The sequence below is a fragment of the Pinus tabuliformis genome, chromosome J, assembly GCF_031772625.1.
Source record: "Pinus tabuliformis cultivar Carrire ecotype Pingquan chromosome J, CPIR1, whole genome shotgun sequence".
Taxonomy (NCBI): Eukaryota; Viridiplantae; Streptophyta; class Pinopsida; order Pinales; family Pinaceae; genus Pinus; species Pinus tabuliformis.
In genome coordinates, this window is record NC_142295.1 from 345,608,545 (window position 1) to 345,680,633 (window position 72,089).

General features: G+C 38.2%; 1 long non-coding RNA gene across 1 annotated transcript; it reads right to left on the bottom strand.

The window, feature by feature from the left end:
• Positions 1-49,707: 49,707 nt before the first annotated feature.
• LOC149227145 (uncharacterized) lies at positions 49,708-51,650 on the bottom strand. Its single transcript, XR_016247114.1, has 3 exons — positions 50,825-51,650; positions 50,301-50,701; positions 49,708-49,825 (listed from the first exon to the last, which is right to left on the bottom strand). It is a non-coding gene; the product is annotated as an uncharacterized LOC149227145 (long non-coding RNA).
• Between the last annotated feature and the right edge of the window lie 20,439 nt (positions 51,651-72,089).

Here is a 72,089-nt window from a genome sequence, read left to right on the forward strand (position 1 = left end):
ATGCTGACTTATGAAAAAATAGAACTTCATTTACTGCTGCAATAACATCACTTTGACTTCAAACATTCCAAATAATAAAAATCTGGAACTTCATTCCATTTGCTGTTGCAATAATATCACTTTCACTTACAAAAAACTCAAACCATAATCGAAAACCATAATTTGAGGCTCCTTATTACTACACCGGATAGAGGCGCAGCGGTTACCACAGCAACAATAGGAGCAGTTCTTACCACAGTCTTTACAAAAAAAACACAGCAAATACCAGTGTCTTGCAATACCACAGTCTTTACAAAAAAACACAACGAATACCACAGTCTTGCAATACTACAGTCTTTACAAAAAACGCAGCGAATACCACAGTCTTGCAATACTACAGTCTTTACAAAAAAAACGCAGCGAATACCAGTGTCATGAAGTCACATACAGTTCAAACACATGTAGCAGTTTAAAAAGACGCACAACACAATTTCCCTGGCAGACGGCAGATTCCTTTGGCGGTCTTAGAGGCCTCGACTCAAATGGTCGCATGGACCTATCACCATGTGCCAGTTGAGGCTTTTAAAGCCTTCGAATAATCTTCAATGGAGACGGGTTATGGAGCATCTGGTTTGGGCCTCGTACAATTATCGGATTGCATATACTGGACTTCGATGGTGATGGGCCTCATACAATTATCGGATGGCATACATTGGACTTCGATGGTGATGGGAAGGTCGTAAGAGAATGAAGGCACTTGGGAAAGAGTACCCCCATTTGAAACAGTTACCAGGTATGGATTTCGCACTTGATCAACCTCGGCCAACTGGTTATGATCAAGCCAGTTGATGACACCGCATAAGGTTCCCCAGGAATGGATCGAAGGGAAAAAAAATGGAGTTCCGAAGCGGATTTATGGCTGCATATCCCCAAAGAAGATAGATACATTCAATATTCACCAAAATATTACGATGATACATACGAATACAGGCACGTTATTCTTCCTGAACATATTGCTCGAAACCATCCGAACACCAAACTTCAGGTCATGCTGTTCCGAAGGCCACGCCAAGATAGGAACCCTTCAGTGAAGCAACAGAAACAGCAACCCCAGGCTAGTCATGACGGGCAGGAGAAGGAGAAGAACGTTTCAGGCAGATGCGTTGGCATAAATGAATGCGCAGAGAGACAAAGGACAATTCAGGCACATGCATTGGCATTGTTGGGATCACGATTGCCGTTACACCAAAACCCGGAGGTGTTAGTAAACGGACGCATCGCCAGAGTTAACGGATCCTCGAGAGGCGGTTAGTCCATGTCACGAAACACATGGGAGCGCTGGATTATCCAATGCCCAACAATCTCCCCCCAGCGCGAGCCGGGTGTGATTCGAACTCGAGACCTTTGGCTCTGATACCATGTCAGGCCAGGGGCAGCGCAGAGAGGGGCAGCGAATTCAGGCAAACGTTTATAAAAAATTCGCAGTCTCCAGGACAGAGGTTTCATGAGGCAGCAGAAACCTGGCAGAGGCAGGAGTTATTTCTGGGACCTGTGCTCTGATACCATGTCAGGCCAGGTTAACTCCATAGGTTATTGAGCGCAAGATAGAACTTGTGATTTTATTCATTAGACAATTATTATTTCTACATATACACAACGGATCAGTTCATCTTCTAGATGACTGTCCAGCTTCACCTCATCCGTTTCGGATTAGGTGTCAACATTAAAAATAAAAGATAAAAGTAAATTTTGTTGGAAACAATTCATGAAGAACGAGAAGTTGGCTACCTTACCATTTGTTGCCTAAGTTCACAGATATCCACCACGGGCTTTAATTCAGGAGGATGAGATGGATGTAGTCACATCTGTCCCACATATACTGCATCGGAGAGTGTCGAGATAATATGAGCAATGGTATTGGTTAAGCACCATAACATAAGCCATTGGCTATGCGGTTTTACCAAGTGTTTCAAAAAGTGTTCAAAGTTTAAATCGATAATGTTTTGATGTTATCCTCCTTCGTCTTGGACCAATATTTTTAGTATTTGATTAGTGTTTTGACATTGGGTAATGCGTCCATAGGGAATTCTTGAATCAAATTAGCGTTTAATAGATTCTCGCAAATGGTTTCGGTGAGGTTATTTGCAACATCTCTTGCACTAAAGATGGCTGCTTTGGCCTGTTTCATATTCATATCCTAATCCCGAAAAAGGATTTCCTTCTGTGAATCTTGAATCCTTTGAGGATCAGTTTCTATGCCATCTGCACTGTCTTGCCAGGAAATATAGTTAGAAATATTTTCTTCAATGTCATCAAAATGTCCTTAGTGAATCGCGTGTTTGACACAAATCATTGGCTGTTGTCAATTTCTAGTAGAAAACAACTTGTTGATGAGAAAGGAGAGTGTTAAGTTCCCCTGCTTCTTTCTTGAAATATTCAAGCTTAGGATTATCTTTTAATTGATCAATCCTATGTTGGATTTTTTTCAATTGATCATTCTTGCTTTTGATATCAGCTTCATGTTGAAGCTTCATCTCATCAAAGATTATCTGTAGCTAGGTTACCTATGTCTGCCATCTCTCATCAGTACTTTGTTTTTCATTGAGTAATGTATGTTCTAATTATAGGATATTTTCATCCTTTTCCTTGATCAACAGTTGTATTTTTGAGGCTTTATCAATAGTGGTTGTAGCATATGCTATGAACTGTGATAGCATTGTTAGATCATTAGCAGGATTAGTTTGTGGATCCTTCCACAAAATATCCAATGGTATATTTCCAGGAACTAACGCTTGGGACTGTTTAGTTATTTTCCTCTTCCTCTATCTGCTCATGACAACCCTATGCTTTGGAGTGTAAAATACATCTAGGGGATGGATTTCTTCTATTTTGAGCACAACTTCGGATGTATGGTGAGCCGGAATGACTTCCAAGTCATCAGTGTTGGCCGCTTTATCTGAAGATCCAATAGTGAGTGGGACCTTATTTATAATATTAGGAGTCTTAAGAGTTTCTTTTGGAGATGAGTTTTGTGCTTCCTGTGATTTTGTATTGACAATTTTATCAACTTGTTCCCATACCTTGTCTAGATTGTTGGTAGATGGTGACTCCTCAATTTGCTGTGTCGATGTTGCACTTTCCTTATTTCCCTAATTGACTTTGGGATCCTCTGAAACCTAGGTTGAAAGCAGTTCCTATTGTCGAAATGATTGTGAAATCCATAATATATCAAGGAGGAGATTCTCTAACCTTATACTCATGTGCTCTTTGAACTTGTTTAAATATTTTGGGTTCAGACGAGCTTTGGCTAACATTTCGACCTGTTCATAGTCTTAGGTTGTTTCAAACAGGTCATCGAAATCATGAGGCTCATGATGGAATTGTTGAACTTTGACCTGAGCTATGAAATTATGGGCTACCTTGTTTGGATCATACTGCCTGGGTCGAATAGTGGGAAAGTTCATGCACTGTATATTCTCAATTTCAAGCATTGCATGCTTGAAATTCTCTAAAGTAAAAACTCCACAACAAATAGGAAAATATGGCCAGATAAACTTTTTGGCTTCCTTAAGGGATTTGGTTAAGCCATTTCCCACAGTTTGATAGGCAACTTCTTGGGCTAAAAGCTTGTCAGGTACATAGAGAGGGAGGATATGCAGGGCAGCTAGGCTTCCATAAATCCTAACATAGGTGAATAATTCCTCTCCAAACCATTTTCCTATAGTTGTAAGGTAATCCATAGCTTCTCTTGAAAATATAGGATTTCTTTCATAAAAAATGACTCGGTATAAGGATAACATCATTCCATGGCAGATTTTGTAAAAAGGGGCTAGTAATTGGACTCCCAGAGGATATTATGGTAAATATGGATCGAGGTAGGGTCTTCAAGGGTCCATTTCCATCCCATAGATGGAAAGTTAGAGGTGAAACAAACTGCGTCCATAATATAAGCACTCATGTAAAAAGGGGGCATGGTCCTAGTAGTAATATTGTGCTTGCTTCAGTAGGCTAGGATCTGGGAGGCTAAATTATTGGAAAAAATAGTGGCCCAATCCATAATATAGGAATCAAAGCCAACCTCCATTAGCGGAACCCATTCTATTATGAACTTATGTGTATTAGGTTGTCCGAATAGTCTACACATCGTAGCAACAATGTGGCAATGAGGAATAGTAAGGGAGCCTAGAGAATACATATCCTTGTCTTTATGTTTGTGTTTGTCTGACTGGTGCCTCCATTGCCTTATCAGGTCGACTGAACTGCATTTTATGCAGCAAACTTCTGAAGAAACTACGCATTATAGATTTTCCGTGGCTCTGGTAGATGATACATATTTCCTAAATATTTATCTTTAAATGACCCAATTAGCATCTATGTCCTCAGGGTTATGAATGTTCTATCTGCAATGTTCACATCATCAATAACCCATTTGACCAAATTCGTGTATGTCATAATCTTAGGCTGAGAAGCTATTTGATGGACATGGGAATTGGTGTGGTCTTCCCAGGTGGTTTCTGAAGTCAACGTAGAGACATCTAGCATTGTGACTTGTCTCGTAACTACTATGGATTCTTCTTTTTCAAATAGTCTATATATTGCTTCCCAATAAGATCACCTGGAGTCTATAGTGCATATCATATCAGAGAACAATGAAGGCATCTCATTAATCTTTGCAGTAGGTAGAATCGGCTGTGGTGGCACCATTGGTTTCTTGTTCTTCTTAGCGGCGCTTGACATTTCTCCTGAAATCTATTTCTCAAGACTAGCCTGAAGTAGAGAGAACACATGGAATAAGGAGCAAACACTTAGAGTTAGGAACTTAAGATGAGAATGGTGAAATAACATGAAAATATGAAATTAATGCAAAATCTCGAAACGCTAACTGTGATCAATCAAATCATTTACATTACCGAGAACCGTCAATACTGTTATATCTAATCATATATGAAGAAATGTGGGTTCACATGGTCTTTGTATAGGTCAGCACTCTACTGGCTTATTTCACGTCGTGAGTTTCTTTGGCATGCGTATTATCTAATTTGCAAGATATTCCTCTTGCCGAGATGTGATGGAATAACCATTTATATATGTGGAAGAAGGCTTGTACTGAGAATTATCTCATCGGAAGTTCCCTTGGAAAGACTCGTCTTGAGTTGTGCAATGCAATATGAGTATTGTCATGAGGAAACTGTGATGGAGTAGTTCTCGCGATATCGGATAAAGCTTTATCAAGAGGTTGGAGTTGTAGTAACAATGGAAAGTGCCGATATAACTTTGCGTTGTTCTATTTATTCTTGTTGGCGGGACCGATTTTGACCTTTGCACGCATGGAAGGTTTTTCTTTTTTAAATTTATATATGACCTATCGTTAATTCATTAAGTATTAGGCAAGTCGCATCATGCTTTCACTTAAAAGCATGCTTTGCTCTATCCTATGTGATTGCTGATATGCGATATGTGAAGGGTCCTCATAACTTTTTGCTTAAGTTATTTGAATTCCAATAGATTTAGGGCCTAAGTGTGAATAACATATTTTTGGGTTTTTTAGGAATCTTTTGTTTTATTTTTTAATTATTAAAAGACTCTAAGTTCAAAATTTGTGAAAAGGGTCCCCATTATGGCTAAGTTAACTTATCTAATCATAATGGGGGTTGTTGAGTGACACAAAAATTGGTAATTCATTGGAAGAACTGGTTATCTCTGATAAATGCATATATAATGAAATTTAAACTTAATCAGAAGCAAAAATGATTAGGAAAGAAAAACAATTTTGAAATATTAGGTATATAACATTACTCTGAATAAAAACTCATTTCATTGTAAATTTCTTGTAACCTTTTATAGATGAAAATATTCGTTGTCTGCATCAATCATTAATCAGTGGTAAAGATAAAGCAAGGGGCTATTGAAGCTTAGCTTTTAAAAGGAACTTGCTTTGTCACAGGTAGAGCCACTACTACTAGCAAGAATCCATAGCATCGACAAGGCTACCTTTTAACTAATAATGAACCAGGATCCCATCCACTCTAGTTATAATCTTTAGAGGCAATATTTAATTTAATTTTTTTATTTTTTCCTTTTTGAAGATATTTTTAAAATCCACTATCCTAGTTTGGTATCCAGATAATGACAATGCCATTCACAGGTTGTAATAAAGTTGAACAAGCTAGCTCGTGATGAGACTCCTTGTCTTATGACTATATAACCATTAGCCATTATCTTGGTTTAGTGGCCAGTAGTGATAATCTCAACCTATTATTTTCCCATGATCATGGTAAGTAGGCTCTTGATGAGACCTCTTATCTTTTAAATTTATTATATTTTTGAATTACACACTAAAAATATATGACTATTGGATGGGGAGGTTCATTCACTCCTTAAGAGTATTAGATGACAATTGAAGTTTAAGGTGCTAAAGTGTAGTGATTACAAGTTCCTTTTTGGGTACTATCTCATCAATTGCATAGATTTCATCTCTCATTCTAGCTATTCTAACAAATAAGGATGCCATATTGTCTTCCTTTGTCATATTTATTGATCTCAGTTCATTCTTAATAATTTATATTTGAACAAGATTATTTATTGTGAATAATTTTGATAATGCCACATACATCTCTTGAGAAAAATCTATGTTGGATATATATGGGATGAGGTTATCATTTATACCATCCATCATTAGTGTCATGGCTAATATCTATGTTTCTATGAACTTTTCCTTTTCTGCATCACTTGACTCATTTGTAGGCTTCTTTACTTTTCCTTTGACTAGATCCAAGACTTTATTATTCTCAAGGATGAGGTTTATCCCCTTCTTCCATTCCCTATAGTTGGATGCTCCTTCTAATTTGTTTTCTCCCTTCATTGAGTTAGAAATTTTCCTTGAATATGGTAGGATTAACTTCTCATATGACCCTTTTGATGTCCCTTGTTCAAACTTCTTAAAACTCCATAGTCTCCTTTCAATAGATCTTCATGCTACATTTTTCCTCCTTCTTCACCTTAACTCTAATACCATGTTAGAAAATTAGAAAGGCAAAAATATTTTCTTTATGTTGATAATTACTTGTGATATTATTATGATCTTGTTAACTTTATTATGTTCTTCTTTTACTTTAATTCATCAAAAAAATTACCAAAATAATAGCAGACACCAAACGTAGGCAGACAACCAGGGAAAAACCCCTATCTAGGGGAAAACCCAATCAACAACTCTTCCTTAATAATTTCATGAGATGATCCAAGACTCATTGACCCAGACACAGATCAATTTCTTCGACCACCAAGTAAGCCCTTCCCTTCTTCTATAGATGATAACCTTCTAACAACAACTTTGACCTAGATGCAACAAAAGGACTTCGACATAGCAGTAGCCCAGCAAAACCTCGACCCAACATTAGGCAAACCAAAAATTTGGCCCAACAGTAGCCTAAAAAAAACTTCGACCCAACAAAACCTTCGACCCAACAGAAAATTAGATCCAATAGAATCTTCATCCTTCCAACAAATATCCCAGTAAATACACCCAAGTGAGAGAGAGAGAGAAACCCAGAAACATTTATCTTCCTTCTTCCAGCAAATTGGCCCCTTATTCTGCAACTTTTCACTTTTTATGCTTCCTCTTCTTGGATATCGAACTTGTGAGTGAATGTCCCCGAAATGAATCAAACTTCTTATATCTCTCTCTCTCTCTCTCTCTCTCTCTCTCTCTCTCTCTCTCTCTATATATATATATATATATATATATATATAGATATAGCTATATCTATATCTATATATATATATATATATATATATATATATATATATATATATATATATATATATATATATATATAGATATAGATATAGAGTTTGGAGATGATGGGAGGTACAGCGCGACCGAAATTGGTACTGTTACTCTTTAGAGGGAGTCTAGCTCCCCTCTAAAACTCATAGATGTGATGTATGTTCCAAGACTAAAGAAGAATCTTGTTTATGTAATGGTATTGGAAGACCTTGGCTATGATGTGATTTTTAGCAAAGGAAAGGTTTTCCTTAGACACATCGCCATGGGATAGGTGAAACAGATCGGTGTACGAATCAAGAACTTGTATGAACTTGAGTTACAAGATGCATGTAAAGCCTTGAGGAGTAACGAAAAGGTTAGAGACTTGATGGTTGAGAGGGAACATGAATTATCTCTCAACATGAAACCTTAGATGCAGCATCAGAAGCAGCCTCAGCAAGTTGTGGAGTAGCCACAATTGGAGAAGCAGAGAGGAGACTGAGTGAAGACATCCACTCAAGAAAATACCTCCATTAGGGGGAAATTTAGAGCCTTGAGGAGTACACGTAGCCATACCTCTAGGTGTGAGGTGGGGCGATATGAAACCTTCATCCACAGAGGTGTGTTTTTTCCTCATGGATCATTACCTTTCTACGAGGGGGCCACAATATTCAATCACAAGGAGGATCAATGTCTTCTATATACTGAGGAGTGTAGATATCAAAGAAGGATGTTGAATAGTAGAGTCAGAAGTAGCATAATTTTCCCAGTAGACAGTTGCAGACACAGTTGATTTAGTTGATTTTGTTTGGATGCTTTTTGTTTGCATGCAGAACATTCCAAAGGTACCAGATTGGGATATAGTTGAATTCCTTTCTTGTTGAGAGGGAGTGTTGAAAATAGAAACAAGAAATGTTAAAAATAGCATCAAGAAAGAAAAAAATCCTAATTTAATTTTGTCCTTGAATTAAATTAGGAATTAAATTGTAATTCTAATTCTCATAGCAACTTGTAATAGTTAACTAAGTTAATTTGACTTAATCAACTCAGTTGATTTGAGTTGGGAGTCTATCTAAATTGATGTAGAGCAATTTGTAAATTTAGGGGCCCAGGTTGAGTTCTTTTGAGTTGTAATTATTTAATTTAGATTGATTGAGTTAAATTCAATTAAACTAGTTCCAACTGATGGAGAATTTAGTGGTAGATCTAGTAGTGGAGTGTAACCTGCAGTAGCGGGGTGTAACTAGCACTGCACAAACAGTAAACTAAAGATCCACTCATAATTGACTCATGTATGTCAAATCAGAGAAAACCCCAGTTGAGATTGGAGTTCAAGGATAATGTACTATTAGTTGTAAAATCATCTAAATTAAACAGATGGTGAATGCAATTAGAAGAAGGCCTAAAATAAATTGTTCCTTAATTAGAAAAATCACTAATTTTAGCCATTTGAATTGCCTTTAAAAGGAGGAATGAAGGCTCAAGTTTAATTATTGTGTTGGTGAGCACGAGTTGGCGAGACCAAGCACAAGTTTTTGCGTGGAGCTTGTGAGAGAAAGGTGTGCCAAGAGAAGCTTGTGCACAAGTTGGTAGTGAGACAGATAGACATAGTACAGAGGTTACTCGGGCTTGAGAAAAACATTTTAATCTTCTCATATTTTCTCATTAATGAAATATATAGATAGCATGAGTTTTTAGCTATGGATTTCCCCACAAAATTATTGTGTTATGTGTGATTGAATTCTTCCTTTTTCTACTTTGTGATTTCGTCAATCAATTATTATTTCCACTGATGAGTAGAGTAGATTCAAGTCAATTGTTTTATCATATTACAATATTCAGTTTGAATCTATAAGGAATTTCTACAACACACATGGCATAAAACCAACTATGGCCAAGGAGAAAATTATAATCCAAGGGAGAATGTACAACTTCAACACCAACATAAGTAGTCTTGCACCCTAGCTCGATGCAAAACTTTGCAAGAAACCCCTCAAGAAAAAAAATGGTGTCCTTCAAAGGCTTGTAGAGTGGTACTAGACTTAGCAAGTGTTGGATACCTAAGATATTTACAACATGATGTTGACATAACACAAGTAGAAGACCCTTCACCCACGAAAATGCGGTATATGTCACAATTAAAGACATGCACCGAGATCTAAAAGTCAACCTGAGGAGAGATTCTATGAAAAGGAACATCAAAATAAAAGGTGATTAGAATAAACTCTAAGGGATCCACCCCTTCAATAAAAATTAAGAATTTTATGTGTTGTTGAGGGAAGCTTTGCAAAACCTCCAAGGCAGACATGGCACATGGTGCCTGGGCAAGATCCTAAAAAATATTGTAATGTTGGGAAACCCACGAGTTTGGATTGTGTGTTGAATTTTATAAAACACCCTTAGGTGGGTGTTATATTGGTTCTACAACCTTATATAATGTGAGAGGTTTAGTGGAAGCTTTAGGGGTGGTAGAGTCCTTAGAAGCAAAACTCAACTCAAGAGGGTCATAGGACTTTTCTCACATATTCACGTTAAACTATTCCTAACACATAAGAATAGGTGCATTAGGTCTAGCAAGATAAAACTCTAGCCCACCATTTCCCCCTTTCCAAGGTTGAGGAGCCTACATAACCATTTGTTGTTGTGGCAGAGGGGGGAATGGATGAGTCAATTTGGATGGTTGTTGGGTAGCTTTTGGTGATGCAAGAAGGTCATGGATTTCATCCATGTGAGGGAACTCATGATTTAGATGCTCACCTTAACAAATATTACAAGGGAACTTAATCTTGCAACCTCATTCACTCATGCCCCCACCTTGATTAGGCTTGTTTTGTTGGTTATTCTGAGTAGGTTTATGTTTTTGTTTATTATTTTTGTTCTTTTTATCAACAGGTTGTTAAGTATTGTTAGGCAATGTGGAATTCACCATAAGAACCTCAGGGGACTTCTTGGAAGAAGAGGGTGCTTGTTGAGAGCTAGGGGAATTTGCTGGGGTTTGAGAAGTAACCATAATTTTCCCTAGGTGGCTCGCAATATCAGAGGAAAGGGAACCAATCACTCCATCAAAGTGTGGTCCCAAGTTTGGTCATTGGGGGTCTATTAAAGGGGGAGGAGCATTGGGAAGGATATCATATAATGTGACCAACTAAGATTAAATTAGATCAGAATGTTGAGCAACTAATATGGCCTACTCCTTAGTAAATGCTCCAATCATAACGACATCCATGGAAATTTTCAGGCAAAGGGATTGGGTGAACTAGTCTGTAAGAAAATCATCAGGAATTCAAGTTCATATTAACCTCTTGTGTCTATTCCACTCATGAATATGATTAGAGATGTGGGTGGCATCATATTATTTAAAATTTGACAAAAGGCCAGACCTAAGATCCCGCCTAGTAGGTAACTAAAAATGGTTAAGGAAAGTATGAGATAAGGAAGAAAAGTCGTTATTGGATGCTCGATTGAATTCGATATACCATTTAGTGGCATCCCCAATTAGGGTTCATTGAAAGAGTCACAACTTCACAAAACCATCCAGCAAAGAGTTTGATGAACACCATAAATGAAAGGTGATGATATGTGTAGAAGGATCCTCTCCTAGTTTCCCTTCAAACTTAGGAATATCATAAGGTAAATTGGATGGCGGCCACCTAGGATTATGACAGATGGGGTTGTTGTTCAGCTTATCCAAGTCAGGTAAATCAAGGGGTGTCAAAAAAGGAATTTTAAATTGACCAAATGAATCATAGGGGTCATAAGTTATAACCCCTTGACAGGCCATAATTTCTCCCCATAATAGAGTCAAAGGAAGAAGTATTTGGACCAAGGTTATATTTCATCCCAGTATACTGATATCCTAGGCCAACAGATGAGGTGCAAGGATTATTCCCCTAGGGTAACTGCCCCAAGAGATTATAGAACTCCTACATGTTTGGCTACCAATATGATTGTAGCCAACGTTAGAGAAAAAAGCTCGATGTGTAGGAGCATTTCCATAAGCATGATAGCTTGTAGGAATAGTGGTATTAATGGGGAAAATTCCCCCAGGTATGCTAGCCCCCAAAAGGAAAAGGAACCACCAATGTAGGGTGTCCCTCCAAACATAGAACTTGACCAAGGTTAAGAAGTATTTTCATAACTAAAGTTTCCCATGGGCTAACTAGAAGGAATAGACGATCCCCCATCATGCTCCCAGAAGTAAAAATTCACATTCTAAATGTAGGAATCATAGGTTGAGATGAGCTAGGAATAAAGACCCCAACTCTCGTTGATTGAATAGAGTTTTCCACCACTTCGAACATGAAGTTATAGGAATGTATAGACATAGACAAAGGTGAAAAACGTGAAGGGGTCATAGACATAACCGATGGAATGCCCACAGAAGATGTGATAGGTGTGGAAGGAGGTATGGATCCCACCACACTAAGTTGTGGTAAATATGACATGGCAATAGAGACTACCAATGCAAGAGGTAAACTAGGACCCTTTTCCTCCTTCGAAGAAGTAATTTCACTAGGCATATAAGGAACACTCATGTAAAAATGTTCACTACTATAAGGATTCAACTGCACTAAAACTTGGCCAAGAGGGTCAATAAAAGGTGGGTTAAAGTGTGGCAAAGGACCTTCGTCAATTACCTAAACAATAAAATAATATTCCTCCCTAGGATTGAATTTATCCCACCCAACCTGAGTATGGTCTAAGTCTTCCAATATTGCTAGAACTATCCTCCTTCTACATGGTGGTGGACCTTCCTCTTCAGGAGAAAGTCCTCACTACCTATGAGAATGTCAGTTACCTTTTTCATCCATGGTCAATATATGTTTATTATCAAATTAGGACAATTAAGACACCCCTATGGATAAACTATGATTTATACCACAAAACACTCTCTAAAAAACCCTAAGGTAAGGACACACAAACCAAAGAGATAGACAAGGGACGTTCTAGCTGTCAAACCCTATATGATCAGAGTACAAGTCGATAGTGAATATGCGATTGAGATAGTTATAAAAAGTACCTCATTAATGACCCTTTTAAACCTAGTCCAAGTACCCTTATTAGTCATGGGGTACCTGAAATCTACCCCAGTTACAGAGAGGAAAAAATTGTCCCTATTTCCCATGTAAAATCTCCTAGAGAAATTCCACTAAGGCTACCACGAGAAAAAACACGTCTTAGGGGGATATTCGACAGTTAGATTCACATGTAAGGGAAGGAAAACAAAGTCTGAAACACCGCTAAGAGATCCCTGAAATCAAGGTGTACTCCTCACAAGTGGTCCCCAAGTGCTACAACAAAATATATTTCTAATAACATCATTTGTAATACATGAAAACCTTGCAATCCACATCACTAAGAGTAATGAAGCAGGTAATTTTACTTTTCTTGCCTCAAGTGTGACCTTGTGATTGAACCTTGTGTTAGAAGGGCTTCCCAGTCTATATCACTGAAAGTGGATTTTCCCTCCCTACCAGAGGATGCTAAGTTTTTTTATGGTCTTGGAGTAGTTAACCTCACACTCCTATTCCAAGACCCTATCCTAGACTAATTTTGGTGTGCTACCAATGAAAATAAAAGATGAGTCGAATAAATTTTATGATAGCATTAATTTTAAGAGGTTATTTTTTATGCAATACGGTAATTCAGATGGTGTGAATAGACTCTTGTTAGAAACACCTTAATGAAACTATATGGAAATGAAAGTTTTTTCTTTTCAATTCGATGAAAACTAACTACAAGAGGGTTAAGATTTTTTTCCCTTTTAATTTGAAAATAACAACTTCAAGCACTCTCAATAAACACCCTATTGAAACTCTCTAAGTTTATAAAAAATCAAACCCAAGAAAACAACCTAAACAAATCACACAAAAAGAGAGTGAAAACACAACCAAGCAAGAACACAAGACACTCAAATGTTCTAGACCTAGGATTTTTCAAACAAGATCACTAACAAGCAATTAAAAGAAATCAGATAGAGAGAAAATAGACAATGCAAATCAAGTAAGGGTTGTAGATCAATGTATAAGAAAGACAATGATCTACATAGGTAAAAAAAAAACAAAAAACCTTAATTCAAAGAGAAACTAGAAAGGAATGGGAGAAAATAAAATGTTTCAAATATTATAGATAGAACATATCAAAAACACCCAAATAAACCTTTCCAGTCAATATTTTCACAACCAAAACAAAATAGAAACAATAACACCAACAAATGTAAGAAAATCAAAGCACAAAAATTGGAAAAAACGCTCAATAATGAGAAAAATAATCAAATCAAACCAAAGGCACAAACCAAAAGAAATCTGGAACTAGATCCTAGAATGTAAATAGAGAAACAAAATAGATCTAAAAAGTAAGATCAATGTCTTGAGGAAAAAATCCCCAAAACAAAGCATAAAACTACTTCAAGGAAACCCTAAAGCTAACCAATCAATAGATCAAACCCACAATGCAAGTACAAGATCAGATATGAAAGAAGCATAGGTTGCAAATGATAGTAACTCACAGATCTAGAAAACTAAGAATGGGTCTAAAATATCAGACTTCAAATCCAAGCAAATTAGGTTTAACGAGAAACCCTAGGACTAAATAGAAGACAAATACAAAGCATGAACTCATAACTAAATCAGATCAACAATAGATCTAGATTGAGATAAGTAGTATAAGAGCATATATGAAGGATCAAATAAATTCCTGAGGGATAGGACCTCAAAAAATCAAAATTTATAATAAATTCATTGGGACAGAGTGTGCAACACTGTGATGATCTTCGCAAGGAAGAGAACTAGCAGCTTGTGAAGATAGCTATCTTCACTCTGTATAAGTTATAATCCTGCGATGATTGAGAAAAGCGACTTAAGAGAATAAACCTAAACGAGATCAAGTAAAATCCAAGGTTATCAGACAAAAAATAGAGCATAACAATTTTCATTAACTTAAAGAAGGAAATCAAAGCAACGGAGATCCAAATAAGCCACAAGAAGAAGATATCCAATAAATTCATGGATAACTCCCTAGAGGAATCTCCAATTTTGTTACAAGAGAATTTTAGTTGAGCTAGTAATCTAATTTTCAGCAAACAAATTCCTTATAACTTTCTCAAAATGATGTGTGTACTATAATGTGCAATGATTAACAACTTAAGCAATCAGATTCCATGCATATTTATCTTTCACACATGATATTCCTAAAGTAGGGTTTTCAATCTATTACTTGAATCCCTCAGAGGTTGATGACGGGTATTGGGCTCAATGCCAAGAGTCTTGTTCCTACATCAAGATCCCACTCTCAGCTATAAAAAAAATACCCTACACACATTCACCATAAAAAAACTCACAAGCTTTCCACAGAGGGTTGATTGACTAAAAAAGAACATGTATAAAGAGATCATAAATACATATGACAGATAAAGGAAGGAACCATCATTCTATTAATCATAAATAAAGAATACAAGGAATTATACACCAACAATGAAGACCTCTCCTCCAACTTGTAGCATGACCTCATCCTCTAAATGAAATATAGCTCAAATGACCTAGGGCCAAGATTTGAAATCATAATTATGACTATAGTTTTCACACTATCTAACCCGACTATCCTTGCCCTTTAGAATGACAAGTATAACTATGCCTAGACGCCTCCCAAGGAGAAATTATCTGGATGCTTCATATAAAGAGAAGTTAGGAAGCTTCTCCAATAATTCTCCAAGCCAACTCGTAAAGTTTATCCTCTAATCTGATCTCCTAGGGAACATGAGACTCTAGAACCTTCACCATCCTTGTTGGGATAAAACTACGAGTCTAGAATTAACTTTTCTAGGATGGTGAAGGGATCCATGTGAAGTTAGGGAAACATCACTTTGTATATTTCTATATCCCAATGAGGATGCATAAAAATGAGTAAAATCTAGGTTTAGACATCTGCAAAAGGGCCAACAGTAAAGGTACTCACGTGTACTAACTCAATGGAGGAAAATAGTTTGATAACAACTAGGATGGTCTATGTTAGTCTAGAAATGTTTCCTAGCTAAGAAATTATGCCATGCATCATTGTCCATAAAGAATAGACATCATTTCCTTTTCAGTCATTAATTTTTCCAAGGTTTATCACATAACTATTTAATTATGGATTTCAATGAATGTCCTCTTTGCATTAACACTACCCTAATATATTTTCTTGATGCATCAAATTCCAAGACAAAATTCTTGGTGAATTTTAGCATGGTTAGGTTAATAATACTACATATAACTTATTTTGAACCCTAGAAATCCTACTATTTCGCATCATTCCATCTAAAGGAATATTTCTTTAGCAAATATAATGAGAGGGGCTTCAATTTTACCATTGTTTTCCATAAAATTCTTGTAGCAACCAATGAGGCCAAGGAATCCATGTGAAATTTTAGGTCTTGGGGTTTGGAAATATTTCATTGCTTTTATTTTCTTAAGATCCACATGTACTTCTTCCCAATTAAAAATGTTACCCAAATGTTCCACTTCTATTGTGCAAAAGTATATTTGGAATGGTTGATGAAAAATTGGTGCTTACAAAGGATGTGTAAGTTGTAGTCCACTTATGCCACATGTCTATGAGAGTTCTACTGTAGATCAATATATAATCAAAAAATACAATTACAAAATGGTGTAGAATGGGTTAAAACATTTTTTTCATGAGGGTCCAAAAAGTGGATGTTGCATTTCTAAGACCAAAAGGCATTAACAAGAACTTGTAACAACCCTTTTGTTTGTGGAAACTTTTTTTAGAAATAGATTTTTACTCTAATGTGGTGTTAAATTGAATGAAGATAAATTTTAGTGAATAATTATTCTTTGTGCAACTCAACCAAGAGATCATCAATAAATTGAATTGGAAATTTATCTATTACTATCAATTTGTTAAGGAAATGAAAATTGAGACACATGTATCAAGCACCTTGTTTTTTCAAGACCATAATGGCTAGAGAGAATTAGAGTTGGTACTAGGGTGGATCATACATACTTCCAACAATTCTTGAATGATATTTTCTATCTTAATTTTCTACGCAAAAGGATGGCAACATAAGTGCATACTAGATGGTTGACTACCACAACTTGGCGGGATGATTGGATCATGCTCGATATATGAGGGTGGTAGTCCTTAGAGTATTTAAAACACTTATACACGCCAACGGGAATTCGTTGTATTAATTACATGACTAGTATCATATACAATTTGTATGTGTTGGGAAAAGTGGAGGGATTACAAGGGGGTGGTATCCCCCCTTGCTTGGGGATTTCGAAGCAGCACCCCTGAAAAAAATGGGTGGTTTTCTGTGTTCACTTTTGGTAGTTTTCGACACAAGGTTTGTTTTTGGAGGTTTTGGGGCATATGATGTTTCAACCCATGGTTTTATAATTCTATTTAATTAATTAAGATTGTAACCTAATCTAGGTTAATGGATTAGGGGTTTTGAAAGCCACAAGATCATATATATTGTATTGTAAACTTTGAGGCCCTTGAGAGTGTACCAATTCTCATTTCTTTTAAACTATTGTATAACTCCAAGAAATCCATGGAAATGGGACCAAATGTTCTCAACGATGTAACACCCAACACAATATCACATCCTCCCATTTTGATGGAAAACAATTGAGTTCTCAAGCAATTGTAACCTATTTGGAGTTTTGTATTGTCACACTTTTGGAACATTTCATAGATTCCCAATTTTCTATCACATTTTGAAATGTAACACCCCAAAAATGACCCATACGTTGTATTTGTACATATTTCTCTTAATATGGTGAGTCAAGTTTTGTTGGGAATATTTGCTCATGTGTATATACTTGTTTTGGGGCTTGTGTGCCTATGCTTATATGTTTTAAGGCTAGAGAGCTTATGTGATTAAGGCTAGAAAACTTAATTATAATGTAATATGTAAATCAAACCCATGTTAATAAAATACACTATTGGTGTAGAACAATTAAAACACGGGAGATTGGTGGGTTAGGACTCCAGAAGAGGAAAAGTTGAGGAGGTGGAACCATGAAAAGTTTCCTAGGACATTAAAATAATATAATATTCATAAATTCACTTTATGAATATAATCCAAAGTCACGAAAACATGGTGTAATCATAATTCGCCACTTAATGTTATAGCCTAAGTCTAAAAAAGTGAATAGTGACATGGTGGCTACATGAGTTCCCAAGTTGTGGGGGTGAGTTCCTCACATGACAATTGGTGGAAATATCACATGCATACACAAGTTAGGTTTTCCATAATTATTGCCATCATTCCATACTCATTCTACTATTATTCCTTGCTAATACCTTATTGGTTCACATGTACCTCAATTTTTGTTCATAAATAGTTCATTGTTGGTCCATTCCTTACGCGTTATTGTTTTATGCTACCAACATGAGGGTAAGTGAGCTTGAATAGCTACTAAAACTAATTGTGATTTGGTAAATTATTATGAATTCCTTGATGGAATTCTATGGCCAACTCTCCTTTCTCATCATGGGTAAATCTAGAGCTTCTAGCTTGGATTCATTGCATACAAGTTTCCAATTTGAGGTTGAAGGGGTGCCTATATGACCCTTGAGATCAGTGGAAATCCCACAAGTACAATACTTTGAGAGTTCCTAGATAGTGCATGCTAGAAGCCCAAGGATTGTAGTGGCATAGCTCAATGGATTGCAAAGACAAAAAGTGGGTGCACTACCTTGGGTTGTGTAAGTTGGGGCATGTACGACTATAGTTGGGGAGGATGTTGGAGTTGTCTACTTGTTTGATATTTTCTATATGATCATAGTTGGATCTAGGTGAGACTTTTTCCTTATCAATTTATAGCCCCAACTCAGTGGTGATCCACTTTTAAGAGATTTAGAGTAGTGTGGTGTATGGTTGTGTGGAACATATGAGGTCTACAACGAGTCAGTGAATGGCATAATTTAAGCACACAATTTATAATTTATATGTATTGCATGATGTGTTATTATAAAGTGTAAATGTTGTTCTATAAATTTATATGTTTATGCATGATTTTAATCCCAGGGCCTATGAGATATGGCCCCACCATGCTTATAAAGTCTGGATTTGGTTCAAATGTACTTGTAAGAAATAAAAATTGTTGATATGTGTCTCAAATGCACAAATTTGATATGTGCCACAAGGTATTTGGTGTAATTATAGAACAATATATCATCACATGTATTTTCCACACTATAAAAATAGATGAGGTTTAAGTATTGACCATAAAATGCATGAGAGAAAGGTAGTTTCATGGAATGCAACAATTATAGGGTATGTTTAGAATTTTAACCTTAGGCATGTGGCTAAACTCTCAAGGGTCAAATTTTTTTCATATACATATTCAAGAAAATAATTTCAAACTATGACATAAACTAGGGTGATACCACATCTTTTGAATAACAAAACCCAAAGATTTCAATGCATTATCTTATTTACAAGAATCACAATCCAAATCTAAATTATCCTAAACTATCTGTAGAAAATCTCCTGTAGATTAAACTGATAATGCAATGTAACTAAAACAATATACTTAATCTACTTCTACAATCAAACTTGCAGAAGCTTAATCGATTTTGAGCAAGATCAAATAGAGCACATATAACAAAGAAGAAGATTCAATCACATGAAATAGAAAATAATACTCTGGGGAAAGCCTTAGCTAAAAACCTCACTATCTGTATTATCATACAAGTGGAAATATCTTAGGATTACACAAAGCTTTGGCTCACAAGCTATCCAACACTCAATACAATCCCTCACTGCTACTCATAGACAGAATAGACAACACATATGCCTTCCTACAGTCCTCCAAGCCTCCTATTTCCTTGCGCAATTTCTCTTGGGTCCTCAAGCTGCCACCTGTGTGTAATTCCTCTCACACTACTCTGACCTTTGAAATAACTGCGCAATCCTCAAGGAACGAATTCCTTATGTATGCAAGAGATAGCCTCATGGGAATATTCCTTCAACTGATAGTACATTGTCCCATACTTTGATCTCAACTGGGTCTCTGTCTGAACTGACATGCATGAGTTATTTATGAGAGAATATTCAGTTATCTGAAGTACATTAGTTGCGTGCATGCATGCATTGACTAACTGAACTCACAATTAGTTCCACAAACTGTTGGAACTAATCTAACTAGACTTAACTCAGTTAACTGAGCTAACTAATTACAACTCCAATACAACTCATCCTTATCTCCTTAATTAAGGGATAACTTCCTCAATCAAAGGGATAAATGTTGCATGTCTTCACATAGACTTGATGTTTGATTTTCTCCAGCTAATTAACTCAAGATGAATTAATTAATTATTTTACAAATAGTTGTTGAGATCAAATTCGAATTTTAATCCTCAATTTTAATTTAGGGACTAATTAAAATTCGAATGTATCCTAAAATGCTATCTATAGCAATGCTATTTTTAGCATTTCTTGTTGCTATTTTCATCGCTATTAAACAAACATCATCATCAAAGTAGCAACATCTTTAATCCTGCAATCCAACATAGAAATGAAGATATGGATGATAACTTATCAATAAAGGAAATAGTGGAAATTGTTGATAGGGAGTGTCATTTGGAGGAATTCATTGAAACATTATAGCTTCTAAACTGGTGAGGCATTCGGGCATATTCCAATAATTTTTCTCATCTTCTACAAGCTTGCATTCAATCCAAATCATTTCTAGAGGGGAAAAAGTTCATATCCATATGCCCAATGTTAGACGTAAGCCAAGGGCATGTTTTTTTAGTAACTATTTTTTTGAGAGGTATACTGAGCATGGTAGTGTGTTGGACATACATCAAATATTTGGCAATATTTTTTCCAAATATGCCTTTTCATGGAATATAATGGTATTTATGAATTTTAATCTAGACGTATGGAGGATGCTAGTGATATTTATGAGAAAAATCTTGAACAATGTGACATAACAGGGAATTTTATAATTGTAGGATGAGTTCATGATTGTGATTATAAGGAGGCTCTGAAGCTTTACTATAAAATGCATCTATGTAGCATGAAGGTCATCTATTTCATCGTAGCAATTCTTCTCAACACATGTTTAGTATTTTAAACGGTATTGAGGGATATGCATATATTGTACTGGGTGAAGAGGTTCTAAAATTATTTTTCCAAATGAAAGTAGCTAGTATCAAACTTTATCATGTTAATATGTGAATGTCCTCAATTCCTATGTCTCTACTAGAAGTACAAATAATTCAAATAATGTGTTTAACAAAATTCCCATGTGAAATGTGGTATCATGGATTGCAATAATTAGTGGATTTGTTCAACAAGGTGGTCCCATTGAAGCCTTGGTGGTTTACCCCCAAATGCAAATGTAAAGCAGGGACAATGACATGATCCTTCACCCTGGCCATTTTTTTAGGGCATGCACTATAGAAGAAAAAGAGGTCAAAGAAAAACACAAGAACATAATACATGAATTCATAGTAGGAGACAAATCTCATCCACATTGAGAAAGAAATCATGTATCACTATAAATATTGGTTGGGAAAATAGACACTGTTGGGTGTGTGCGTAACAAATCTAGTCTACTCTAAGCATTTCTAAGGATATGGGATGTATAGACCCAACCTCCTTAATCAGCTTAAGGAATTTGGGTTGTCAAAAATTGTATTCCTTTAACCATATCAAACCTATTTTATGAGACCACTATCATCTTTTTCATATCAATAGCTTTTCAATGATATAAATTTCATCTCATTATAAGCTCTAGGCACAAAGTTATGGCTCTCAAAATATTCAATGTTTATCCCATGTTAGCATATCATATAAGTAACATGCGGTATCATATGCCTCATATTCCTAGATGTATGACTTTTATTAATTCCTATATATCCATGTCTTTCAAATTCATTTGGATCCTATCAAGGTGCTCAGTCAATAAGTCAAACATTTGGATATCTAAAATCCATTATCTGGAAAAAATCCATAAATCAAATTTATTAAAAAACTAGATATCTTGATCCTAAACTCCACATAATACATCACCATGTCAGCTCCACTTCATCATCTTCATCAACATCATTAACCTTCACACTTCCATATATTATGGGTATTTGGATTCCTAGGTGTTTGCAAAATATGATATCTAGAAAAACCCAAAAGGGCATCTTTCCAAAATTTTAGGTTCTAGAGTTTTGATCTCCACACCACCTTCCTGTTAACCCCTAAATTTTCACCTTGAAAATTTATAGGGATAAATACTAGCACATTTCATTAGGCTGTATGTTTAGAGATAGCAATGTATATAGGTCGGGGGTTTATTCCCAGGGAGACTAGTTATAGGATTGATTCATTGTTTGTTCGGACACATTTTTACATAGCTTAGATGTGGCTTAGATACATCGATTATTTTTGTAAAGTTCCCTATTTTGTACAAGACCAAGTTTCAAGCATGCTACAACAATATCAATAACATATTTGGATTCCTTATGAACTCAACATTCTAGTGACACTTTTCTAAGTGACAGACATATCACTTTCTATTTTTAGCAAGTTTCACCCAAAAAATCACATGTCAAAGGTAATGGTATATCTAGAATCCTTGTGATAATCTAAGTTAGATGAGTTATTTATGGGTGAAATGTTACCACTTTCAATTTTTAGCAGTATTTTCATGTCAATTATTATTGTGCATTTGGATTCCCTACTAAAAAATGAATCCAATGAGTATGATTTGATGAGATTCCAGGGACTTTTTTATTTTTAACAATGGTCGCATGTTGGGTATGATTACACATTTGGTTTCCCCATTTCATTCTTATTCTAATATTGGTATTTTCATCCAAATCTAAAAGAGTTCTCTTTTTAGCAATTAGCGCATGGCAACAATGTTTACATATTCAAACTCCCCACTAAGTTATGAATTTAATGGTGGTGATTTCATTACAATCCTAACACTTTCCAGTTTTAGCAATCATTACATTGGGACACAAATAACATATCTTAGTTTCCCATCATGTTTTGAGACTAATGAGTATAATATTGTGTGCATGCATTGATATTTCTATTCCTAACAATACCTATTTTTAGGCATGCTATATATGGCATGGTCCCACTATCTATTTTGGGAATTTAATACCTTTTCTTATTTTTTGGGGGGAATTCCTATTTTTAGCGTGTCTATTTTCAGCAAAATGAGGTCGCAATCTGAGCCGAGTTGATACATGGCAGAAATTGTTCCCAGGAAAGTGGCATGAAATAGTATGATTCATCTATGAGCTTCTAGAGGATGAGTTGACATGAAAATTGACCAATTTTATTTTTCTGTCTCCTATATTTTCTCTCTTCTTTTGTGTTTTCCTTTCCTAATTACTATCCTATTTTCCCTCCTCTTTATTTCCTATTTTTTATCCTATTTTCTCTCCAATATTATTTAAGGGAGAACAATATGCCAAATCGAATTAATTAAGGAAAATTTACTCAAGACAAATTAGCTAAATTAATCTAAAATTTATTTTTCTCTCATGCTAACTCAAAGTTACTTCAGTTCAATTCAAGTAAAAGTCACTTAACTAGATTTTATTCCCCATACAGAGTTCAATGAATTCAACCATGTGCAACAATGACAATGGCCAATAATGGAGAATTATATCTATCCTTCTCTTGGGCATGAATTGAAGGAGGGAAAAATTGTATACGTATATGGAAGGCCAACATTCCAATTTGAATTATCTTGAGCAAGAGCAAGCAACCATACTTTCTTCTCTCTATTTTCTAGCTCTCATTACCTTGTGTATTGGTATCATTATATTCAAGTTTTAGGATAGCCATCTTGGTGTAACAATCCTTTTGGCTCTTGAGGAATAAAATTCATTTTTTATTTGCTCACTCTGGTTTGTTTGATTCAATGTTATCTTGTGTCAATTATTAAGAGTTTTCAACTCTTTATTTGGGAAATTGGCCACTTAGACATGATTTATTCTCACAATATTTTTCCATATAGAAGGTTGATTTGTGAAGGACTATTCCACACTCTAAACCTAAGGATTTTTACACATTCGTTCAGCGACTAATTTGTTTGCAAAACAACATTTATCATGTTATTTTTTGAGTGTTTACTTGGATATTTATAGGTTAGGAAAATAGGTACAAAGATTAAAGACATACCCCTAAGGCTGGCATGCACCAACCCAGATGGAGAGGGATATTTTCTAGTGAAATTTAAGGAAAATTTTCCTATATGTTCATTGATTTATATTGTTAATTTTAAAATATTATACTAATTTACAGCGTGTAGAAATTAATGCTAACACTATCTCAAGTTTGGAAATCGAACGATCCCTTGAAAATTAATGCCTTTTCCTAGCTCCTAGTGCATGGGAAACTATTGACAACAGAGAACATGCACATCAAGGGAATTGTTGGCCCTTTGCATTGCTCCCTATGTTTGGAAGAGGAAGAATCAATCCCTCACTTATTTATACATTGTTCCTATGTTCAAGTTGTCTAGTCACATGCCCTCTCTCCTTTAGGATCGAGAAGAAATTGGTCTGAGCTTCCCTCCTCCCTCTTATCCTCATGGGAAGGATGTTATAATGGGACCCTCAAAGGTAAATGACTCTTTAAATAGATTTGGAAGGATTTTCTTAAATACCTTTACTGGAAGGTATGGCTATCCCAAAATAACATTGTTTTAAATGAGACAAAATCCCATCTACATTCAACTATGGTGAGGGCCCATGTTCTTTGTGAAATTTTTTTTCTAGAGAATTGGTTCTCAACTAAAATAATAGGTGTGGGCTCCCTTGAAAAGGATTGGCTCTTTCCTTTCCTCCCTAGCCATATTTTAAACAAGGACAATATTCCAAGTCCAATGAGTAGGTCAAAATTACGAATGGAAAAAGAGGAAATGATGGAATGGAAGAAATATCGGGCCTCTTATTTGCTAAGATTTGATGGTGCTTCTAAAAATAACCTAGGGGTGGTAGGAGCTGGAGGGATAATTCTCAACCCTAATGGAAATGTGGAAAGAGAGTACAGTTGGGGACTGGACACACTAGCAAACAACTCAACAAAGGTCTATGGATTGTTGCAAGGGCTCTTATTGGCCAAAGAGGCTAAAATTGAGGAATTGGTGGTGCTAGGAGATTCTCAATTGGTGATCCACCATTTGGATCTTGGTTTACTACCTAAAAAATATAAATTTTAAAGCATCATTGATTGGACCATAGATCTCTAAAATTCCTTTCCAAGATAAAAAAGAATTCATGTGTTGTGTGTGCATAATTCCATGGAAAATAGCCTCACAAATAGAACAACACGGGGACTTCACTCAATGAACCTCTAACATATCATGTGCATTCGTGGCATACTAAAAAATGCCCTTAGTTTGACTACATATGGGAAAATACCTCTAAAAATCAGATTATTTAACCCCCTACCGATACAATCCCAATATATGTTCCCAATTTAAAAACACCAGCTTTCACTAGTTATTGTAGGTATCCATTTTTTCATTAACATTTTTTATACCCCTTTATATTTTTTCATTAACTTTGAGCTCCATCTTTTATACCTGCCACTATCAAAAGCCTTTACCCCCTATTATATGTTCAATATGTTATGTCATTTTTTCCTAAATAAATATCCCCCAATATGAACACATATAGTATGGTTTTTCTCCCCAGTGAAGCCTCCGTGCCTTTAGACTGCATGGAATATTCCAATTCCAAAAATATTGTCAACTCATTCAAGTTGATCGATATAAATAGATTTATGTTGTGGATATAAAATATATCTTAGCTTCTCCTCAAATATTCTATACAGATCATTAAATAATGACTCCCAGATTGCCATCTAGGTCAATGTTATCGGGTGACATGATGTGTCACCACTGGCATACCACCCAACCACACAGAATTATGCAAATCACTAGCAATACAATACTCAATGTAAGATCTATTCCACATGAGTGGATGATATGAAGAAAAGGGTAAGGGAAAGTCAGATGTGTCTTATGAACATTTTATTGACTACCTAGTTTTGTTTTTTCTATGTGTGCACCCCATATACACCCAACACAAATCGATACACATCAATGCTTTACTAACCCCTTTTGATTTTTCCTTCTTCCATATTGTGTTGGGTTGTGTTATATTCTTTCCACGACTAGCCCACCTAGTTAACCGGAGAGTTAGAGGGGGGGCGGAGCCCCCCCTTCATTGTGTCGATTGCATAGCGAGGGGGTCACAGGGGGTTTGACAGGGGCAGGTAGTCCCCCTCTACAGGGTTTGGGGTAGTGCCTTGGGGAAAAAAATTGGACCCTATATTAAGTTGGGAGGACCTATCTAAGGTTTTGTGCATGGTTTTCACACATGGTTTTGGATGCGATGGTTTTCGGTCCATGGTATTGGATGCTTCAACATGTATATATATGTATTGTAACATTGAAAGGAACATAATGAAAAATCAATCTGGTAGTCCCAGTTTTGGGATCTAGGGGAAAATATTTGTGTATATGTGTTTTATGTGTTATGCTCTCACATTGTTTATTTTTTGTGTTTTAGAATTCGTATGCAAGTAATTTCTATATGGGGTTAAAACCTACATTTAGTATCAGAGTTTTTTTTGCTTCAAGGGGACACCTTTGTTGCCGAGGGGTTTTTCTTGGGCCTGTGGTAGACCCTATTTAGTGGGAGATTTGTGGGATCGATTCTAGTGGTGAAAGAAGATGTCAAGCACTGGAAAGATAGAGATCGAGAAATTTGATGGTCAAAGTTTCAAGTTGTGGAAACTCAAGATGGAGGATCTGTTGGTGGAACAAGATCAGTGGGTCACGGTAGATCCAGGTATTAAACCAACGGGAGTGTCTGATGAAGAATGGAAGAAGTTGGATCGGAAGGGAAAGAGCACAATACGATTGTGTGTCTTAGATTCAATATTGAATGTATCAGAGGAAGCTATGGCGAAGCTTTGTGGGACAAGTTAGGGACTTTGTACGAATCTAAGTCTTTGGTGAATAAACTGTTCCTATGGAAAAATCTATATAACCTGAGCATGAAAGATGGAGACTCAACGATAGAGCAGATGAACGCATTTAATATTATGGTAAGTTAGTTATTATATATTGATATTAAAATTTTAGATGAAGATAAGTGCATCAGTTTGTTGTGTTCTCTACCAAATTCGTGTGATAGTCTGGTTATTACAATAGGTAGCAATGCAATTGCCTTGTAGTTTGATGAAACAGTCTCATCCTTGCTGACGGAGGAGATGAGACGGAAAAATATGGAGAACCAGAATTGTGATGCATTGTCTGTACGAGGACGGTCCCATAACAGAAACAAAAATAAGTCATTGAGTGGTAGATCTAAATCTAGAGGGAGATCTAAATCTCTAGGAAAACCTGTGAAGGTGGTGTGGTGGAAATGCGGAAAGGAATGGCACTACAAAATGGACTGTAAATCTAAAGCTCATGAAAAAGGAAAGGGATCTGATGATGCTCCTTCTGCATAGGCGAAAACCACCTCAGATTAAGGTGGGGATGTGTACTTGGCTTCTTCAAGTACACATGTAGATCATGAGGCATGGTTGATTGACTCAGCTGCATCCTTTCACTTCACTCTCCATATAGAGTGGTTCTGCGAGTATGAGAAATATGATGGTGGTGATGTCTTCTCAGGAGATGACAAGAAGGCTAGAATCGTTGGTCGCGGAAAAGTCAAGTTGAAGTAGCAAGGTGGAAGGATTAGGGCACTTCTGGGTGTTCTGAATATTCCTGCATTAGCCACAAATTTGATTTATGTAAGAAAGCTGGGTGATGCAGGTGTAAAAACAATGTTCGAGAAATATACCTACAGGATGGGTTGGGGAGCACCGGTATTGATGCGGGGAGTTCAGATTGAAACTCTGTACAAGATGTAAGGTAGCACTGTTATTGATGGGTGCAACAGTTTTGTGGTTCCTGAAAGTGGAGCAGAAAATCTAGTGGTCTCTAGAGAAAAGACCATGCTATGGCATCAAAGGCTTAGAAATATTGGAGAGAAGGGCCTTCGAATACTTCATGGTAAACGTATCGTAGAAGGTATGACTAATATCTCTCTGGATTTTGATTTCTGTGAAAATTGTGTATATGGGAAGCAGAATCGACTGAGTTTCCCCTCTGGTGGTAAGAGGGTGAAACAAATATTAGAGCTTGTGCACAATGATGTGTTTGGCCCTATAAAGGTTCCATCACTGGGTAAGTCTGTGTACTATGTATCATTTATAGATGACTTCTCAAGGAATACATGGATATATTTCCTCAAGAAGAAATCTGAAGTATTTGACAGGTTTAAAGAATTTAAGGCTCTGGTGGAAAATCAGACAGATAAGAAGATAAAGGTGCTCAGGATAGATAATGGTGGAGAGTTTTGCAGCAAGGAAGTTGAAAAATTTTGTAAGAAGTGTGGTATAGCATGACAGAAGACTACTCCATACACACCTAAGAAAAATGGAGTTGCAAAAAGAATGAACAAGACATTGATGGAAAGGGCAAGAATCATGCCCAGTGGTGCCAGTTTAGGATAGGAATTATGGGCGGAGGCGGTGGAAACAGTGTGTTACTTGACCAACAAAGCACCTTCATCAGCATTGGAGGATAAGACTCCACAAGAGGTATGGACTAGTAAGAAAGCCTCTCTTTCACATCTAAGGGTATTTGGATGTGATGCATATGCACATGTTCCAAAGGAGAAAAGAACCAAGTTGGATAGTAAATCTGAAAAGTGCATTTTTATTGGGTATAAGGATGGTTTAATGGGTTATAAGCTTTGGAACCCAGTAATAAGGAAGGTTGTGTATAGCCAAGATGTGGTGTTTAGAGAGGTGAAAAACGTTATTAAACATGAAGTCCCATTAATGGAACTTGAGAAGATAGAGTTTGAGCTAAAGAAGGAAAAATCAGACTCTACAGTAGAAGAGGAATCAAAAGATGAAGAGACACAAACTCTAGTTGTGAGAAGATCAGTTCGAGAAAGAAGGCAGCCAGAAAGGTATAGTCCATATGCTTTTTGTTCAAATTTTCCTTTATCTATTACTAATGATGATCCCAGACCTATGAAGGAAGCAGTAGATTCAGAGGATGGAAAACTCTGGAAAGAGGCCATGGTTGGTGAAATGGCATCTTTGCACAAAAATGATGCTTGGGATCTGGTGGAGTTTCTGGCTAGAAGGAAACCCATTGGCAGCAAGTGGGTGTTCAAGAAGAAGACAAATGCAGAAGGAAAGTTGGAGAAATACAAATCTTGGTTGGTAGCAAAATGTTATTCCCAGGTGCCGAGAATTGATTTTGGTGATATTTTTTCTCCTATTGCCAAGGTAACTTCTATTAGATTACTTTTATCTATTGTTGTTACTTTTGATTTTGAGGTAGAACAGATGGATGTGAAGACAACATTTCTTCACAGAGATCTGCAAGAGGAGATCTAGATGAAGCAACCTGAAGGCTTTGCAGTGAAGGGTAAGAAAGAACTGGTATGAAAGTTAAATAAGTCTCTGTATGGGTTAAAACAGTCACCAAGGATGTGGTACCAGAAATTTGATACATTTATATGGGGACTTGGCTTAACCAGAAGCAAAGCAGATCACTGTGTGTATTTTAAATTAATTGGTGACCATGTTTTTTATCTGCTCTTGTATGTGGATGACATGTTACTAGTTGGAAACGACAAAGAAATTATCCAAGATTTGAAGACTCAATTGTCCTCCAAATTCGACATGAAAGATCTTGGCACTGCAAACTATATTTTTTCCATGGAAATTAAAAGAGTTTGGGAAAAGAGGAAGCTCTGGTTAAACCAGAGGAATTATGTCGACACAATATTAAAGAGATTTAATATGTAGGATAGTAAACCGATGAAGGTTCCTATTCCTATAGGTGTAAAGTTATCTGCTGAATAGTGTCCCAAGACACAAGAAGAGGAAGAGGACATGTCCCGTGTTCCATATGCAAGTGCAGTCAGTAGATTGATGTATGCGATGGTCTGTACTAGACCAAAAATTTCACATGTGGTGTGAGTATTGAGTATTTTTATGTCAAAACCAGGGAAGGAGAATTGGACAATAATTAACCGATGAAGGTTCCTATTCCTGTAGGTGTAAAGCTATCTACTGAACAGTGTCCTAAGACACAAGAAGAGGAAGAGGACATGTCTCGTGTTCCATACGCAAGTGCAGTCGGTAGCCTGATGTATGCGATGGTCTGTACTAGACCATAAATTTCACATGCGGTGTGAGTATTGAGTATTTTTATGTCAAAACCAGGGTTTTCAAGTATTTGCATGGCACTAGTTATCATGGTTTATGCTACTAAGAAAGACCATGATTGGACATAGTTTTAGATATTCATGGTTTTGTTGATGCAGACTGGGTTTGAGATCTAGATCAGAGAAGATCTACAAGTGAGTATGTGTTTAGCCTATTTGGAGGTGCAGTCAATTGGATGAGTAAGAAACAATCTGTAGTGGCACTATCAACTACAGAGGCAGAACACATGGTAGCCACTGATGCAAGCAAGGAAGAAGTTAGGTTGTAGAGATTGTGTTCAAGTATGGGGTTAGTACAAGGAGCTATAAGGATAGACTGTGATAGCCAAAGTGAAATTTTCTTAGCAAAGAACCCTGCTTACCATTCAAGTACAAAGCATATTGATGTTCAGTATCACTTTGTGAGGGATATGATAGAAGACAAAAAGGTGTTTTTGGTAAAGGTAGACACTTTGAAGAATACTGCAGATGCATTGATGAAATATGTGAGCTTTGAGAAGTCCTCTTGATCTAGAGAAACAATGGGCATTTCAGGGCTAGATAAATGACTAAGCTCTCCCATGGCCCCCTATGGAAAGAAAACAACAAGTGGGAGAATGTTGGGGTTCTGTTATATTCTTTCCAAGACTAGCCCACCTAGTTAACTGAGGGGTTACAAGGGGGAAGAGCCTCCTCTTTGTTGCGTCGATTATGCAGCGGGGGGTTGGGGGGGGGGGGGGGGTAGTAGCCCCCCTGTCCAGGGTTTTTGAGGGGTCTGGGGCAGTGCCCTGGGGAAATTTTTTTTTGGACCCTATATTAAGTTGGGTGGACCTACCTATGGTTTTGTGCATGGTTTTCGCACATGGTTTTGGATGCAATGGTTTTCAGTCCATGGTATTGGATGCTTCAACATGCATATATATGTATTGTAACTTTGAAAGGCACATAATGAAAAATCAATTTGGTAGTCCTGGTTTTGGGATCCAAGGGAAAATCTTTGTGTGTATGTTTTTTATGTGTTATGCTCTCACATTGTTTATTTTCTATGTTTTAGAATTTGTATGCAGGGAATTTCTATTTGGGGTTAAAACATACATCTTGTTCTTCTCACAAATAATGGTGCCACAAAAGGAAAGTAACTTCTTATTCTCGTAGTCATGCAATTTGGATGAGAAGTCATTTCAAGTAGCATTGTAATAATCACTGCAAGAATTGACCTGCCGCCCCCACCCAGCCGTGAAGCGGTCTCGGTCTAGAGAAGTATGAGTTGCGAGCAACTCATGCCACCTTGGCCTATGGCCCCTTAATTGCAGGGGAGAGTGGCTCGTCGATTCTTGGAATCAACGACTCGCTATAAGGGGCCTTATCGTGGGTTGTTGATTCTAGGAATCGACCCGCCACTCCCCCCAACCTACAAGGGGCCAATATATTTAAGTTTTTTTTTTAATATTCTAAATTTTTTATTTGTGTGTGTGTTTTTTTAATTCTTTTATTTTGTGGTTTTGTTTTTATTCTTTAACTTGATTTTTTTTAGTTATTTAAATTAAATTTTTGCGTTTTTGTTTTTATTCTTATTTATACCCAATTCCCTCATATTTAAAAATAAAAAAAGCAAAAACAAAAGAACAACAACAACAAAAAACAACAACAATAAAAAAGTAAAAAAACAAAAACAAAAACAAAACTTGCTTTAATATATTTTTTAATTTTTTACAACTTAAAAAAAAATATTGTTTTTTTTAAATAAATATATTATATATTAATTTATATTTTAATATGTTTCTAATTTGTTAAATATTTTTTCTTTTCAATTTGTTTATTTTTTATTTTTATTCTTAAATTTTAAATAACATTTTAATTTTTAATATACTTATTTCAAAGTTTTAAACATTTTGCCTTTATTTATTTATTCATTTATTTTTCAATTTTTTTTTTTTTTGTTTTCTCATGTATTTGTTTTAAATGGGTTATTCATTTTTTTTTAGATTTTAAACAATTTAGTTTTAATTTGTTACTTTGATTTTATTTTTTAACGTTGTTTTTCTTTTACAATATTTTGTTATTTTTACTTAAAATGTTAGCTTCACTCTCTTAAAAATCAATAATAAATCTAATTATTAAATTAAATAAATAAAATCACGAGAATTCCTCAAACTAAGGAGTCTAGTTTGGATGAGAGATTCTCTCCAACTAGCTCTCCTAAATTAGTGTGTAAGGTGAGAAATTATCTCCGCTAGTTTAATTTGTGTGTGTTAATTTGTTGTGCATATGGTTATATGGCTTTGTGATTCTTCTTCATGTGGTATCAGAGCTTTTCAAGGGAACCTGTGTAAGGAGTGTTCAGCAGAGCCTGTGCACGGATTGAGCCTGGGAAGTCGAACATGGAAGCCAGTTTAATTCGGTCATAAAATGTGAAGTTTGCGTAAAGGAATTGAAGTCCTCTTGGTGTGCACCAAATTTCCTGAATTCTTTCATAATTTCTTGTGTTTTGATCCATGTCACCATGGGTTGCAGAAACTGTGTAATCGCAAGCTCGCATTGCATCAATACCATCATGATTTCTTGTAAGGTTTTGTGCTCATAGAAAAAGTTTGATCCATCAAACCATGGTACTCTCATTCAAACCATTTTGAGCTTTTGTTTTCCTTTATTTACAGTATTCCATTGTGAGGAATGGATTTTTCAGTCAGATCTACTGACAAAAAGGCAGAGATCGGTCGTTTCTGTATTATATATAGTAAAATCTGTCATCTTGTGCCAGAAAAACCCAGATCCAAGCGGTACCAAAACAATATTCATGAAATTGAGTTTAGGGTTACGGATCAGGCATTGAAGGCACCAGCTTTGTTTTCGTGAAGTCCTGTAATTTCTTATTTCATGGCTTTATTAAACCACGAGCTTGCATTCTGTTGAAGACATAGGTCAAACGGTCCCGATCGACCCAGAATTTGTAAATTAGGTTTTCGTATGAAGTTCCGGAATCCTCATCTTTTATTCTAAAAAGCATTTTTTGTTTTGGTTATCTTCTAGCATCGTAATTGTTTGCTCTGCGTTAGCAGTTTAAAACAGTTCTGGATCGGTCCAAATTTGGGGTTTATCAAGATTCATGTCTTGAGCTTACTCAACCTCTTGCCTCTATTGTAATGGAGAATAGATCCGACAGCTTTGCATCCACCACTTTGATTTTTCTGCATTAAAACGCATAACAATGGACGTTGTCAATGCCGCAGATGGATTCAAAGGCCTCAAAAACTGGCGCAGTGAATAGATCGATTTCACAAAGCAAAAGGTTGTCAAATTCTAGTTAAAAAGGCTTGGAAAGGGACGTCGATAAGGATGAAATAGCTAAGTTTTCACGAGGCCCTGAACAAGAAGCGTCAACGAAGGGGAATGAAGAGGGTAACCAGAAATTTCATATACGTTAGCTGTTGAAGATAGCAACAAGAAATGCTAAAAATAGCAGTTTCATCCAGTGTTGAACTTAGCTATATTGGGTGAAAAGTGAAAGTGCTAAAAATAGCTTTTCTAAAAATAGCATTTCAGATGGATTCCTATTTTAGTCAGTTCTTGGACTAAACATAGGAAATAAAATTCAAATTTGAACCTAACAGTTGTTTGAAAATAAATTAATTAATTCACCATGAGTTAATTAGTTGAGAAAATTCAAACATGAACTCTATGTGAGGATACGCAATAGTTTCTCCATTAATTGAGGAATTTATCCATCAGTTAAAGAGATAAGGATGAGTTCTATATTGAGTAGTAATTAGTTGGCTCAGTTAACTGAGTCAAGTCCAGTTATATTTGATTTAAACAATTTGTTTAAATTAAGTAAGTTCAGTTAGTTAATGCATGCTTACATATAACTGTTATTCTTCATATAACTAAATGTTCTCTCATGGATAACTCATGCATGTTAGTTCAGACAGAGACCCAGTTGAGTTCAGATGGTGGGACAATGTACTATCAGTTGCTAGGATATTTCTAGATGAATATTCCTTGCATGGAGAAGGATTTCTTTCCAAGAGAATTGCATTTTTATTTCTTCTTGTACAATGAGTGTGATGAGGCCAAATCACACATGTGGCTTCACTGGACCCCAAGAAAAATTGCGCAAAGAAATAGGGGCTTGGAGGACCTGATGAGGATATATACTTGTCTATGTAGTCCATGAGCTTCATTATCTGATTACAGAGAGAGCAGGAAAGCTTTTGAGCTGATTCTTTTTGTAACTTGGAAAGGATTTCCACTTGTATGATAATACAGAGTTGGGGTTTTAGGCAGTTGCTTTCCCCTGGTTATATTTTCTGTGTTATGCGTGATTGATTTCTTCTTATTGATGTTGCTAAATTCGATCAAGCTTCCGCTAAATTGTTTGTAGAAGTAGATCAAGTGTTTTGCTTTAGTATATTGCATTACCAGGTGATCTACAGGTGGGAATTTTTATATGGTATCAGAGCACAGGTGATCAAGGAAGAACATTATAGAAGAAGGGAGAAGGTTGAAGTTTGTGATTCATGAATATAGAAATCACATTCTTATCACATCTCTATTTCACCTATGGTATTCAATGGTTTAAGACTCAAATATGCCCTTGATGGCAGTTCGAATTATATAGCTTGGAAGTTTTGCATGGAAGCAATACTAGAGGATAATGGTCTAAAGGACTTCATTGATCAAGAAGTCCCCAAGTCGACTGGTGCTGCTGAGTTGGCTAAATGGAAGAAATGTGTGGCCAGAGCAAGGAGAATCCTTCTAGAGGGAGTTTGAGATCACATAGTCTCGAGTCTCCATGGGAAGGAGACACCATTTTCAATGTGTAAAACATTGAAATATCTATATCAGAATAGTAGTGATCAGAGGATGCTGGCACTGAAAGACAAGCTTCGTAAGATCAAGTGTGAAAAGGGTGACACGATCTCTACATATCTGAACAAGCTCACCACCTACAGGGATGAGCTTGGAATTGTAGGGATCACGATAGCAGATGATGACATGGTGAGTCTTGCACTCCTTGGTCTTCCTAAGAGCTGCCATAGCTACCAGGACTCGGTTAATGGAAGAGAAAAGCTACCAGATTGGCAAAGAATTTGGTCGGATCTAATGCAGGAGGAGATAAGAAGAAGCACCAGAGATGGATCCTCATCAAAGCAAGATGATGAGGAAAATTTAGCCTTAGCGAGTAAGGCAAGGAAGGGGAAAGGCAAGGCATCCCAATCCAAATCCAATTCTTCCCATGGTGGGAGGAAGTTCGACAAATTGAAAGTGAGATTCTTTCATTGTCATGAAGTGGGCCATTATGCTACTAATTGTCCATAGAAGAAATCCAAGAAGGGTTCCTCAAAGGGATCTGATGGTGATGCACTAGCCTCATAGTTTGAGCTGGATTTCTCTCTTATCGCATGCATGGTTTCATCCATGGTGGGATGCGTTTGGTACCTAGACAGTGGAGCCTCTTTCCACATGTCAGGTGACAAGAATATTGTTAGTATCTTGGAGGAGAAGGATCTCTAGATGCAGATCGAGATGGGTGATGATGGAAAGTATTGTGTCTCAGGTGAAGGTACAATTGTGTTTCAGAGGGAGCATGGAACTCCCCTCACCCTGACTGATGTAAAGTATGTACCAGGTATGAAGAAGAATCTTGTGTCCATTGCTTTGCTAGAAGATAAAGGCTATCATGTAGCCTTTAGCAAAGGAAAGGTATTCCTAAGGCATATCAGCAATGGACAGACAAAGTGAATAGGGATTCGAGTCAAGAATCTCTATAAGCTAGAGGTAGATGATTGTGCTACTTTGATTTCCAAAGCAGAGATGGTGCAGAGCCAAGATGTTGGCGAGATATGGCATAGAAGACTGGGCCACTTGCACCATGAAGCCCTAAAGATCATGCAATAGATTTCTACCGGATTACCCAAGGGAAAACTTGAGCAGATGAGGACATGCAAAGGTTGTACCTTGGGTAAGTATGTGAAATCTTCCTTTTCGAATCGAGACAGTAGAGTTGGAACAAACCTGGAGCGAGTTCACTCAGATGTTTGTGGACCTTTCTCTATAGCCTCCACCACTAAACAAAGGTACTATGTTATTTTATTGATGATTTTTCTCGTAGATGCTGGATCTACTTTATGCAAAAGAAGGATCGGACCTTCTTGAGGTTTTTTGAGTTTAAAGCCTTGGCAGAGAAAGAATCAAGAAAGAAAATAAAAGCCTTGCATAGCAACAATGGTGGAGAGTATGTCTCTCAACAGTTGAAGGACTTCTGTGCTTCAGAAGGAATTAAACAGGAATTGACGGCACCCCATAACCCACAGCAGAATGGGGTGGCCGAAAGGAAGAACAGATCGATTGTGGGAGCAGCACGAGCGATGTTGCATGACCAAAGCCTACCACTACATTTGTGTGCTGAGGCATGTAATACAACAGTATGCTTGCAAGACAGAAGCTTGCACCATATACTGGGGATGAAGACACCTATGGAGGCCTATTCTACGAAGCAACCTGATGTAAGTCACTTCTGAATATTTGGATCATCAGTTTACTGTCATGTGACCAAAGATTCCAGGAAGAAGCTAGACCCAACAGCTAAGTTGGGAATACTTGTGGGGTACACGGATACACCTCACAACTATCGGGTGTACCTTCCTTCCATTCAGAGGATTGTGGTACGCGGGGATCTGAAGTTCGACAAGCAGAAAGCCATGCGCTTATCACTTGAGAGGTAGCTTGAGTTGCATGCAAATGTTGAAGTTTCAGTTCCTAAGGAGAAGGAGCCTCAGATTGATGCAAAGCAGCCGCATGCAGAGGATCCAGGAGTGGAGACATCCACTCATGTTGATACTTCCAAAGATGGGCAGAAACACTCAAGGAAAGCTGACAGGTTGATGCTAGATGCGCGGGAGAATGTGGGACAACCATCTTCTCAGCGCAAACAGAGGAGGTCACCCAAGCAGTACACTGGTTACATGGACCTGGTTGGGGAGTGTGTAGATTTCGAGCCTTCTTCATTCAAGGAGGCAGTGTAGCAGCCAGTGTGGATTGATGCAATGGTGGAGGAGTATGACTCTATCATGCGAAAATGTGTTTCAGATGTTTTCCTAAGACCTCAGGACAAGTCAGTAGTGAGTTCCAGATGGCTTTACAAGGTAAAGCAGGCAGCTGATGGTAGTGTTGAGAAACACAAGGTAAGTTTGTTGCCTGAGGTTTCTCACAGGTTGAGGGGATTGACTACAATGAGACTTTTGCTCCTGTAGCAAGGTACTCATCAATTAGATCGATATTGGCACTATCAACTCAGATGGGGTGGAAGATCCACTAGATGGATGTGAATACAACATTCCTCAATGGGACGATTGAGGAGGAGGTGTAGATTGAGTAGCCAAAAGGTTTCAAAACCTTCGATAGTGAGTCACATTTGTGCAGACTCAAGAGGGCTGTATATGGGTTGGAGTAAACACCCCATGCTTGGTACACCAGGATCGACAACTATTTCACCAGGTTGGGCTTCACCAAGAGCGACACAGATGTGAACCTTTACCACATCATGGTAGAAGGTAAGCCATTGATCATTGTACTTTATGTTGATGATCTGATTTTGACAGGTGATGATCAATTGATACAGTCTTGCAAGGAGGACCTTGCAAGAGAGTTCGAGATGAAGAACATGGGCCTTATGCACTACTTTCTAGGCATGGAGGAGTGGCAGAGAGATGGGGAAGTATTTGTGTCTTAAGGCAAGTATGCCATTGAGATACTCAAGTGCTTTCACATGGAGAAGTGCAAGCCCATGCAGACTCCTCTAGCTGGGAACTAGAGAAAGGAGGATGCTACTTCAGGTGAGGTAGTAGCTGCTACTGTTTATCAGAAACTGGTGGGTTCACTTATGTATCTGGTGAACACATGACCCGACTTATGCTCTGTGGTGAACTAGCTGAGTCAAGCTATGGTTCAACCTACCAAGCTATTTTGGAAGGCAGCAAAGCATGTGCTCAGATACCTTAAAGGCACATCTCAGTTTGGATTGTGGTACAGAAAAACGGAGGGAGTGAAGCTTCAAGGTTCCACAAATGCGGATTGGGCAGGGAGTCCATCAGACAGGAAGAGAACTTCTAGGAGAATCTTCAACCTTGGTTCAACTACAGTTTCCTGGTACAACAGGAAAAAGAGATCAGTTGCACTTAGCTCAGCAGAGGCTGAATACATGGCTACTAGTCAAGCTTCATGTGAAGCCATTTGGATGTGGAAGATTCTAGTGGGATTGTTTGGTCAGAGGATGGATCCTACAATGATCTACTGTGATAATCAGAGTTGCGTCAAACTCTCTGAGAATCCAGTTTTTCATGACAGGTCCAAGCACATAGATATCCAACATCACCATCTTCGAGACCGTGTGGTCAAGAGGATCATGTTGTTGCTATATGTTTCGACCGAGGAACAGGATGCAGATATTTTGACAAAGGCATTGTCAAAATGCAAGTTCGAGTTCCATAGAGACAAGATTGGGGTTACTGATAATCCCTTTCTTGATGAGAGGGAGTGTTGAATATAGCAACAAGAAATGCTAGAAATAGAAAAAGTTAAAAATAGCATTGTTAAAAATAACACTGCTATAAATAGCAGTTTCATCCAGTGTTGAACTTAGCTATATTGGATGAAAAGTGAAAGTGCTAAAAATAGCTTTTCTAAAAATAGCATTTCAAATGGATTTCTATTTTAGTCAGTCCCTGGACTAAACATAGGAAGTAAAATTCGAGTTTGAACTTAGCAGCTGTTTAAAAATAAATTAATTAATTCACCATGAGTTAATTAGTTGAGAAAATTCAAATATGAAGTCTATGTGAGGAAATGCAACAGTTTCTCCATTAATTGAGGAATTTATCCATCAGTTAAAGAGATAAGGATGAGTTCTATATTGAGTAGTAATTAGTTGGCTCAGTTAACTGAGTCAAGTCCAGTTATATTTGATTTAAACAGTTTGTTTAAATTAAGTAAGTTCAGTTAGTTAATGCATGCTTGCATATAACTGTTGTTCTTCAGATAACTGAATATTCTCTCATGGATAACTCATGCATGTTAGTTCAGACAGAGACCCAGTTGAGTTCAGATGGTGGGACAGTGTACTATCAGTTGCTAGGATATTTCTAGATGAATATTCCTTGCATGGAGAAGGATTTCTTTCCAAGAGAATTGCGTTTTTATTTCTTCTTGTACAGTGAGTGTGATGAGGCAAAATCACACATGTGGCTTCATTGGACCCCAAGAGAAATTGTGCAAATAAATAGGGGCTTGGAGGACCTAATGAAGATATATACTTGTCTATGTAGTCCATGAGCTTCATTAACTAATTATAGAGAGAGCATGGAAGCTTTTGAGCTGTTTCTTTTTGTAAGTTGGAAAGGATTTCCACTTGTATGATAATACAGAGTTGGGGTTTTAGGTAGTTGCTTTCCCCTGGTTTTATCTTCTGTGTTATGTGTGATTGATTTCTTCTTATCTATTATATGTGTTCTTATTGATGTTTCTCAATTTGATTAAGTGTCTGCTAAATTGTTTGTAGAAGTAGATCAAGTGTTTTGCTTTAGTATATTGCATTACCAAGTGATCTACAGGTGGGAATTTCTGCATTAGCCTTGTTTTTGATTGCAGGCAATGCCATTGATTGTAGGGCCAGCAGTAGCCACAGCTGCATTGACAGGCAGATACGACATTTAGGCCTGAAAATCTTTCAAAGCCCGCTCCCCAAATCCTCATATCCGCAAATTCTACGAAGGAGGGTTTGAACCCCCCATGCACTTGACAATTTGGTTAAGATTGGCAACAACCTCGGGAGGTAGCATATCAATAGTAAAATTCAAATCAATCATTTTTTTTCTTAAGGGCCACTTATTGTTGAATTCCAAAAGTAGTATTTTACTTTGAGGTAGCTTAAATTCATTTCAAAGTCAAAGTCTGTAGTATACCTAGGGGGGATAATATGGGGTACAAAGGGAGCTATCCAAGGGAATAATGTAATAATGGGATAGGCCATAGTAATAAATAAGGTGGTTAACTCGTATCATGTAAGGGACCACAAGTAGTTAAAGATCTGATATGAAAATACAAGACAACGCAGATAAACCCAATAAATAATAAGATCTAAATATAGAAACGCTTCACTTTATTGATATCAAACCCTTAAGGTAGGGCAACACCATACATTCACTCCTTAAGGAAGGAGAACACTCCACAAGCCATATGCTTGTTCGTACAATATTCCTTCACATCTCTTAATGGGGAATCTCTAGCCTCTATATAGGCCTCGTACATACAATACCATGGGTCATTGCCATGGTTCCCTCAATACCATCTATCTAATACCATGGGCTTATTACATTATTATTAGATAGATGGTATTGAGGGAACCATGGTAATGACCCATGGTATTGTATGTATGAGGCCTATATAGAGGCTAGAGACTCCCCATTGAGAGATGTGAAGGAATATTTTATGAATAGGCATATGACTTGTGGAGTGTTCCCCTTCCTTAAGGAGTGAATGTATGGTGTTTCCCTACCTTAAGGGTTTGATATCAATAAAGTGAAGCCTTTCTATATTCAGATCTTGTTATTTATTGGGTTTATCTGTATTGTCTTATATTTTCAGATCAGATCTATAACATCATTTTAGTGATCAACTCAAGTGAGCAATTTTTTCAAGCACGACTTCTACGACAAGCGAGCCTAACTTCAAAGTAAGCAAGGCAACATGGTGACACACATTCAGTTGTCCCAAATTATTAACAATTTAATGTTATCATCAATAGGTGGCATGCTGCACATCAGCAAAACCACTCTTGCTGACATTCAAGTGTATATTCAACATGCACATGAAACAATTGAGTTCCATCAACTGGAGTCGCAACTGTAGAGAAATGAGTTTCTAGAGAATTGTGTTGATTCCAAGTCTTTAACCAGTCCAGAGACAGCTGATCATTCGACTTCATTCATCCAACCAGCTTTAAGTGTTGAAGTTGTTCCATTTCAAATTTCTTCCAAACCCATCATCAATCCATGGGAATAAATTCAAAGTAATCAAAATCCACGCGGATTAGGATAGGTCAAAGATAATGACAACTTACATATCCCTGATTATTCAAAGCCCATTCAATTTTTTAGTGCTAGATTACTTGAACAGATCACCTCAGTAAGTTATCAGCAGCTTGCCGACCGACGTCAATGCACACAAAGCAGACGAACAGAAATGCACATAAACTCAAGTTGCAGACAAACCAAAATGTTCTCATTGTCAAAGAAGCGGTCATCTGGAAAAGCAATGTTTTGATCTCCATCCTTGTAGCCATTGCGGCAAGTCAAATCATACATCAGATAAATGTTGCAACCGACAGTCAGCCATATTGAAGATAAAGTATTCATGGATTGATCCCTGGGAATGGTCATCCATAACCAGAAGATTGTCCAAGTTTTACAATCAAATTCACTCACACATATTGCAACCAACAGTCAAATGAATATGGTACTCTCATGCAGTTGAATGGGGGAGTACACCAGTGAAATACTCCTCCACCTATAGGGGAGAAGTTCAGATATATTTTAGAGAAGACTGCCTCTCCTTTGAACTGAAAAAGGGGGGGGAAGGGAGGGGGGGGAAATGTCAATGAAATTGACTAGTGGTTGTCAGACTGAAAGTCTCGACAACATCAGCGAAACAACCAGTGGGCACCTCCATCAGCAAGTGGGCGATCATCATCAGCAAATACGCCAGTGGGTGTTAATCAAATTGTGTCAGTGGACACCAGATGTTGTTTTCAAGCAAAGGAAAGTTGGATACTTTTGTGGCTTGACACATGATGGAGTTTTCAAGTGACATTCAAAGATGAATCAGTCATGCAGCTGACTCATGGTCTCTTCATATTGTAGTTTCTTCAACATCCAACTTTAGCAGTTTCTCAGGAAAATGTTTTTGGAGGATCAACTTGAGAACTTGGTAGATAGTTCCTTGTTCATTTTGGATTTATCATTGAGGGGGGGAACGTTAGCCTCACTCTCTTAAAAGTCAATAATAAATCCAATTATTAAATTAAATAAATAAAATCATGAGAATTCCTCAAACTAAGGAGTCTAGTTTGGAGGAGATATTCTCTCCAACTAGCTCTCCTAAATTAGTGTGTAAGTTGAGAAATTGTCTCAACCAAGTGAGTCTAAGATAGACACACTATCTTAAGACCACTTACTCACGTATTTAAATGTATTATTTAAATTTTTTGAATAAGGTGAATTACATGAGCATGAGAGACCACATGATAGCTCTCTTCCTTTTTTGCCAGTTTAATTTTTGTGTGTTAATTTGTTGTGCATATGGTTATATGGCTTTGTGATTCTTTTTCATAAAATTCTATGTGAATCATTATTTTTGAAAAAAAAGGATCAAATGTTATGATATTTAGACATAAAATTCATTAAAATTGTTATTTTTTCAACTTTTTGGTGCAATTTTTTCCATAAAAATCCTTGATTTGACATGTCATTTGTAGCAAAATTGTCTCAAGATGTATATTTTTTAAGTTATATCTATCTGCCAAATGTATTTTTTTGGTCAAATGTTTAAAATTATTATGGTTATTTTATGTGTATCAAAGTATTAATTAACGATACATAAATATATAAAAAAATACTAACTTCAAAATATTATTTTTATTATTTTTTTAACTTTGCAAAATAATAAAAAATTCATTATAGAAAAACATTGTGAGGAAAATTGAAAAACACAAACTTGAAAAACCTTTAAAAAATAAACATCTCAGTAAGGAAAAAGAAGAACAAGAATAAGACAACTTCAAATATGGTTAAATAACCAATATTTATATATAAAAAAAAAAAGTGCATACTTAAGACATAAAAAAACTGAAGTGTCAAAAATATGCCCACCAGAAAAGAAAAAAAGAAAAAAGGGCTCATGTTGCATCAACCCTTTCCAAAATCCACATGAAAATCACGAACATATTAAAAAATATATTCATACTGAATATATTAAAAAATTTAAAGTGTCAAAAATAAACTCAAAATAAAAGAAGTTGATGGTGCATCAAGACTTTTTAAAAATGCATGAAAATCACTAACATTTTAAAAAAATGTGCATATTTAATACATAAGAAAATTTAAAGTATCAAAAATATGCTCCAAAAAAAAGGTGTATTATGAATCAAGACTTTTCAAAATCGGATGATTTTTTCCAATCTCTAAAAAAGTGAGAACTCGGTACAATTCTTGTTAAGTTGGTAACTTTGTTCCAATTGCTTCACTTTAGTATCAAACATGATACAACTGCATAAAATGGAACCCTACTCCTCCTAGTGGCTAAGTTTTAACATATCCTGATAGCCAACTAGAGGTTAGGTTTGACTCCTTCAACTCTCAATTAAATTTACAACTTTACCCTTTTAAATTCTTCTTCATAGGTCACACATGGCTAACACCTTTTGCATGAGTAAAAGGGGTTGACATGGAATCCTCTCAAACCATGGTAGTCAAACAAAAAGGTCAACTTATAAGATGCATAACTTTTGCATATGAAATCGGATCAACATATTTTTTGCATTCTTGGAAAGGTCTTTGAGTGTAGAACAATGTTAGGGATCTAGTGTAAGATACTATTTTTGAACCCAAAAAACTTTTTTTAATGCCTCAAAATGACCTAGAAGGTTTCATATCCCAATTCTTTGATGTGGGACCCATCAATAAAAGTGTCCCTTCACACTAATTCCTCTAGTATTTCCACTCTAAGAGCATTGAAATATTTGACAAGAAAAATATCGATCCAATCTAGATCAGATATGCACAAAAGATCCTTTGTTATGAGGTTTCTTGCAAACTAAAGACAAATAATTATCTCTAAATTACCATGGATATTCCACTGAACAATTCATTGAACAATTCATAATAATAGATCTAATAAAAAAATTTAAATCTACATTATGAGGATTAAATTCCTTTAAATTTGAAATTTGTTATTTATTATTTTTTTGCTTATGTGTGAAACAAATAAAATGCAAAAAATATAGAACAACAAATGCAATCACACACCAACCATAATGAACACAAAGGTATGCTCTAGGAAACCTTTACTGAAGAAAACCTAGCTTGAAGGTGAGGCTATTCTCCTATCTTTTCTCCGATATATAAATAATGCAAGTACAAAGGAGAACGCACTAGAGTTACCTATTTGTTCTCCTCTACTATGAAACAAGATACACTCAAATATAATGGGACCCCTTCTCCTGCTAGTGGGATGGTTTTAACACAACTTGATAGCTAACTAGGGGTTATGTTTTACTCCCTCAACTCTCTACTAGAGTTACAAATTTGAGGCTTCTTGAGTCTTCTTCATATTCCACATGTTTCTAGCCCATTTTGAATGAGTAACAGAGATGACATGGCATCCTCCCAAATCATGGTGGTCAATCATGATATGTCAAATTGCAAGAGCGATAACAGTTTCATACGAACTTTTATTGACATGATTCTTTCACTGATAGAAAGGTATATGAGTGCAGTAGATCTCATTGGATCCAACACTTATCTGGGAGAGTTTTGCCCCAAAAAATGTCATTTAATTCCTAAAAATGGCTCTGAAATGTTTTATACCCCAATTCTCCAAACTGGGACCTGTTAGTAAAAATGGCCCTACAAGAAAATTCCCACAATTTTTTCCACTCTGAAAGCATTGAGACAAATGATAAATAATATAATGATCTAATCTAGCTCAATGATAACATGCTCCTTTGTCTTAACGCCTTGGATCTTGATATGAAAGAATATAGTTGTGTCCTTCACTTTCTTATGATGATATATACTCATATCCAACTCCCTCTATATTATAATGAGGGGAATCTTCTCATCTCCATATGAGTTTCTCTCCACCTAGCTATTTGAATCAATGTCTAGCATGTTCTTCTGCTAGGCTTCATTCTTTAGTTCTTTTGATTTAACTTGAGATATAACTTCTAGTGCCGATCTTCAAAATCACCATAGATGTTACAATGGTTATAGTGGTTTTTTTAGATCATTACACTAATATACAATGACACTTACAAGGGTCTTAAATTTAGAATGGGCAAGTTTTTTTTAATTCCCAAGGCCATCTGACCCAAAAAATGTTGAATAATTGAGATAAATACGTTTGTAACACTTATTTATAATCAGGAAGACATGAATCATTTCTTGAAAAATAAGGTGTATATCTAGAATATGTTTGCATCTCACCTACCCTCTCATTCAATGGACTTAATAAATGCTCACCCAATGTTGGGAAACTTACTATATGCCATTTAAATAAACACATCTCAAAAGGTAGTGAACACCAAGTGGCTCACTAGAGTTCAAGTAAATTTGTCCCACTTGAATGATAAAGTGAACAAGAAACATAGTGATTATTCTCATAGGTGTTTACCACCCCATGGTACTTGTTTGTAGGATTGTCACAAGTTATTGTTTGGAAGTAAAAATTACCCTTTATTATTCTCCTTGTATTTCATCACATTTGAGACATAATTGGGGTTCTTGAACATCCCTTCAGACCTTCACTTGTATATGCTTCCTATGTCAACTTTTTTCAACAAGTTGGGGATGCACATCTGGAAGGTCCTTTTTATCCATTAGATTACTTGAGCTTTAATGGAGTCCCCTAAGTTGTGTTACTTTGATCCTTTCTAAATAGAATTATTGGTTTAGAAGTTTGAAAGGAGCATTGCAATTAATTCTTATATTTAATATTTTAATATTTTAAAGTTGAAACCCTAATTAACACATTAGATACATCAAATCATAGACGTTCTTGAATAAATTTAGGAGAACCAAGTTTATTTACAGAGTTACATATGTCTCATAGACCTAGCAATATGGCCATCATGTCAAAATCTCGTTGTCCCCCAAGGTACCCACTCTTTCCAAAGAGGTCAAATGCTAGGGCTTAGTGTGTTATATGCACTTCTTTAAGAATTCCCACACCACTCTAGGCCTTCGAGCCAATCCTTATACTAAGCGAACTACCCTCAACACGAGTTTTTTTCTATAAGCTGAGAGTGATTTGTTTATTTATGAAGCTCGAATTAGACTTACAACAAAGCCCAATGGTACTTGAAGTTAATTTGTGATATCTTTATTATGAATAACAATAAAAGAAAGTTTTAGTTTATGGTTTTTTGGGAATGACTATGGAGTAAACAAGAAGAGAATTTATTAGGCTTCAACCATAAGAATTCTCTTCTAAACCATGGGCACAATGATCTACTTTTCCTTGATAAATAACTCTTAGAAAAGGAATAAACAAATGTTCAGGAAGTTGAAGCTAGTTTCCTAATAGATATTCATTAGGCAAAAAAACTAAATAGATCAAGAATGCGTAGATCCATTGGTTTGTTCAATACCATGTAAGAAAATAAAATAAAATGGAAAACTACTATAACTTTCTTGAATGTATTATTCATCAATAACAACAACCTTGATCATAATCACACAATCAACCCAACAATTCATTTATAAAATAATAGCTCCAACGTTATTGAACATTAATTCTCAAGTAAAAAAAATCATTTCATTAATACAATATGTACACCAAAGGGCTATAAAGCCATTGTCCCAAGCATCAACATCACTTTACTTTGTTTATTATTTAAATAATGCTTACCAAGTGAATAAGAATGAAAAAGAAGTAAAAGAGAAAGAAAGTTGATTTTTTATACAAAATTAGTGATATATCATGTAGATGTTAAAGTTATATATATATATATATCACCTTCTTTTGATGTTGAACGAAACCTCTTATCTTTATAAATGAGAAAATATCTCTATTATAAATCAAGATCTAAACAAAAATATCTCTATTATAAATCAAGATCTAAACAAGGGCCTCAAAAATTAGATGAACCAATGAAAATATTTCTCGTGCAGTTTATCAAATTCAACTATTAAATTCATAACCAAATGTGAAACGGATTTAAATTCATTGTAATTTTCTCCACTTCTTCCGTATTCTTTCATAAAAATACATCAAAAATTTTAAAGTAGGATAACCCAAACTAATTTTAAATTTAATATATTCAAAACCAAACACAACATCCCAATGAAAAGTAAACAAAATGATGAAAGAATACACTACTTTGATACTTATTTGATTTTCTTTTTTCAGAACACGACTATAACACCACCTTTGTAGTGGACAAGACCATCTTTTGCCATCATTTTATATTTAACATAAAATCACTCTATTTTATAATATAAACCCATTTTAAATTTAACATCAAACCACTATATTTCATATTTCATCAAGGTAAAAGGAAAGTTGAATTAGACCCATTTTAAATTTAAAACAGGGAAAGATGCATGGCAGCAAATCCCTGCCATGAGCTGGCTTGAAGAAAAGAAACACCACTAGAAAGGTAAAGTAAGTAAGCTACTATTATTTCTTATTTTCTATAAGAGATCTCAGACCATTCCCATGCAGGTGACAGCAACATTGACATTGGTAATTTTGAAAGGTAAAGTAAGTAAGCTACTATTGTTTCTTATTTTCCATAAGAGATCTCAGACCATTCCTATGCAGGTGACAGCAACATTGAGATTGGTAATTTGAAAATGCAACGCAATTCGAAAGGTTGTTTTAGAAGATTTATTATCTTTGAGAAACGCTGTGTTGGAATCTGAGTTTAAATGGGGTTCAAGGGCTGAACCTTATATTAGGTCTCCTAGGGAAAAATTTAGAACTAAGCCCTTATCAAAGGCCACACTCAAATTACTTTCATTGTCTTCAAGAGTTTCTCCCTTCCAGGATAGAATTGTGCAGGAGGTTTTACTTATGATTTTCGAACCTATATTTGAGCCTCATTTCACTCAGAAATCTTATGCTTTTAGGCCTGGAAGGAATGCTCACACTGTCCTAAGAGTCATTCGAAGCAATTTTGGTGGGTATGTTTGGTTCCTGAAAGGTGATCCCTAAGAACTCCTTAGATGGCTTGCCAATAGAGCATGTCTTAAGAGGAGTCTTGTTCCTTGATCATATTATTTGCCGGCGTGTGATATATCCAACTTTGGGTACTCTTCTTTTTGTCACTGCCAGCGTGGAACGGTGCATTAGTCAATTCCGAAAACTAAAATTTGTAAAGGGTGATAGCGATCCTGATCCCCAGCCATGTTCCCACATGTATTTTGCAACTCAATCACACAATAGCTAGTCCTTGCCTTAAGCGTAGAGAACAGGGATCTAGATCTCCAAGCTTTGTCACAGCGTCTACCAATATCACATAAAGGAGAATATTTCATGAAGGTCTGCAGTCCACTCCCAATATCTCATGAAGGTCTGCAGTCCACCTCAAGCGAGGCTTTGGGTCTGTTTACAGAACCAGCCCACTCGAATTCTTATTTCTGGTAGGAAACTGAGCATTAGAAGAGGGATCTGTAGAAGGTGAGCTGTACAGAGAGCCTCCATGCCACTATCATTGAATGAATAAATAGGGTCAAAAACTAAAATCCTAAAGAAAGAAGGTTAATAAAAAAGGCCAAGAATTCCAATTCTGAGCAATTCTGAGCAATTGCCTTAAAGATAGGTGATGCAGAGAAAATGTATGTATTAACAAGATAAATATCCATCATAGAAAATTAATAAACACTAAAAAATTAGATCTTCACATATTTTAGCCTAAATTCCTTTCAGAAACTCAGAAATGCAGAGTTCTGAGATGCTCGGATCTGTGAACTGTATTAACAATAGAGAGGATCTATTTAATTGATAAAAGGCAGTGTTTTTGAGCCTTACGCAGACATTGGCTAAGATAGCAAAACTAATGAAGCACACACCTTGTGATACGAAATAAGTATGTAACAGTTTTAGAATCAAACAAACAAACAAACAATTCAAACAATTCAAAAAACTATACTTGTATGGGAAAAAAATACAAGAAATTCCTGTACTGCAAAGAGTCAAGTTGGAACAGCAATGGATCCAAATAGTACAATATTAGAATAGTACAGGATCCATAATACAAGAAATCCCTATACTATAAATGAGTCAACTTAGATACAACAAGTACACAATTAGAATAGTACAAGGTCCATAATAGTTTTCCCAAAGTGAAGCAACACCCAACTGATAAGGGTATGACAAACTAACAAGTTATAACTTAAGAATATTTAGTTAATATCAATCGCATAATTCTGACCGACGTACTGAATATCTAATTAATGTTCTGTACCATAATTCAGGCCAGGAACAGAAACACTATACATGACCGTGTAAGTGCAACAAAGATAAACATACAAATATGGCACTAAACAACAAAGTGAAAGATATTTAAAGATAAGATACAATATATCTGTAACAGAAAACAACATATACTAAAATTCACCGTGTCCGTCAATTCAAGAGAGAGGCCTGGATAACATGTTAAAGACGCATACCGCTGAAATTGAAGGTGAATCTGCATGCCCTGGAGAACCATGTGAAACATCCATCCCAATAATAATTGTTGGTTTCATTGAAATCTTAGGTATCCTATGCGCAAATTCCATAGATAAAACAGGGTTGAGGCCACCAACCTGAAGAACAGAATAACAGTTCCAGCAATATCAACATACAAAAGCAAGGGGCTAGCCCGAAAAGGCTATACGGATGAAATATTTATCATTGAATACTGATTAAATACCTTCGCATTTATTTTCAAAGCCACATTTGTTAAATATTGATCATTGACCTTCTTCATATTCATGGGTGCAATACATTGATTAATCACCCCCAAATCAGACAAGAACTTCTTCTTCCAAGGCCCTAAAATAGGGAATAGAATATGAGACGTTACAAATTCGTAAAATCTGGTTTAGATTCATAGAAAGTAAAAACTAGAAATTAGAAACGTTCATTAACAAGAAAATTACACAATCACCATAAAGTTCACTGTTCTTCCTCTCTGGTAAGATGCAGAGCAGAAAATGAGGTAGCTTTGGAATTCTAGACTTCATCTGATTTAACATCCTTTCAATCCTGTCTTGGAACAGAACCTCTCACAAAAAATTTGTTGTCTAAAATATTGCATTTTGGGATCGCAGAATATGAATGAACCCATGAGATTTGAAACCGTTACCATTGACTTAATAGAGATAAAGGGACAAAAGGATAAATAACAAAATTTAAAGAAGAAACTCAGCTTTTCCAGAGACTACGAGACTCTGCCATTTATTCCTAAAATTTCAAAGTCAGAGAGATGGCATGCAAATTAAAAAGCAAAGGGAAAAAGAATTCTTACAGTTAGCCATTGTGCTTTTAGCTCGTCCTCGGCACACAAGAGCTGACGAGCTCAGCTGGCTCTTGAATTCTGGAAGGATATTTTACTCTTTATTGCACAAAGAGAATTTAATTTACAATTATAATTCAAACTCCCAGAGATTCAAATTCAATTCAACCTCCACCCTTCAGAACTTTACAATTTCACATATACAACACACAGAAGACGTATGACATGAAACCGACACAAACAAGAAAGCAACCACAAATAATTCACTCGGATCACAAGGGAAGTGCTTCCATACACGGACATAAACAGACCAGACAGAGACCAAAACATGACATAGATATATTCAGTTGCACCTAAAAGCAGCGATAGCTAACCCTGACCAAGTCGTTGTACACCAGTAAGAGAAGTATAACCTGCAATGACCAAAGAGGATATATTAGTGATGTAATTTAGCATTAAAAGCAAACAAAGCTCTTACAAAACTAAAAATAAAAACACCTCCATGTGGGCACTCCCATGAGCACCACATGTCTCACCTCCTTCTCCATGGCATAGTGTGCAGGGCCTAAACCATGCCACTTAACATGGTATCATGGTCATATGTCAATACAGGAGGTAGAAGGATAATCCAACGGCCCACTGCACATGCACTAGTTTCAACTTCATGGCCTTCTGCGCTTTGTCTCATCCAGCTGTCAACACTCCCGAATGAGCAGATAGATATAGGAGAAATGGGCTGAGCTGAACAAACTAGGTTGTGCAGAGGGCGGAGGGAAAGGTTAAGAATCTCAGGGACACAGAAACATAAACAGCTACCCAGAGGCAAAGTCTGTGGTAACCTCTGTACTCCAGAAAGCCATTCAAAGAAACCCCAGAAATGTTGCTTCAGTCATGCGCCTCCAATTTCATGATTGCTTTGTTAATGTATGTATAAACAAACTTATACCTGATGGACTTCTGGTCTTTCCCCTGTATCCTCTATATATCCTCTGTATATTTAATGGGAAGTTAGGTATTCTAGGAATGAATCAACTGTATCGACTGATGATGTTGTTGGTACTGTATAAGCTTCTCATTGTGCTCCTTCAACAGAACCGGCTTCTCATTGTGCTCCTTCAATAGAACCGACTCCATAGCGACTCTGCCTGAGCATAGCAATGACAACAATAACAGTGCATTGGCCAGGTAACTGCTACTGCTACCTATGTTGTTTCTATTCTTGAGATCCTCGTATCTGGATTTGAAGGCAGGATTTGAAGGTAACGGAAGCCAAACTGCACTGTGGGGTTTACAGAAATAGTTGTCCAGAGGCAGAGGTTTTTTTGAAACGCAGACCAGCCCACTGTCACACTGTAACCTACCTAGGCCACGGCACAAACATGAAAAAATAGATGTGGGGTGAAATCACCATGTGGTGTAGCCAAGTGCATCCATCAACCTGTGGATGCTTATATGTTTATATGTTTCGCTGAGTTAACATATAATGTCCTCTAATAATGCTAACATTAGTTTAGGTTGTACTATTTACAAGTTTGAAAATATCAGGACTAATAGAAGTATAACCTATTGTTTTAGGTTCGGTTCAGCTTTGGTACTCGGGAAAAGGCCAAATAACAGGTTAAATTAATATGTCTCAAAAAACTTTGTTTATAGCTAATGAGCCCGAACTAAAAACAACTCAAATAATGCTATCTTTCTTCGTTTTGATTACTATAGTCCATATCTTTCTTCGTTTTGATTACTATAAGCTATGCCAGGATGAGAAGGACTAATAAAACCACTGTATTTTATAATATAATGTTACTTTTCATAAATGTAAAAAGTTGAATTAATAAATTTTGAAATTTAAGATAATATATAATATAACATTGTTAAACCACCACAAAGAGAGGTCCACCATAAGTCACATATTGAGATGGAGTGGGGAAGATGTTATATAATGTTTGGGATAAATACGGAGACTTTATGAAGCCCCAAGCCCCACCTTCCATATTCATTACGTTCCCTTCACTTTCACCACCATTTCACATAACGTGTGATTTAAAAGAAACGTGATGCATCCCCTTTGAAAACATGTGATGCACTCAAACGTGACGCATCCCCTTTGAAAACATGTGATGCACTCGAGACGATAGTCGTAGCTTAACTTCTTTTATTTTTGGTTCGGGGATATATTTTCAAGTTAGTTTTATATAAAATGGTAAAAATGGTTAGAATTACAAATGGTGAGGTGTGAAATTCAGGTAATCTATATATATATATATATTTAAATTAACTTTATTTATACATTAAAAAATACATTTTAAATAATAAAAATAATCATAGTTTCATTAAAAATTTAACACTTCTATTGATTCTAATTAATAATTATATATAAATATCCAATAACTATTAAAATTATCAAGTTAACAATATTTACAAATAAAAAATCCTTAATCTTATTTTTCCATTTGATAATTTGTGATTATTTTTAAATTCCATATTCTATTATTAAAGTTAAATGATTTGATTAAATCTAAATTTAAATTTTACAAATCTAAAAGTTTTAGTGATAACATTTTTTTTTCCTGGGCAATACATAGTAATTTTATTATACAAAGAACAAAATTACATTTTGTGGATGTTTCAAGTCTTGTAAGAAAAATAAACTACTTGTTGGCCACAACAATAAAATACAATAACTAACAAATTAAGTGTTATAAAAATCACTTAGCTTCTCCTTATTTTCCTTCTTTCATTGCACTTTTTGCCAACCCCCTAATGATATATGTATAGGTATCATTACCAACTCCATCACATTCACTATAGCAGGATGTTCTTTATCAGAATCAAAGCTTTCCTGTTATCCCATTGTCATTAAGCCTCAGTGTGCCTTTTACACAAGGATCATGAGTTGTCTTTGTATCTTCTATGTGGGTTTTAACCCCGTACAGAAATTACCTACATACAAATTCTAAAACACAGAAAATAAACAATGTGAGAGCATAACACATAAAACACATATACACAGAGATTTTCCCATGGATTCCAAAATTGGGACTACTAGCTTGATTTTTCATTATGTTCCTTTCAATGTTACCATACATATTTATACATGTCGAAGCATCTAATACCATGGACCGAAAACCATTGCGTCCAAAACCATGGACCGAAAACCATCGCGTCCAAAACCATGTGTGAAAATCATGCACAAAACCATAAGTAGGTCCGCCCAACCTAACATAGGTTCTAAAACTAAAATTTTCCGGGGTGCTGCCCCGGACCCCATAAAATGGGGTTACATACACCCCTCAAACCCCCTGTGACCCCCCGCTATGCAATCGGTGCAACGAAGGGGGGGCTCAGCCCCCCCTCTAACCCCCTGGTTAACTACGTGGGCTAGTCATGGAAAGAATATAACACAACCCAACATTCTCCCACTTGTTGTTTTCTTTCCGCAAGGGGCCACAAGAGAGCTTAGTCATTTATACATCCCTGCAACGCCCATTGTTTCTCTACACCAAGAGAACTTCTCAGAGCTCACAGATTTTGTCAATGCAACTGCAGTATTCTTCAAAGTGTCCACCTTTACTAGCAACACCTTTTTGTCTTCTATCATATCCCTTACAAAGTGACACTGAACATCAATGTGCTTTGTCTTTGAATGATATGCAGGGTTCTTTGCCAAGAAAATTGCACTTTGGCTGTCACAGTCTATCCTTATAGCTCCCTGTACTAACCCCATACTTGAACGCAATCTCTACAACCAAACTGCTTCCTTGCCTGCATGAGTGGCTGCCATGTATTCTACCTCTGTAGTTGATAGTGCCACTACAGATACTCATCCAACTGACTGGACCTCCAAATAGGTTAAACACATACCCACTTGTAGATCTTCTCTGATCTATATCTCCAGCCCAGTCTGCATCAACAAAGCCATGAACATCCAACACTCTGTCTAATCCTAGTCTTCCTTGGTAGCACAAACCATAATCACTAGTGCCATGCAAATACTTGAAAACCCGCTTCACTACTGTCCAGTGCTCCTTTCTTGGTTTTGACATAAACCTACTCAATACTCCCATTGCATGTGCAATGTCTGGTCTATTACAAACCATTGCATACATCAGGCTACCGACTGCACTTGCATATGGAACACGGGACATGTCCCTTTCCTCTTATTGTGTCTTGGGACACTCCTGAGCAGATAACTTTACACTTAAAGGAATAGGAACCTTCACCGGTTTACTATCCTGCATATTAAACCTCTGCAATATTGTGTCGACATACTTCCTTTGGTTTAACTAGCGCTTCCTCCTTGTCCGATCTCTTTTAATTTCCATGCCCAAAATATAGTTTGCAACACCAAGATCTTTCATGTCGAATTTGGAAGACAAATGGGTCTTCAAATCCAGGATAATTTCTTTGTCAATTCCAACCAGCAACATATCATCCACATTCAAGACCAGATAAAGAACACGACCACCAATTAATTTGAAATACACACAATGATCTGCTTTGCTTCTGGTGAAGCCAAGTCCCCATATAAATGTATCAAATTTCTGATACCACATCCTTGGTGACTGTTTTAACCCATATAGAGACTTCTTTAACTTGCATACCAGTTCTTTCTTACCCTTCACCGCAAAGCCTTCAGGTTGCTTCATGTAGATCTCCTCTTCCAGATCCCCATAAAGAAATTTTGTCTTCACATCCATCTGTTCTACCTAAAAATCAAAAGTAGCAGCAACAGATAAAAGTAATCTAATAGAAGCTACCTTGGTAGCAAGAGAAAAAATATCACCAAAATCAATTCCCAACACCTGGGAATAACCTTTTGCTACCAACCGAGCTTTGTATGTCTCCACCTTTCCTTCTGCATTTGTCTTCTTCTTGAACACCCATTTGTTGCTAATGGGTTTCCTTCCCGCCAACAACTCCACTAGATCCCAAGCCTCATTTTTGTGTAAAGATGCCATTTCATCAACCATGGCCTCTTTCTAGAGTTTTCCATCCTCTGAATCTACTGCTTCCTTCACAGTTCTAGGATCATTATCAGTAATAGATAAAGCAAAACTTGAACAGAAAGCATATGGACTATACCTTTCTGGCTTCCTTCTTTATCGAACTGATATTCTCACACCCAGAGTTTGTGGCTCTTCATCTTCTGATTCCTTCTCTGTTGTAGAGTCTGATTCTTCCTCCTTTAGCTCAAACTATATCTTCTCAGGTTCCTTTGGTTGGACTTCATGTTTAATAACATCTTTTACCCCTCTGAACACCACATCTCAGCTATACACAACCTTCCTTGTTACTGGGTTCCAAAGCTTATAACCCTTTAAACCATCCTTATACCCAATAAAGATGCACTTTTCAAATTTACTATCTAACTTGGTTTGTTTTTCCTTTGGAATATGTACATATGCATCACATCCAAATACCATCAGATGTGAAAGAGAGGGTTTCTTACCAGTCCATACCTCTTGTGGAGTCTTATCCTCCAACGCTGATGAAGGTGATCTATTGACTAGGTAACATGCTATCTCCACCACCTCTGCCCAAAATTCCTATCCTAACCCGGCACCACTGAGCATGCTTCTTGCCCTTTCCATCAACGTCTTGTTCATTCTTTCTACAACTCCATTTTGCTAAGGTGTATATGGAGTAGTCTTTTTCCGTGCTATACCACACTTCTTACAGAATTCTTCAAATTCCTTACTACAAAACTCTCCACCATTACCTGTCCTCAACATCTTTATTTTCTTCTCTTTCTGGTTTTCTACCAGAGCTTTAAATTCTTTAAACCTATCAAAGACTTCAGATTTCTTCTTAAGGAAATATATCCATGTATTCCTTGAGAAGTCATCTATAAATGATACATAGTACACAAACTTACCTAGTGATGGAACCTTCACAGGTCCAAACACATCACTGTGCACAAGCTCTAATATCTGTTTTTCCCTCTTACCACCAGAGGGGAAACTCACCCGATTTTGCTTCCCATATACACAATTTTCACATAAATCAAAATCCAGAGAGCTATTACTCATAACTTCTAGCATACCTTTACCATGAAGTATTCAAAGGCCCTTCTCTCCAATATGTCTAAGCCTTTGATGCAACAGTGATGAGCCCCAATTTTTGGTACAATTTGGGCTCATATTGGCCTACTTACCTTGTTCAACCATTTATCTTTTATCACTTATGCATTCATTTCTTAGTATATTCGTGTTGTTTGTAGGAAGAAGGGTGGCATTATATCTATGTGGCTAATACATGATGATTTCAGGTTTTTGGCATTAAAGAGAGCAAAAGACCACGCAAAAGGAGACAAGGAGACAGCAAAGGTGACATTGCGGGTTCATAGGGAGGTTGTCCACGGTCTTGATGACCTTCCTTGTGATTTTCACCTTAACTCCGAGCTCCAACAGCTCTCCCCACCGAGCTTAAAGGCAGCCAACATGTTCTACAGGATCAACAGTTTTACAGCAGTTTGACTTTCAGTTGGACAGCCAAGCTCCACGAATGGAGGAAGCCAGCTTGATCTTCATTTTGTATAAATATGAAGGCCGTAGCCTTTGTTAGGAGCTTTTTGAACTTTTGGACTGATATTGTAATTTCTGAGCACAGCTCGGTGTTTGTTTTTGTAAGCCAGTTTTGGCATGACATTAGACTTTTGATTATGAATAAAGGCAAGCAGATTTGGATCTAATTCTGAGCTTTTAAGGGAGCTATAGCTCTCAGGTTAGGGCCCAACCTGAGAGCAATAGATCTCCTCTTCTTGTAGTGTTATTTGCCTTTCTTTCCAACACTTTGTTTCCTTGTTTGATATGCATTGCAAGAACACAGTCTGCTGATTTGATTTCTTTAATGAGATTGAGTAGGATTAGCTTATGGTTAAATCACTTTCAGTTGCTTAGATTAGAATAGGAGGTTTGTAATTCACTGGAGCTCCAAGAAAAGGTTGTTAGTGCCTTCACTGCCATCTCTGTTTAGGGATTGGGGTGCAGTCTATACCAACCACCAAAAAAACGCAGTCTTTTTCCACTTTTATGCAAGCTGCAACACAGTCGTTTTAATCGTGGATCCTTCCATGCATTTTTCTCTTGAGCCATACTTCTTCATTACAATTCCATGCACGACTTTTCTTCATGATTTACATTGTTGTTCATTGGTTTAATAGCACAGGTAGCACAGGTTAATGGATTCTCGTTTTTGGTGCAAGACATAAGTAATTTGTTTTATTTACACTGCTCAATATCATTCCACTTCCTTCTTCTTCTTCTTAACCACACCTAAATCCACCTACTTGACCTCTGTTCAGCTCGTTCACCTTCCAACTCTTCCATTGCCCACGTAGCTTCATCTTTTTGACCTTTCGTTGTTTCCATCCTTCTATTCACCAACCAACTCCGTGCACTCTCTCTCCATCTTATTTCTCTGCCCCTGAGTCATCACGAGCTCCATCTCTAGCTTACCTATCCACCCATACCGCTCCATCACCTCACCATCACCCAAAACTCCCACGGTAGAACATCCTGTAGAAGTTAGCAGATTTCCTGTAGAATTCCTTAGTTTCCTGTAGGATCCCCTGCACACATCCTATAGAAGCCTGCAAACTTGGTTTCCGAGCACCTGAACGTTGTAGACTTCTGTGGACTAATGCTAGGGACCCTTTGGGACCTCTCCTAGCCCTCCTGACCTTTCCCAAGCTTTCTCTCCCTTCGCACCACCTCTGCACAGCCAAACCCTAATAAGAAACAAATTCATAATCACTCCATCCACTTAAGCAAAAATACAAAAACAATGTTCTTTTTCATGGAAGTAGTTTGAGTTCATGCATTTCACATCATTAGAAGTAATGGCATCATTTTTAGACATTTTCACTCTCACTATTGCACCATAGAGGTTAAACTAGTCAGATTAGGGTTTACTAGGGTTTCCATGCTTTGGTTGGCTTTCAGTTCATTTTTGCAAAGTAGATCAATTTCCTTTGAGATAGCCTTCGTCCATCATTTAGAAAGCTTCTTCTGAGAACATATAGAAGTTGGCTTGAGCCCTAGCGGACTTGTGCCAGCTGACCAAGTGACAGCTGCGACAAGAGCTAGTACTTGTGCATACAGCACCATCGCTTCCAAGTTTGTACGAACTACCGGGTTGATAAAATTAGAGATAGGAAGCTCTAGGAGTTGTAGCATTATTGCTACAATACTGGAGCCCACCATCTTTTTGGCGCCGTTGCCGGGGAAGCGTCAGAGTATTAGTAATTGTTGCTTTTCTTCTATTTTCTTACTCTTGCCTTCTGCTAAGTAGTTTATTTCATTTCCATTCTGCAAAAGTAGCATAGACATTTCCTGCTTTCATAGATTAGTATTTCCTGCTTTCATAGATTAACATTTCCTTCTTTCATAGACTAGCATTTCATTTCTGCAAGCGTAGACTAGCATTTCCATTCCTGCAATTTCATTTAAGCAAAGTAGATTAGTTCTTTCCTGCTTTCAGTTTAATTCTGCATCTTTATAGTTAGTTGTAGATCAATCTGTTTCAGTTTTGCAGGTACCAGAGAAAGAAAGCAAAAGCAACCAAAAAAGAGAACAAAAGAAAGTCTTTTCCATTTCATGCCTCGTAGAAACCGAGATAAATCAGGCAAATTCCTACCCAACACCCCCACCACATCACTGAGTCACCCTTCTCTCTTCTTTGGTGACAGTGACCCAGAAGAACCTATAGGTGAACATCCCGAGATATACAAAGGACCTATAGAAGAAGAAGAGTTAGAGACCACTCCATCTGAAGCTATGGCTGACAATAGAAGAGAAGATGAGAGAATAGAAGGTACCTTCCCCATCCGAGAGACCAATGGAGAGATGAAAATGAAGAACATTAGCCCCTCCGCCTTACCTCACTTCCATGGACTGACTACTGAAGATCCTGATACCTTCCTGTTTGAGTTTGCTGTCCTTTGTAGAACCTATGACTATACTGAAGATGAACAAAAGCTGAAACTCTTCCCTTCAACTCTTAAGGATGCAGCATTACGCTGGTTCATGGGCTTACCTGGGAATAGTATCACCACTTGGGCTCAGATGCAGCAAGCTTTCAATACCAAGTACAGGGATTATTGTAGGTCTAAGGAAACCAAGGGAGAAATCTTTCGGATGACCATGGGAAATGATGAGTCCTTAGAGGATTATGAGGAGAGGTTCCAACTTAGCTATAAGCGGGCCAGGTGCACACTTGACCCAGAATCCCTCAAGTTGGTCCTGCTCCGAGGAGTCCCTGAAGACCTCTTAGATACCCTTCACATGTTAGCTGGGGGGGACATTTACCAACTGCCTTATGAGGACATCAAGACTGTGTTTAGAAACCACTCCAGGGCAGCTTGGAAACGAGGTAGAGGAAACCTCCTCTCAACTAGTGTCCCTTTCTCCAAACATGAGCTTGCAAATCAATTAGAAGATCTCAAGAGTGAGGTGAGACAGACCATTGCCATGCAGCTGGACACATTCAGGATCCAGCAGAAGAAAGAAGAAGCTGAGAGAGCCTTGGTTGTCTTCTGCCCTGGGTGCACAAGGAGACACCCTAAGAACGAATGCCCATTGCATTCGGTTGAAGTATGTTTCGTTTGTGAGGAGGACCATCCCACAAATCAGTGTCCAACCTTACCTGGGTTTAAAGCCATGTACCAAGGGACAGAAGCTCCCACTGAACCTCTCTATTACCTCAACCAAAGGAGGCCACAAGGATCTAGACCTTATCAATAGGGAATGCAAGGGGCACCTCAAGCTTATTACAACCCCAACCAATCGACTCCTATGCCTTCCTGGGGTCCCCCTGCTCATCCTTCCTGGTCCATGCCTCCTCCATGGTCTTATCCACCTCAGTACCCTACTCAACCTACTTCTCATTCATATCATTCACATGCCCAGCCACGGCCTCAGTGGAATGCACTTCAGTCGGGGTGGAGGCCCCAGTACAATACTCCTCCCGCCATTTTGCCTCCACCACCAGTCCAACCTCAGCCATTACCTCCTGCTCCTCCAAGGCAACCTCAAATGCCTGCTCAACCGAACCCAAACCCCAACAATAGACAGGCCCAGCAGGTATACACTGGGGAAACCTCATGCCCTACCTATGCTGTGGAGATCCAGGAGATCAATCTTCGATATGGAAAGACTCTACCAGATCGCCAACCTCCTCCCCCAGAGGATGAGGAAGATAAACAGGAAAGTGAACCAAAGGCTATTCCACCCTTTGCTGAGAGACTAACAGCCACCACACAACCCAACCCAGAGGAGGATGAGCTTCTGGGTGAGCTCAAGCAGTTGTGTGTAAAAATACCACTTCTCCAAGCCATCAAGGATGTGCCAATATACAACAAACTGGTTAAGGAAAAGTGTTTCAAACACCCAGGCAGGTGGAAGAAATATGGTTCAACCATCAATGTCATAGGACAACTGTCTGACCTTATGTTAGGACAAGTCATCTGCCCAAATTACCTAGATCCTGGAAGTCCTGTAGTAGATGTCCACATCAATGGCACCATCATACCTCACACCTTGATTGATCTGGGGGCTGCCATTAATGTGATGACCATGGACACCATGCTCAAACTCAATCTTCAGGGTTCCTTGAGGAAGACCTCGACAGTACTGCAATTAGCAGATCGCTCCACTGTGACTCCCAAAGGGATTGTGGAGGATGTCTTGGTCTCTATCGACTCTTGGGAATACCCTGCAGATTTCTTGGTTCTGCAACCCAAGGCAAAGCTTACTGGATATCCTCTCATTTTGGGAAGGCCTTGGTTAGCCACTGCAGATGCTTACATAAGTTGCCGTGCAGGAAATATGACCATCAAAAATGGTCCTATGTCCAAACAGCTAGTCCTATACCCTCCTGCCCAACCCTCCTTAGAGCATGACTTACCACTCTGGTTGGAGGAAGGAGAGGAAGACGAGGTGTACTCAGCACCTCTGTGCACCTTAGATACCACTAGAAGAGACCCCCCAACCGAGGATGACTTGATCGAGACCTTGATCCAGAATCCACCTTCCAGTGCACTATCCTTAGAGAAATTGGTGGAGGATGCCCAAGCTAGCACCTAAGTGGATCTTTGTACAACCAACCCTGTCACTCCGAGAGTCAAGAATGTGGAGTTCGGCCCTGAGAGAACGTTGAAGATCAGCTCCTCCCTATCTCCTTCCTAGGAAAAGGAGCTGTGTAGCCTGTTGGCCAGTCACCTAGATGCTTTTGCTTGGAGCTATAAGGAGATGAAAGGAGTCCATCCTTCAGTCTGTACCCATCACATATACATCAAAGAGGATTGTAAGCCGGTTAGGCAACCCCAGAGGAGAATGAATCTAGCCCTTAAGGACATTGTCAAGGAAGAATTGCAAAAACTGTTGGATGTCGGATTCATCTACCCCATCTCAGATAGTGAATGGGTGTCCCCTCTGGTGTTGGTTCCCAAGAAAAATGGGAAATGGAGAATCTGTGTGGACTATCGAGAACTGAACAAAGCTACCAAGAAAGACCATTTCCCTCTACCTTTCATAGATCAAGTGTTGGATGGACTGGCAGGAAAGAAGTTCTTCTCTTTCCTGGATGGGTTTAGCAGGTACAACCAAATCCAAATCAGCCCGGAAGACCAAGATAAGACCACCTTCACTTGTCCTTAGGGCACCTTTGCCTACCGAATCCTTCCCTTTGGGCTATGCAATGCTCCTGCTACCTTCCAGAGAGCTGTCTTAAGCATCTTCTCGGAGCTGGTCCATGATGCAGTGGAAATCTATATGGATGACTTTACTCCTTATGGGGCCAACTTCCAGGAAGCATTGTCCAATCTGGGAAAAGTCCTAACCAAATGCATTGAGATGAACTTGTCCCTTAGTCCTGAAAAATGTGAATTCCTAATGACTGAAGGGACCGTGCTAGGCCATACCATTTCTTGCCAAGGGTTGCAGGTGGATCCTAACAAAATTGCTCTCATCAAGAAGGTTCCACCTCCTCAAAAGGTAAGGGATGTTCGGAGTTTCTTGGGTTTAGCAGGATATTACCGGAGATTCATTAAAGACTTCAGCAAGCTAGCCTCGCCATTGTTTGGCCTGTTGGCAAAAGATGTGGAGTTTAAATGGACTGACGATTGTCAGAGGGCTTTAAATGAATTGAAGGACAAGTTGGTGTCAGCCCCAATCCTGAGAGGTCCAAACTGGGCCCTACCTTTCCACATCCACACTGATGCCTCGAACAAAGCCATAGGTGCAGCTTTAGGACAAGTTGAGCAAAAACTTCCATATGCCATTTACTTTGTTAGCAAAAACTTGTCCAAAGCTGAGCTGAATTACACTGTAACCGAGAAAGAATTCTTGGCTGTGGTCCATGCACTGAACAAGTTCCGACATTATATTACTGGCTATCAAACCTTTGTACATACAGACCATGCTGCAATTAGATATTTAATGAATAAACCAGATGTGAATGCTCGTATTATTAGATGGTTACTTTTATTGCAGCAGTTTGATTTGACCATTGTTGACAAACCAGGTAGAGAAAATGTTGTTGCTGACTTTTTATCTAGATTGGATTTGTCTGCAGATGAGGATGGAACAGTGGATGACCAGATGCCCGATGAAAATCTGTTTGCTATTTCAGTACTCTCTCCATGGTTTGCTGATATAGCAAACTACCTTGTTTCAGCACAGTTCCCTCCGCACCTATCTTCAAGAGAGAAGAGCAGAATCATCAGAAAAAGTGCCTCATTTACTTGGATCGGGGGAAATCTATTCAATTTGGCCCCGATCAGATCTTAAGGCATTGTGTAAGGGAGGAGGAAGTCTTTGATATCCTCCTCACTTGTCATGATGGGCCTTGTGGAGGACATTTTGCAGCAAAGAGAACTGCCTTCAAAATCCTGCAGGCAGGCTACTATTGGCCCACACTTCATCAAGATGTCAGAAGATATGTCAGCCAGTGTGACCAATGCCAAAGAATGGGGAAACCGACCCAAAGGGATGAGATGCCTCTCCAACCTCAGGTGACTCTTGAGCCATTTGAGAAGTGGGGTATGGACTTTGTGGGCCCAATCAACCCTCCTTCGAGGCAAAGGTCTTACATCATTGTGTGCACTGACTACCTGACAAAGTGGGCAGAGACCAAAGCAATCAAAGCAGCAACAGAAGAAAAGGTGGCCGAGTTCCTAAGAGAAAACATCTTCTATAAGTTTGGCTATCCAAGAGAGCTGGTCACCGATCAAAGGAGCCAGTTCACCTCCAACCTGGTTGAAGATCTACTAGCTCATCACAAGATCAAGCATAGGACTTCAACCCCCTATCACCCTCAAGCAAATGGGCAGGTGGAAGTCACCAATAGAGCATTAGAAGGGATCTTAACTAAGGTGGTGAGCAGTAGTAGAAAGGACTGGGCAGATCGCCTGGTTGAAGCCACATGGGCTTACAACACCACTTGGAAGACCACCACCGGTTTCACACCTTATGAGCTCGTCTATGGGAAGAAAGCTTTGCTGTCCATTGAGTTTGAATACAACACTTTGAGGATGGTAGCTCAGCTGGACCTAGATCTCAGCCATGCACAACAAGAAAGGTTATTGCAGCTGAATGGACTGGATGAACACCGAATGCAGGCCCTCCTTCACTCAGAAGTGGTTCAACTTCAGAGAAAGGTGTGGCATGACCAACATCTCCATGACAAGCAATTTCAGCCGGGAGATTGGGCTTTGTTGTATGACTCCAGATACAAAGATTTCAAGGGAAAGCTGAGAACCAGATGGCTAGGGCCATATTCAGTGGAAAAATGTCATGACAATGGATCTGTTCTTATTTGGACCATTGATGAGGAAGCCATCCCCATGCTTGTCAATGGGCATCGATTGAAGATCTACAGGAAGCCTCCCTCAAGACAAGAGTTCATCAAAACTATGGAGAAGGCAGTGTTGGTCATAGAGAAGGGTTCTGCCTCTGCTTTGGGCATACCCTGAAGAATCTAAATAAAAAAAAAAGAAATAATAAAGATCCTTGGGTGAAAACCTTTCTGAGGCGCCCAAGGCAGGTGGTAGGGGTGAAAACCTCATTGAGGCGCCCCTATTGTCTTTTCAAAAAAAAAAAAAAAAGATTGGAAAAAGATCCTTGAGTGAAAACCTCTTTGGGGCGCTTAAGGCAGATGGCAAGGGTGAAAACCTCAATGAGGCGCCCCTGTTATCTTTCAAAAAAAAAAAAAAAGAAAAAAAAAGGAAAAAACACAAGAAAAAAACAAGGTCAGCAGATTCATTATGTAAAATTGCATGCAGGTGTTCTATGGAGGAGAGGAAGCCTCTCAACTCAAAGCCAAGGGTCCTCATCATGCAGTCAGGACACCTCACCAGCACCTCCTCCAAGAATACTCATTTTCTCCAAGGTATGTGCAATTTTATTACAGCTTGAGTCTTCTACAGGAAGACGCAGATTTTCTACAGGAAAATGCAGAGTTTCTATAAGAAGATGCAGATTTTCTACAGGAAGGTGCAGACTCTCCACAGGAACGCAACCTTTCTACAGGAAGCGCTGTATTTCTACAGGAAACTTCCTGTAGAAGCTCAGAATGGGCCAGAATTCATTTCATGAGGAGATCTAACGGCTAAGGATCAGTTTGGACACATGCAAGCCACTGTTGTCACCCTTGCACATTGCTGTTATCTTGTTCCACCGTCCTTGTCGACATGCAACAAAGTTACCTGCACTAGCAAAGCAGATCGATGAGTCTCGAGAAAAAGCAAATTGTAAATGGGAAAAAACGCTAGAGATCTCACACCATGTGCATCCCGGTCATCCAGAAGCTCCGGGAGCGTGATCGTGAGGCCATCCATCGTCGTGCAGCATGCACCCAAGGGGGAAGAACTGTTCCAAGACATCCCGCGGGAGTCCTGTAACAGTTAAGCCTGTTAGAGTGGACACCATTCACAGCGCAGGTCATATGCAATGAAACGTGGGCGCATGCAACTAAAGCATCCCATCCATCGTCGGCAGCTCGTGAACATGGACCTCCGGGCCTGTGTAAGTTCGCCAGCAGCAGGTAAATCGACTCATCAGCGTCCAAAGAACCAAAACATCATGTGCAGCCACGCAGGTAAGTGTCTTGACCCTTCCTTCCATCAGATTGCATGAATGTTACTTTGATTGATTGCTAAGTGTAAAGGTGAATGGGTTGAGCGGCCGTATGACCATTTGGCCGGCCACGTCGGCCAGTTAATGGTCTAGTGGATGTGTGGGTGGCGGCCATGACAAAAAGAATAGTAGCACGCACATGAGAGCACTCCCGTCGAAAAAAAAACGAGTTTAACCAAAGAGGCGGCGGCAGATCTGCGGGAATTGATGCGGCAGCAAGTGAACGCGCAGTTGAATGATGGGATGACGTCACCCAACGGTCCGGCAGGGACAGCTCACCCCCGCACCATGGATTCCGCCGAATTCAAAATCTAATCGGCTAGATTACACTCATGCATTTATCAACCACTGTTTTGGACTCGAGCGGCTATCCTGATCCTTCTGCAGTTTGATACGCCGAGCCTTTGGCTATCAGAACGATTGAGAAGCACACCCAAGGCGCAGACCGACTGTAGTCTCTCCCGAAAATCGCGCGATGCATTCTACAGGAACGCTGTCATTCTACAGGAATGCTGTCATCCTACAGGAACGCAGTTTCTACAGGAAAGTGGGTGCCTCACGTAAAAAGGTGGCCAATTAAAAAGGTAACCCTGAACTCTTCATGCACTGGTTATTAAAGGTGGCAGGATTGTCGTCCACAGTCTGGTCATAGAAAAATGGTGAAATTGTTGTCTGCTGTGCCTATACTATCATTCTACAGGGTGTCGAGTAATTAGACTGTGTTAAGTCCCTCAGGAATAAGTTTTGTGGATTATGTGCATGACATTCTACACTCTGTCTCAGTAAACCAAATTTCTTCCACAATTACCACCTCTGGTTAAGGAAGCTGTTTTATCATGCTGGGTGGGTTTATTAGACGAGAACCCACTGATTCAACCAAGTTGAGGGAAAACCAGGAAGTGGTGGAGCTCTTCACACGGGTTCAATGGATATCTTTTTGTGACAAATTGCAGAGTTACGATGATGAAGTGGAAGAAGAATTTTTGCAGGCTCTGAAGCCGAAATCCAAGACACTGGCCACAGTGAACTTCAGGGGTCTAAGCCTCAAGCTCACCCCGCAATATATCAGTCGAATTACTGAACTTCCGATGGGTTTGCCATGGGATAAGGAAGAAAGGAAGTTGAGCCAGCAGGCCAAGAAAAAATTCTTTCCACCTGAGGAGGAATTCTCGGAGGACAAAAATGGGGTGCGAAGAACCAGCTTGCTGCCACCATGGAATGAAGTCAGCCTGCAAATCATGAAGTATATAACCTGTGAAGGCCGTTTTAGCATCGTGTACGCATATCACTTTCGGTTGCTCACTGAATTGAGGCACCGGATTGATCTTCCTGTAGAAGAGAAACTGAGCATTCCTTATTTCCTGCTACAGTCCCTAATTGAGTGTGCCACAAAGTTAAGAGAAGGCATACCAGATCAGGTAGCCCACCATGGGTTGATCAAACTTCTTGTGGAGGATGCGCTTCATTCATATAAGGTTCCCCTCTCATGGGAATCATTCCGGAATTTGACAAGAGATGGAGACATAAAAATGTTGATTGAAGAAACAGGTTCCTCCAGCAGTGAGGAAAAAGAAGCAGTGGCTGAGGGAAAGAAAGAAAAAGGCCAGAAGACCCCGACCACATTGCAGACGAAAGAACAAAAGAAGAAGCATGGGGAAAAGGATGACAAAGAAAAAGGTGACACACCCATCTTGTCAGCAAGAGAAAAGAGGTTGAAGAGCAGAACGGACAAAGCTGAGGTGGTCCACATCAGCCCAAGTACCTCATCGGCACCTGCCACCAAACCAAAAAGCAAAACCCATGCAGCAAAGCAAGCAAAGGTGGTGACACCCGTGTCTACAGGAAAGCAGAAACAGGCTTCTATAGGAAGCCCGAAAACAGAGAAAGGGTCTTCTACAGGAAGCCCGAAATTGGCAAAAGGGGCTTCTACAAGAAGCCCGAAAATCATTGAAAAAGAGGCTTCTACAGGAAGCTCGAAAATTATCAAGAAAGGGTCTTCTACAGAAGGCCCGGAAGTGGGTAAAGCAGGGTCTTCTACAGGAAGCCCGAAATCAGAAAAGAAGGGGTCCTTTACAGGGAGCCCTGAGAAAGCAAAACGCAAGAAAGAGAAGGCTGGCATTCTCGAAAAGGAGGCAGCAGCTACACTGGCCGCCCTCAGTACACCTCCAAAGCCAAAGGAGAAGAGAGAGAGGGAGATCCCTCTACCTTTTGAAGCCAGGAGAAGTAAGAGAATAAACACGGGCAAGCCGCAGCCTCCACCCAGCAGCCAAACCATTTTAGGGGGTGTCCCTACTTCACCCAGTGAAAGATCCCCCTCTAAAACATCGGCCACCCCCAAGAGGGGAAGCCCAAAAATAACTTCCTGGACACGAAGGATAGGCCAATCGGCTTCCGAAGCCCGGCTCAAGGAAACAGGAAAAGGGGGGGAAGCACCACCCTCGTCACCGCCAGGGGCAGAAGAGGCAGGGCCACCAAGAACAGGAAAGGAAGAGCAAGCTCCGGGCCCTGGTTCTCGGCCAAGGAGAAGGAGTTGGAGCAAAGTTGCTCAAGGATGAGCAAATATTTTAGCTGGGGGGTGATGATGAGCCCCAATTTTTGGTACAATTTGGGCTCATATTGGCCTATTTACCTTGTTCAACCATTCATCTTTTATCACTTATGCATTCATTTCTTAGTATATTCGTGTTGTTTGTAGGAAGAAGGGCAGGCATTATATCTATGTGGCTAATACATGATGATTTCAGATTTTTGGCATTAAAGAGAGCAAAAGACCATGCAAAAGGAGACAAGGAGACAGCAAAGGTGACATTGCGGGTTCATAGGGAGGTTGTCCACGGTCTTGATGACCTTCCTCGTGATTTTCACCTTAACTCCGAGCTCCAACATCTCTCCCCACCGAGCTTAAAGGCAGCCAACACGTTCTACAGGATCAGCAGTTTGACTTTCAGTTGGACAGCCAAGCTCCACGAATGGAGGAAGCCAGGTTGATCTTCATTTTGTATAAATATGAAGGCTGTAGCCTTTGTTAGGAGCTTTTTGAACTTTTGGACTGATATTGTAATTTCTGAGCACAGCTCGGTGTTTGTTTTTGTAAGCCAGTTTTGGCATGACATTAGACTTTTGATTATGAATAAAGGCAAGCAGATTTGGATCTAATTCTGAGCTTTTAAGGGAGCTATAGCTCTCAGGTTAGGGCCCAACCTGAGAGCAATAGATCTCCTCTTCTTGTAGTGTTATTTGCCTTTCTTTCCAGCACTTTGTTTCCTTGTTTGATATGCATTGCAAGAACACAGTCTGCTGATTTGATTTATTTAATAAGATTGAGTAGGATTAGCTTATGGTTAAATCACTTTCAGTTGCTTAGATTAGACTAGGAGGTTTGTAATTCACTGGAGCTCCAAGAAAAGGTTGTTAGTGCCTTCACTGCCATCTCTGTTTAGGGATTGGGGTGCAGTCTATACCAACCACCACAAAAACGCAATCTTTTTCCACTTTTATGCAAGTTGCAACACAGTCGTTTTAATCGTGGATCCTTCCATGCATTTTTCTCTTGAGCCATACTTCTTCATTACAATTCCATGCACGACTTTTCTTCATGATTTACATTGATGTTCATTGGTTTAATAGCACAGATAGCACAGGTTAATGGATTCTCGTTTTTGGTGCAAGACATAAGTAATTTGTTTTATTTACACTACTCAATATCATTCCACTTCCTTCTTCTTCTTCTTAACCACGCCTAAATCCACCTACTCGACCTCTGTTTAGCTCGTTCACCTTCCAACTCTTCCATTGCCCACGTAGCTTCATCTTTTTGACCTTTCGTTGTTTCCATCCTTCTATTCACCAACCAACTCCGTGCACTCTCTCTCCATCTTATTTCTCTGCCCCTGAGTCATCACGAGCTCCATCTCCACCTTACCTATCCACCCATACCGCTCCATTACCTCACCATCACCCAAAACTCCCACGGTAGAACATCCTGTAGAAGTTAGCAGATTTCTTGTAGAATTCCTTAGTTTCATGTAGGATCCCCTGCAGACATCCTGTAGAAGCCTGCAAACTTGGTTGCCGAGCACCTGAACGTTGTAGACTTCTGTGGATTGATGCTAGGGACCCTCTGGGACCTCTCCTAGCCCTCCTGACCTTTCCCAAGCTTTCTCTCCCTTCGCACCACCTCTGCACAGCCAAACCCTAATAAGAAACAAATTCATAATCACTCCATCCACTTAAGCAAAAATACAAAAACAATGTTCTTTTTCATGGAAGTAGTTTGAGTTCATGCATTTCACATCATTAGAAGTAATGGCATCATTTTTAGACATTTGCACTCTCACTATTGCACCATAGAGGTTAAACTAGTCAGATTAGGGTTTACTAGGGTTTCCATGCTTTGGTTGGCTTTCAGTTCATTTTTGCAAAGTAGATCAATTTCCTTTGAGATGGCCTTCGTCCATCATTTAGAAAGCTTCTTCTGAGAACATATAGAAGTTGGCTTGAGCCCTAGCGGACTTGTGCCAGCTGACCAAGTGACAGCTGCAACAAGAGCTAGTACTTGTGCATATAGCACCGTCGCTTCCAAGTTTGTACGAACTACCGGGTTGATAAAATTAGAGATAGGAAGCTCCAGGAGTTGTAGCATTATTGTTACAATACTGGAGCCCACCACACAGCATGGTCTTCTCTCCAGAGACCACTAGATTTTCTGCTCCACTTTCAAGAACCACAGAACTGTTGCACCCATCAACAACTGTGCTACCTTGCAACTTGTACAGAGTTCCAATCTGAACCCCCTGCATCAATACCAGTGCTCCCCGAACCATCTTGCAGGTATCCTTCTCGAACACTATTTTTACACCTGCATCATCCAACTTGCTTACAGAAATTAGATTTTTGGCTAATGTAGGAATATGCAAAACACCCGGAAGTGTTCTAACCCTTCCACCTTGCAACTTCAACTTTACTTTTCCATGACCAACGATTCTAGCCTTCCTATCATCCCCTAAGAAGACATCACCACCATCGTATTTCTCATACTCGCAAAACCACTCTCTATGGGGAGTGAAGTGAAATGATGCACCTAAGTCAATCAACCATGCCTCATGATCTACATGTGTGCTTGAAGAAGCCAAGTACACATCCCCACCTTCATCTGAGGTGGTTTTCGCCTCTGCAGAAGGAGTATCATCAGATCCCTTTCCTTTATCAAAAGCTTTAGATTTACAATCCCTTTTGTAGTGCCCTTCCTTTCCACATTTCCAGCACACCACCTTTACAGGTTTTCCTGGAGATTTAGATCTCCCTCTAGATTTAGATCTCCCACTCAATGGCTTATTTTTGTTTCTGTTCTAGGACCATCCTCGTACAGACAAGGCATCACCATTCTGGGTCTCCATATTTTTCCGTCTCATCTCTTCCATAAGCAAGGATGAGACTATTTCATCAAACTGCAAGGTAGTTGCATTGCTGCCTATTGCAATAACCAGACTATCCCACGAATCTGGTAGAGAACACAATAAACTGATGCACTTATCTTCATCTGAAATTTTAATATCAACAGATGCTAACTGACTTACCATAGTATTAAATGCGTTCAGATGCTGTGTCACCGAGTCTCCATCTTTCATCCTCGGGCTATACAGCATTTTCCGGAGGAACGGTTTATTCACGAGAGACTTAGATTGGTACAAAGTCCCTAACTTGTACCACAAAGCCTTTGTTGTAGCTTCCCCTGATACATTTAACAATACTGAATCTGAGACACACAATCATATTGTGCTCTTTGCCTTCCGATCCAACTTCTTCCATTCTTCATCGGACACTTTCATTGGTTTAGTACCCATATCTACCGTGATCCACTAATCTTTATCAGCAATAGATCCTCCATCTTGATTTTCCACAACTCAAAACTCTGACCATGAAATTTCTCGATCTCTATCTTTCCATTGCTTTCCATCTTCTTTCACCACCAGAATCGATCTCACAGATCTCCCACTAAACAGGGTCTACCACAGGCTCAAGCAAAACCCCTCAGCAACAAAGGCATCCCCTTGAAGCCAAAACTGCCCTGATATCAAATGTAGGTTTTAACCTCGTACAGAAATTACCTGCATACGAATTCTAAAACACAGAAAATAAACAATGTGAGAGCATAACACATATACATAGAGATTTTCCCCTGGATCCAAAAACTGGGACTACCAGCTTGATTTTTCATTATGTTCCTTTCAATGTTACAATACATATTTATACATTCTGAAGCATCCAATACCATGGACTGAAAACCATCGTGTCCAAAACCATGGACTGAAAACTAACACGTCCAAAACCATGTGCGAAAATCATGCACAAAACCATAGGTAGTTCCACCCAACCTAACATAGGTTCTAAAACCATAGAGTGGGGTTACTTTCACCCCTCAAACCCCCTATGACCCCCCCACTACACAATCGACACAACGAAGGGGGGGCTCCGCCGCCCCTTTAACCCCTCGGTTAACTACGTGGGCTAGTCGTGGAATGAATATAACACAACCCAGCATTCTAATATCTGCATATGTTGTGATTTTGAAACTATATTCTGGGTGTTCATATCATATTGAGAGTGAGAATCTTCCTTGATCTCTTCTTCCTCATCCGCAGGGAAAATGGGTTCATATGGTTGTCAT